This window comes from Taudactylus pleione, unplaced genomic scaffold (assembly GCF_031769625.1).
Source record: "Taudactylus pleione unplaced genomic scaffold, aTauple2 ptg000611l, whole genome shotgun sequence".
In the NCBI taxonomy this organism is placed as follows: domain Eukaryota; kingdom Metazoa; phylum Chordata; class Amphibia; order Anura; family Myobatrachidae; genus Taudactylus; species Taudactylus pleione.
In genome coordinates, this window is record NW_028285013.1 from 4,032,447 (window position 1) to 4,104,535 (window position 72,089).

Sequence of the window (72,089 nt, forward strand, 5' to 3'; positions counted from 1 at the left end):
GGTGCCAGAAGCCCCTACAAAATATCCCCCCCCACTCTGTCATTCACGTCACTCCAAATACCCTTAATTGTTGGTAACATAGATCCAACTTTTACAGCTGTGAAACTAATCTCCCCAATCCTACAAACACCCCCTCCCCGACCCCTGGAGACCCCACTGCATTCGTCCACATGCGCACGTTATGCTGCCTGGGTTACGCCTCTGCCCACTTACATTAACCTTGATGAGCACCGTACAAGAAAACAAGACCATGAAATAAGACCAGTCTGAAAACATTTTTATTGCAAATTAACAAAAAAAAACGTTTGGCTGTGTATTATTTTGAAAATACAGTTACAATAAATAGTTGATATAATGATAAATATATAATGGCTGCAATCAAAGGATGATAAGATGGCTTTTGTATGCAAAAAATATATATATGATATTCAGCTTCATTATTGATTTTTTTTTGTACTTTTACTTCTAATTGATGGTGTAGTTATCATTCGCCACATAACAGTAATTAAGGATCTTGGCTAAGTGACATCTTACACAATAGATAACTCATTCCTGTGTATTTTACATGGCTTATTATGAGAAAGATGATACTTTGAACTAAAATGTCCACTCAGAACTCAAATTATTCTTCTGTACTCATGCCTCCCTCCCCCGAGTAGCCGAAACATCGGTGACGGTGCCAGCAATGCCGCTATGTGTGTCCAGCTATACCACTATTTGTGAGAAAGTCGCCCCCTGGTGGTGGTTTCTGCTGGGGGAGAATTCGGAATTTCTGTGCTCTACCACTTGTGTCAAGAGCTGTGATTGGCCAGTTGGCCAGCTAAGTGCTCTAGTTTCAAGAAAACACTAAGGTGTCAGAGCTCTTGAATTCTAAACTCCTCCCGCCCCGTCCATCAGGTAAGCTAACCATTGACCAGGTCCTGGGAAGTACAGTATCACAGGAATGGCGGAGTTGCTGGATAGTTTTATCCCCGATGTCGGTTCCTCTCTGAAACAGCTCTATACAGAAATGTCAAAATGATTTTGTACTCATATCGCAGTGATTGATATCAATGTCATTACAGAGTGCTTTACTGCTCTATAAAGTGCTTAACCTACATTATGGGCACAAGCTTAGCTTACTGGCTGAGTAGCTAAAATACACACAAACATTTTCTCTGAATTTTTTGGAATTATATGTAACAGTGACTACGATGAATTCAGCAGCACTTGTTATGATTTAATCCATATAATCTAGTTCTAAAATAGAACCCTGCAGCCCTGGGAAGAAGACAGATCCAGGCATGAAATCCGCATATACGGTACAGTACGGATTACATTTCATATACACCTAACTCCAGTAGAATCTCTGCTGAAATGCAGTCATTGCCCATAATGCTGTTCTTCCCATGAATGTGAATGTATGCCGGCCCTTCCATGGCTAGAACTGGACAGGACAGTGCTTATTATTTCCATTTCAGATATACACATAGATGAACACATCGAGTCACGGTCTCATGCATCTGCCTTTTTCGCCCTTCGCATGCACCCAAGGCCATCTGGGGCGGACATATACGCCTAAAGGGATCTATTTACTAAGCCTTAGATGGCGACAAAGTGGACTGAGATAAACTCCCAACCAATCAGCTCCTGTCATTTTTTCAAACACAGCCTGTGACATGGCCGTTAGGAGCTGATTGCTTGGGACTTTATCTCCGTTCACTTTATCTCCATCCAAGGCCTAGTAAATAGACCCCAAAGTACCAACCAATCAGCTCCTTGCTGTCACTTTTCAAACACAGCCTGTGTCATGGCAGTTAGGAGCTGATTGGTTGGTACTTTATCTCCGCCCACTTCATCTCCTTCCAAGGCTTAGTAAATAGACCCCTTTAGGTGGATCTTCAGCGCTATTCAGAGTAGTGCGGAATTCAGCCAGTTAAATGATTGTAACTGGACGACACTGGGACGTTCGCACTTAGCATTAGTTTGGGTATGTTGGGGGCTTGGAGATGGAATTGCAACTTATTCAGAGGTAGGCGTATGCAAAGATCCAGCGATTCCAGGCGGATCTGTCACACCCAGGATAGGGCTGGGGGAAATGCGCGCTGATAGCGATGACGGCTGATGTGGGGGTGGGGGGGGTCCAGCCGCAAAGATGCAGATGACTCTGAATGCAGACTGAGATCTGCATCTGCTTTCAGGCAAACAGTGCAGCTACAGATGCGGCCGCCTTGCGAGTTATTCTGAGCTATGGGGGTTTGCAAAAATGCTCTTATCAATAGCACCTAATACGTCATTGTAGCACTTGTGATGGATTGACACAGCTTATTTCTGATTGGTCTGTATGGGTTAATGCACACTATATTAGTACATAGAACTCATTCACAGGGCTAGCGCAAGCCCTGGATGCATGGTAGGTGGCTCCTCCCACTCGGATGAGGTGCCCCCTCCCTCATTCCCCTTGGGCTTTGCGTCTCCGCCCCCAATGACTTTGCCTTGGCTAGATGGTGTGAAGCAAGTGAGTCATCCTCTGCCTCTCAGTCTGGGAGTGTGGCACTCGGCAGTGACATAATAGCCAGGCGCCATCCTCGCAGTGTAACACTGGCATGGAGGTGTAGTGGCTGGCACACTGGTTGACTGACATTGTGTCACATTATGACACTCAATGGGGTCAAACCAATTATCCGTGAAGGGGGCGAGTTGCTGTTGGAATGGCATAAAAACACTGGCAACAGCACTCCTTTGCCACCCAATCTCACCCTGGGCTCGCATATTTTTGTACGTAGCCCTATGGGGCTGCAAACAACAGTCTGCGACTCTGGCGGCACCGTAAGCGCTGCGTGCAGCCACACTCACTCCTGACGCAAGGGGACTCGCGGTTACTTGGATTGAGCCCATTCAGAGATTTAGGCACCCCAGGCAACCACCTGGGATTGCCTTATGGTAGTGCAGACCCTGCTCATTCCATCCTAAGCATGTCTATCTGCCACCATAAGAAGGAAGACATAATATTTGGAACTGCTCTGATGTCATGGATCAACAGGAACTCTCTTTTTGGCATGATGTATGATCTATGGCACAAATGGAACTTAATTAACAAAGGGAAATTTGGAAAGTATTTGTCTGTATTGTAAGATTGCATTGGTTTGTTGGGCACATTAAGCCTTCTGGAAACATTCTTGAAACCAAGCAGTTTGTAGCTGACTGTTTTGCTTATGTTGAGACATTCAGTAGCTTTTAGAGGATGATTCAGCTATGGGTGGAGTTACTATTTAATTTCATTCTATGTGACATGTACATATCATGTTTGGTCTAACTGTAAAGGATAATTTAATTCTTGATTTAAATAAATTAAGTCTGTATGGGATGTAATCATAATGTCACAATGTCTACAGTTGTGAAATGTCGATAGTCAACTGGGGTAGAGGCTGGGTTAGGCTACAGTATGGGAGGTTCGGGTTTGTCTATGGGGGTAAGGTTTAGGGTTAGGCACTAGGAGGAGGGTTGGGATTAGACTATAGGAGGGGAGTTTAGGATTACAGTAGGTTGTGGCAATGGAGGGCTAGTCTATGGGAGGAGAGGGTTAGGCTATGGGAGGTTTAGGGTAAGGCAGTAGGGGGAGGGATATGCTATGGGAGGGGAGGGATAGTCTATGGGAGGGGAGGGTTAGACTTTGGGAGGGTTAGAGTAAGGCAGTAGGGGGAGGGTTATTCTATGGGATGGTTAGAGTAAGGCAGTAGGGGAGGCTATGGCTATGGGAGGGGAGGTTAGGGTTACAATAAGCTGCGGCAGTGGTTGGTTCTAGGGGAGGGGAGGGTTAGGGCAAGGGTTAGGCTACGGGAGGGGAGGTTATGGTTAGGCTACGGGAGGGGAGGTTATGGTTAGGCTATGGGAGGGGAGATTATGGTTAGGATATGGGAGGGGAGGTCAGGATTACAGTAGGCTGCTGCATTGGAGTGTTAGTATGTGGGAGGGGAGGTTTAGGTTATAGGAGGGTTAGTGTAAGGCACTACAGGAAGAGGAAGGGGAGGTTATGGTTAGGCTATGGGAGGGGAGGTTAGGATTAGGCATTAGGAGGAGGGTTAGGATTTGCAATGCTCACCACCGGAAGCTGCACAGGATCATCTGGAAGTCATCAGGATGTCTCCGTCGGACCCAGAAAACACAGCTAGAGTCGCTGGACCCACCGTGCCAGGTAAGTCACCACTAGACCACCAGGGACATTTTATCGACATTCTAGTCAACATTTTCATCAGTGATTATTGTTGACATGCCAGGCTTATCGACATTATGACCATGTTGACATTCTCACGTCGGTAATGATGAATGTCGTCAAAATATAATCACACCTGTACCAAACACTATATATTGCAGATGCAATTACAACATCCCTACTACCAATTCCCAGGTACAGTTCTCTTATTGCAGTTACCTGCCTGTGATATGGCCTCTCCTACCTGCCAGGAGAACCGTCACCCTAAGACTTCTCCGCCAACCTGACAAAGCTGGGAGCTGGGGACTGTTGGTATGACGAGATAAGGGTGGAAGATCCAGAAGTTGGTTATGTATTTCCCATTTGATAGGCATAGAATGTACTGTACTTTCATTTGGTTGTCAGAATAAAACCTTTGCGTTTTGTTATCACTTTCTGGTGTCTCAGTATCAGTTATAGGAGCAGTCATACTGTACTTCTATTAGGGGTATCGTACTGCAGCAGCTTACACTCAGATATACTCCTTTTACACCTAAATCCTGGGTCCAGTCCGGGACACCGAACAAGGGTTTCAAGCCGCGTCACAGCTTGAACCCCGTTTATACTTTAGGCTGGACCCAGGGTATTGCCAGGACTTACCTCTGCTGCCGATGGGAGATGACATAGGGAATGCGGCTCTCCCTATGCAGGGAATGGGACCCAGGTCGGATGACTCGGGTTACCCGTTCACACTGCCCTGTAGCACGGGTCCTTCTGGGACCAACCCAGGTAGCTAGCGGGATGGCCCTTTTACACCGAGCCGTGACCAGGGATTTGTGGTGGCGTAACAAGGTTATAAGAGACAGTGACCACTTCTTACCAAGGTATAAATATAGCTCCTGGGCTTCAAGTTTCAATATACCCCAATTCATTTACAACTTTCGTCACTGGAATTTTTTTTTAAATGAATATTCACTACTGTAGGTACCATAACTTACTGGAATGACTCTTGATATGTGAAATAGCATTTCTACCCGAAATCGGCTTTAGCGAGACTGTGATAAACCTTGCTGCTGCTGCCGCTGTTTGATTAATTTTAATAGGAAACACCATTTTTAGCATTCTTCAGTGGCGATAAAATCTAACCGCAGCAAAACCATTAATCCTGTTGTGAAGTTGTCAACCATTGAAAAACATTTTATATAAGCATCTAAACATCTCATCTGGGTAATCTGTTGGGTGAGATCTACTGTACACGGGGCATGACAAAATGCCTTTATACCATATCAGTTATTAGTGCTCTTCACTGGCAACACCAGCAAAGCCAGTAAAATACGGAAAGTCCCATCTCAGTTTCCCATTGGCACAGAGAGAGGTGTAGATCCTGCACTGAAGTTTATATAAGGTCACTTCCCCAGCCTGGGGCCATTCATGACATGAGACTAAAGCCACTTTGAAATCAAACATCAGGGGCCCTTTAAATACGTTCCGTCATATCGGGTTGCAATAAATACGATATTCCGTGGAGTTGTGTCTTGGCTTCCATGGACCAGGAAAAAAAAATAAAAAAAAATCATGAATTAAGACAATAAAATGACACAAAGCTTCGCTAGATCTTTGGCACAAGAGCAAGAAAATAAATCTGTCTGTGCAATGAAGTGGCGTGAAAATATCCCAGTCTACCAGAGGATGTACTGGTAAATAAATTGCACTGTAAAAAGCTGAAAGGCAGTTTTTTCTCTCTCTCTCTCCAGTTTGTGTTAGAAAGATCTATGTCCTGATGTCTTTTCGAATAGTCTCTGCCAGAAACTGTCTTCAGGATTTACCATCCAACTTTTGCCAGGAAGAGGGGAACCTCCTTGGAAGGGCCTATGCGAGGCCAGACGTTACCACATATTACTCCTAGGAAGAGAAACAGAAGGTTATGTGTGCAGATTACTCCGGCACCTGGACTGTGGGTGGAGTGAGCGGTAAAGTCCAGCGACCTACAGTATATTTATGTCAAATATCAATTCTGTAGCCCCATGTCCCAATAACTGATATTAGATAGTGAGCTTAATGGCCCAGCAAATATGTTGTTACGGAAGGGAAATGTATAACACAACTTTCATAACAAAGGGGTTTATTTGCTTAACGGCTCGTAATCACTGCGTCAGCTGACCGCCCGCACACTTGCTGCAGAGGCCGCTGGTGACTGACAGCTCAACTGGACGGGCACGTGTCAATGCCCACCCAGTTGTGACGTCAGGCACGACACGTCGGGCCGACAATTGGTAAAAGTGTATGCACTTACCAATCGTCAGATAGGACGGCGGGTCGGCCACCGTCATCTAAGGGGGTCATTCAGACCCACTCGCGAGCGGCTGTCCGCTCGCAAGTGGGTCGATGGTCCCCACTGCGCATGCGCACGACGGAGGGAGCTCCGTCGTAGGCATGCGCGAGACCCGACGAGAGAAGGACTTTCCTTCGCTCGGAGTGTCTCATCAAAGGGGGCGTGCTGTCGATGGTGACTGACAGCACGCCCCCTTTGGTGGGCATGCCGGGGGGGTGGCTGCCAGATGGAGGCGTTCCCAAGGGAACGCCTACCGTCTGAAGCCGGCCCCACTGACATCACTAGCGATGTCAGTGGGAGTGATTTTGGCTCTGATAGAGCCAAAATCACTCCTGGCCTTGCGGTTGAAAAACCCAACCGCAGGCTTTTACTCGCAGTTCCGATTGTCGACCATCATTTTGCACGCTCGTATATGCTGTGGGTGGTGACCCACAGCTATACGAGCGTCCAGGAGGACGCTCCATATTAATGGAGGTGGGCCCTGATTCAGAGCGAGCGCTCTGGTCAGAGCGTCCGGCTCTGAATCAGGGCCTAAGTGTGTACTCAGCTTAAGTTTCCATAGGCTTAAAGATGGTGTAAACTACTAGGGCCAAACTCCGAAAAGCTATTTGGAGTTTGGTACACAGGGCTGAGGGCGTACTCCCCAGTAATAACAATAGGGACTGCGATCTGCAGGGCTAATGAGCACTTTGCTGGAGATTTCTGTGAAAACTCATGGATTGTGCTATTAGTACATAGGAGCGATACATAAAATTATGCAGAAACTGCAGTTTCTACATAATTTTATGAAACAATAGCTTGATAAATATTCCCTTTATTGTGTAAAGAGCTGGATACAAATATATGACGGGGAAAGAATGCACTAAAATTAAACTGTAATAAATCAAAACACAAATCTAGTTAGACGGTGGCAGACTCTGCTAATCATACTTACAGATAGATCTATAGATTAGCCATGGGCTGATTCCCACTGCGAGCATTAGCACCGTACATATATAAAAGGACATTTTTCGTTGCAATTTTTGCTTTCTGCGCCATTATCATCTGTTTGGTAATTGGTTTTAAAATGTACTTTTTGTTTTTCATTTTTGCAGTTTGCTAATAGAGGGGGGGGGGTAATACTCCATCACACTTTACTTTTAAACAAAGATGTACTGTAATACCAGAGTAAGACTGAATAATATATTATGTGCTTCCATATCCGTTATATGAAAATACCACTGCGGGGTGAGTTTAGTTATTTAGTAAATTTAGATTATTTTTTTCTTCGCAACTTTTCAATGAGCAAAGACCACCACGTTTATAAAGACCCGATAAGAAGACTTTGTTTTGACGTTGCCAACGTTCCCACTGCTTCGGACACTGGTGTCCCACTTTCTATACCACTCTAACAGAACCCTGGGGGCCCCGATCAAATGAGCAAAGATTCTGCCCATAAAGCAAGAAGTCTGAAATCTAATATCAATGCCTGCTAGTCTCAGGCGCTCCCTGTGTGTGCATGGAGGACACCGTCTCACCGTCCCCTGCTGAGAGCCGACGGTCCGAGAAGTAAGCTCTGAGCTTGGAATACATGTAAACCCTAAAAGGTCTTCTATAACCTTAAAGCGTATTACCTTCTAGTATCAGCAGGTGGCGCTGTCTACTACAGCTGTTCATACAGCAGAGCTATTTTTTTTAAATACACTTTCATGGTCTGTCTACATAGCAGTAATTTAAAGGTTTAACAGATGTTCCGTGTCACCGTATACTGTAACTGTCGTTTATTAAAACATCATTTTATAGTTACAGTTCCACCGTGTGCAAAAAAAGTATCACCTAGTCAATGTCAATCTCATGAGTCAGACAAAAACCAGGAATAGAAACTCAAACTGATCACACACTGTTATAAGGTGAGTAAAGGGCCAGACAGTGGTGCAGGAACGAGTAGCCCCAGAATTTCCAAATTACTTATTAGCCCCTCACCCTGATCCTATATACACTCCCCCAATACAAAATGCAATTTGCAATATCCTATAGCAAGTACTGTTAGTAGGAACAATGGTAAAATAAAACTAAAAGTAAGCACTAAATTAATATAACATCCAGCTAATTTTTACCTGCCCACTGGACAATGTGGCCCAACTTATCATAAAAGACAATGACGCCGGAATAAGTCCCAGGGAATGTCCCAGGTTTTACAGATTTGTCCCTGTAAATGTCTCCCTGTTTATCAATGTTCCACGCAATTTCTATTCTAAGGGGGTATATTTACTAAAGTGAGAGTTTTTAGAAGTGGAGATGTTGCCCATAACATTTAACTATCACCTTCTACAAGAGCATAGCTAGAATCTGATTGGTTGCTATGGGCAACATCTCAACTTCTAAAAACCCCTTCATGCCAGTTGTGGCTTGGGCTCCAAACTGGCACTGTGTACTGTAGGGGCATATCTATAATGTGTGTAGGGTCCATGGGGGGCCTGCACCGCACACCCTGCACCTATATTCTCTAATACTCACCTCTCCAAAGACCCGCGTCGGCTGTCGCAGCCCTGCATAAAATGCCTGGAAAATAGCTACCAGCCCAACCCCCCCTAACCACAGCCTAATCCAAAACCCACACACCCTACCAAGGGGCATAAAATCATGCCAGGCACCCAGATGGCTTCGGCTTGCTCGAGCCCCCCAGTGTTTCTCCAGCTCCAGCCAGACTCCTTCTGTATCTCCGGCAGCCCCATCTGTCTCTCTAGCCAGCTGCCTATTGTCTCATCAGCCGCCACCCTTATGTCTCTCCAGCCCCCCAGTGTCTCTTCAGCCAATCCCTGTGTCTCTCCAAAAATCCCCCTAGTATCTCTACAGCCTGCCCCCTTCTGTCTCCATCCCCCAGTGTCTCTCCAGCCAGCCCTTCTTCTTTCTCTCCAGACAGCCCCCCCGTGTCTCTCCAGCTCCCCCTGTGTCTCTCCAGCTGGCCCCGTTGTGTCTCCAGCTTCCACACCCGCACCCCTGCGGCTTACCTTCTCCTGGGTCTTTTGGCTGTGCAAGCTCCTCTTTGTGCCATGACTCCACTGACTTTCAGTGCTGCAGCATGATGTCATGATGTCACACACACCGCATTGCAAATATTCAGACACCACTGGCGGGTTGGTGCAATAAAGTTTTTTTGTTTATTGCACCTCGCAATAAACAAAACAAAACTTTATTGCAGCAGCTGCCGCCAGTGGTGCCTGAAGACAAGAGAGTGCTCCCCGGACTCCACAGAAAGATCCAACTATAACCACCTGTGCCACTGTAGAGATCAGCAGGGTGCAGGCAGCGGTTGGAATTATTTGTGTGCCCCTTTGTATTCCTCCTGTTCCCTAGTGCCCCCCTGACAGCTGGCGCCTGGAGGCCAATTACTTCACTGCCTCCGATCATTAAAAGAAATCAGCTGTCAACATTCACAATGTCGGCCTTATGTCAGGTCGACATTCAGCCACTATTGTCATTCTGCCGACATTCTGAATTCATACCGATGTAGCATATAAGGTTGTGTCATGGAGCATGTGACATTATAGATCTACAAACAGCATCACTCTCTGCTTGCAGATCTTGCTGGTGTTTTCCTTCCATGTACTGGTCCTGTGTGTGTAGTTCCTTCCATGTAATGGTCCTGTGTGCATAGTTCCTTCCATGTACAAGTCCTGTGTGCGTAGTTCCTTCCATGTATAGGTCCTCTGTGCGTAGTTCCTTCCATGTACTGGTCCTGTGTGCGCAGTTCCTTCCATGTACAGGTCCTGTGTACGTAGTTCCTTCCATGTACAGGTCCTGTGTGCGTAGTTCCTTCCATGTACAGGTCCTGTGTGCGTAGTTCCTTCCATGTACTGGTCCTGTGTGCGTAGTTCCTTCCATGTACTGGTCCTGTGTACTTAGTTCCTTCCATGTACAGGTCCTGTGTGCGTAGTTCCTTCCATGTACTGGTCCTGTGTGCATAGTTCCTTCCATGTAATGGTCCTGTGTGCATAGTTCCTTCCATGTACAGGTCCTGTGTGCGTAGTTCCTTCCATGTACTGGTCCTGTGTGCACAGTTCCTTCCATGTACAGGTCCTGTGTGCGTAGTTCCTTCCATGTACAGGTCCTCTGTGCGTAGTTCCTTCCATGTACTGGTCCTGTGTGCACAGTTCCTTCCATGTACAGGTCCTGTGTGCACAGTTCCTTCCATGTACTTGTCCTGTGTGCGTAGTTCCTTCCATGTACTTGTCCTGTGTGCGTAGTTCCTTCCATGTACAGGTCCTGTGTGCGTAGTTCCTTCCATGTACTGGTCCTGTGTGCATAGTTCCTTCCATGTACAGGTCCTGTGTGCGTAGTTCCTTCCATGTACTGGTCCTGTGTGCGTAGTTCCTTCCATGTACTGGTCCTGTGTGCGTAGTTCCTTCCATGTACTGGTCCTGTGTGCGTAGTTCCTTCCATGTACTGGTCCTGTGTGCGTAGTTCCTTCCATGTACAGGTCCTGTGTGCGTAGTTCCTTCCATGTACAGGTCCCGTGTGCGTAGTTCCTTCCATGTACTGGTCCCGTGTGCGTAGTTCCTTCCATGTACTGGTCCCGTGTGCGTAGTTCCTTCCATCTACAGGTCCCGTGTGCGTAGTTCCTTCCATCTACAGGTCCCTTGTGCGTAGTTCCTTCCATGTACAGGTCCCGTGTGCGTAGTTCCTTCCATGTACTGGTCCCGTGTGCGTAGTTCCTTCCATCGACAGGTCCCGTGTGCGTAGTTCCTTCCATGTACTGGTCCTGTGTGCGTAGCTTCTTCCATGTACAGGTCCAGTGTGCGTAGTTCCTTCCATGTACAGGTCCCGTGTGCGTAGTTCCTTCCATGTACTGGTCCCGTGTGCGTAGCTCCTTTCATGTACAGGTCCTGTGTGCGTAGTTCCTTCCATGTACAGGTCCTGTGTGCGTGGTTCCTTCCATGTACTTGTCCTGTGTGCGTAGTTCCTTCCATGTACAGGTCCTGTGTGCGTAGTTCCTTCCATGTACAGGTCCTGTGTGCGTAGTTCCTTCCATGTACAGGTCCTGTGTGCGTAGTTCCTTCCATGTACAGGTCCTGTGTGCGTAGTTCCTTCCATGTACTGGTCCTGTGTGCGTAGTTCCTTCCATGTACAGGTCCTGTGTGCGTGGTTCCTTCCATGTACTTGTCCCGTGTGCGTAGTTCCTTCCATGTACTTGTCCTGTGTGCGTAGTTCCTTCCATGTACAGGTCCTGTGTGCGTAGTTCCTTCCATGTACAGGTCCTGTGTGCGTGGTTCCTTCCATGTACAGGTCCTGTGTGCGTGGTTCCTTCCATGTACAGGTCCTGTGTGCGTAGTTCCTTCCATGTACAGGTCCTGTGTGCGTAGTTCTGTTATTCGTCTGTGTTTACCGCTTTCTTTGTGCAGTGTCTGTAGAAGCATCAGCCTGGGAGTGAGGGCGTTGTGTAATATTTGGATTGTGAACACGATCGCGGTGACAATTTTTCTCAATAGTGCCAATTTGTGGACAGCTGCAACTGTTTTGCGTACAGGCAGCTGTTTACAGGAGACGAAAGAGGCTCCAGGGCGATTCTTACCAGCTGCTGTTACTGCGGAGAATCTGCAGGTTGCTTACCTCTGCTTCAGGCTGTGAACACTCTAAAAAAAGTGCTTTTTTTTCTGGAAAATATTTTTAGCACTTACTATAAATCCCCAAATCAGTCCTCCCCCCTCTGCACAGAGATCACACTGTGATCTACTAATCTATAAATATCTATAGCGATATAATTTACACATTCATATCAGCTTTACCTCATAAACAATTTGGGTTAATAATTAATGATTCCCTCTCATGTAAAAGCGCTGTGGAAAGCCTCAAGAGCAAAAATGTTTCCAATCAGTCTTTCGGATCAGATGGAGACGTGTGCGAGACGGTCATATGTTTTTTTACGCTATGAAATAACTCCCAACATTTATGAAGACAAAACTGGGACAAAATAAGCCCCAGCTGTGATCTGCATTAACCCCGCCTCTGATCCACCTTTGAAAAATGACAGTTAGTAGCTGATTGGTTGGTCCTTTGTCTCCATCCACTTTATCTCTCCCCAAGGCTTAGTACAGGCCTGGCCAACCTGTGGCTCTCCAGTTGTTGTGAAACTACAGGTCCCAACATGCTTTACCAGCTGATCAGTGGGAGGGTATGCTGGGACTTGTAGTTTCACAACGGCTGGAGAGCAATAGGTTGGCCAGGCCAAGCTCAGTACAGAGGGCCTGATACAGAGACAGACGCTCGCTCTGAATCAGTGCGTTTTTGTTTGTTTTTTTGGAGCGGCCTCCAGGCCGCTCACATAGCAGTGGGTGACCACCCACAGCTATAGCGAGTGGCCAGGTTGATGGTCGCGATGGTCAAGACCATCGCGACCATCGGTCTTGCGACAAGACCCTTGCAGTAGGGTCTTGTTGCCGCAAGCCCTGGAGTGCTTTTTGCTCTATCAGAGCCAAAAGCACTCCCACTGACATCACTAGTGACCACCATCAACAGCACGCCCCCTTTGGTGCGAGACCCATAGCGATGGCTTGGCCGTCGTTATTCGGGTCTCGCGCATGCGCATGACGGACCCGCCTCCGTCGTGCGCATGCGCACTTGGCCAACATCGACCCGCTTGCAAGCGCTCAGCGCTCGTGAGCGGGTCTGAATCAGGCCCGTAGTTTGTAGTTATCGTTCATCGTCTATTTCAGACTGTCTAACATGACGATTTTCATTAAGGGAAGAGACATTATTCATTCATCGTTCACAAAATCATTCATTACACTTCAAAAAATCGTTCATTTTTTCAAGGGAAAATCTGAAAGAAAATCGTTGGTTACAAAATCGTTGCGTGTGTATGCACCTTTAGACCGCTGTGCGCTGCCCCTTTAATTGTTCCAATCTCTCCCTCCATTAGCTCAAGCAGCTGTTTAACACAACTCTATCTTTGATCAAGTGTCTTATAAATCCCCTTATTTGTTGTAACGGCGCTGCTTGTTTTTCCTGAGAAGCACATGGATTAAAAGCTTACAATGTTATTCCTTCAGAGACATGAAAAAAATGAAACTTCTCTACTGATCTTGCGCCATGTATATCTAAATATTTATATGACAGGTTACACAATGTATCGGGCTGACATTTACCCATCTAAACTGTCCGGCGGGCTCTTCTCCATAGGTTTAGGATGCTTGTGCTTAGAGAAGTAAATAGCTTGCGATTATTGTGTACTAATAGGGTAAAAATCAGGAAGAACGGCTTTGTGATTATTACAGAAAATGTGGGAATAGGCCGACAGCATGTAGACGTAGAAAACTTTGAGCAGCCGGAGACAAGGGCCTGATTCCAGCGCCGCATCAGAGCGGCAGCGCGCCCTGTGCTGCACTACCGCCTCTCCCCCTTCCCCTGAGTGCAAACCAATACAGTCAGGGGGTGGGTGGAGCCGCAGCAGTGCAGACCTCCGGAGCCGGGCAGTTTGCCGCCGTTGAACGTGGAGGATTCCACCCTGTACGGAGGCACCAGCCGCACCGTCCTCCTTACGACCCTTCCTGATTCAGCAGCGTACGCAATGGCCATCACGGATGCAGATCGAGCGATTGTTTGCCATCGCGCATGCGTATAAGCCGCACTGCGGGAACACAGCGATCGCATTGCGAATATGGACGCACATAGGAATCCATCGCAAGGTGAGTGACAGACTGTCAGCATTTCGTGGTGGTGACGGGGGGGGGGGGGTCGTAAAAACGCAGGTGTGTCTGTCCGCTTGAACGCCGTTTCATGGGCGTGCATAAATTAGCTGCTGCGGTGTCATACGCAGCGTCTTGCTCTCTGCATGCCAGGGGACTTGCAGTGTTTGCAACTGGTCAGACTTGTTGTAAATGCTGCGTGGCTGGCCGGTGTGCATCCATGGCGCCGAGATTTATGCAGTAGAGCGACATTGGACGGGTATGAGAAGGCAGCAGTTGGGCGTCTTTATGTCGGCTTTGCTTTGGCAGGCATTAGCCTATTTTAGCAGCTGCGATCCATAGGCGACTGCATTTGCGTCTGCTGCTGAATTAGGCCCATAGAATAGAGCTCTAAGCTGGATGTTTTTATAGACACTTGGGGCATATTTATCAATTATTGGGTTTTAGCTAGAATTTCTTATCGCTGGTATCTGCGGCAATTAGAGATTATGTACTGCCTAAATGCATTAAATACACACACGGCGAAAGGCGCCTGTCATCCCTGCAATGTCTTAGAAGTGATCGTATTCTCCTTCGGGACCCCGGCACCATTCAGCGCATGAGCGGGGTCTGTTGACCACACACGTTCGGCGGTCATTTCTCAGTTATGTAGCCCATAGGCTAATGCAGCTTACGCTGTCATCGCTTCGCATGCCGGACTTCAGACAGCCTAGCGGCATCCATAGACGCCTGCTGCTGCTTCTGCTGTCGGAAATGGATGGACGGCAGCAGCTATAGGAGATATTTGCTGCGGTCCCCCCATGTTAAATCCCAGGGATCCTTAATATTTGTGGGTACTCGTTTATTGGGATATCTCGCAAATAGTAGGGGATATGTATCAAACCATGAAGACAGATCAAGGGGTCTAGTTACTAAGCAGTGTTAGGAGACAGAGTAAAAAGTGATAAGGTGCCAGCCAATCAGCTCCCAACTGTCATCTCACAGGCTGTGTTTGAAAAATGACAGTTGGGAGCTGATTGGCTGGCACCTTATCACTTTTCACTCTGCCTCCTAACACTGCTTAGTAAATAGACCCCTAAGTGGAGAGAGATGGTGTAGATGTACTAAGCCTTGGAAAGAGATAAAGTAGAGGGGGATAAAGTACCAACCAATCAGCTCCTAACTGTCATGTTACAGGCTGTGTTTAAAAAAATGACAGACAGGAGCTGATTGGTTGGTACTTTATCTTTCTCCACTTTATCCCTTTCCAAGCTTTGATAAATCTCCCACATTATTTGCTAAACAAGCCCCTTAGACATGGTAATGATGAATACCTCTCAACATTTGAAAATGCCAAATAGGAACATAATAGGTCCCACTCAGCGATCCGCCCGAGTGCCGCCCTGATCTGCCCGAGTGCCGCCCTGAACCGCCCACTCCTTGCAAAACTCTTCCAATGCACAAATCTTGACTGTCCCATGAATATTGGAGCCAATGGGAGGTTTCATGAAATTATATTATTATTCACAAACCAGCTTTTCAAGATGAAAGGGGGCGCGGACAATTGTCAGCTATTGCGTTTGATGGGTCAGCTGCATATGATAGATATGATTCATTTGTATTGTTTTGTCTGTTATGTTGTTTCTGTATGATAGAGACACTTGTGCATTACTAATGGGAACTGGTTTCTCCCCCTGGACGTGATGTCATCACCCGCATGTAATACCTGCTAACACCATGTCAGACAAGAATTCAACTTGACACTGTGCGAGTTATCCTATTATTGTCCAGTGAGACATGCACTTTGTGGTATATTTACAACTTCTGATGGTATTATCCTAGTCTATAACGCTATACTAGTAAATGTAATCTGCTTGGTTGCTATTTACAACAGCCCCATTTAGTATAGCTACTCATTACTGTAGTTTTACATTGAGCTGTTATTGTGACTCTTTAGTTGTTTTTTTTTATTTTAGTAATTTCCAATCTTGTGACACTAATATCTGCTGTGTAAGTAAAGCTGTGCTGCTCTATTACTGTATACCAGCGGTTCCCAAGCTGGGTTCCCTTGCACTTGGGTTGGTGGTCCAGGACCAAATCACATTATTCATGCTGGTCAATGTGATAGGCAAAACCGGTAATAGTCTAGTCCAGTCATAACATGCGTGGATAAACAGATGTGCAGCCCTGTCAGGCACCACGGAACTGAGCCCAAGGATGACTGGTAAAAACAATTAACTTAATTTAATATTTCAAAAATGTAAAAATGGGAAATTTTTGTCCTATGGGTTCTGCGAAAAACAAAATGCTGATACTCTGGTGTGCCGTAACCAGTGCTGTATACTGTACCTCCCGACCATTCCGCTTTTCACCCTCCTGATCTTGGTCCTGATTTTATACCGTGTTATAAAACTTAAGGTCGGGTCCCATGACAAGGTCTGCCAATTAACTTTCTTTGGAATGAAGCCCTTATCACCCCAGCATACCAAGAGCCGGGCTATCTAGGAAAACATTCAATAAAAATGATTAGTGTTTATCATGGTCAGGAACAGAGGGATGATACATTCTAGCACGTAAATCCACTGTCAGACCAGTAATGGCCTTAAGTGAAACCTCTCTTCCTTTTTACGGTCAGGAAGAATAACCCTATTTGCCTTCTGAGCGCAATTGTCAGAGGCTCCTTCAGGGATCCTTCTGCAGTTACCGTACAAATATAGCATGGACATTATGAATTAATAAGCATATATTGGAAGCAGCACCTCATGGAAACCACACTATCTCACATGTAACTTTAACGCTTCAATAGCAGTCGGGTAGCCAATATGTTGCATTGCCTTGCTTGTTCCCAGTGTTCCCAGTGTGTTCCGCCATCTTAGATTGTACCTGTCACCTACAGCAGTAGCAGCTGCCATCTTGTGGACAGAGACAATATTCTGTCTAACAATTAACCAGGAATTTCTGACATCACTAAGGTACAAGGACCTTTAATCTCATTATCAAAGCCAACTCCTTTGCTCCCTTCTGCTCTTCTAAGGGTGAGACAAATTCCCAGTCAACATGAGAGTGCCGCCTCAATAATTCAACCAGAAACCAGAGGAGGCGACCATTTTGTGTGCTGTACAGCTCCTAATCGTTTCACAAGAGAATAATGACATGTCTAGGTGCATTTCATGACCGCTATTTATGAAGCACTGGTTCCTACTGTAAAGATAAGCTGATGTCTAATGAGTATTTTTAGCCCACAAAATGGCTGCCAATAATAACTTGACACGGCTACTATGTCTCCTGTGATCAGACTTACCCACTTTTTGCTGCTGCACTCCACGAGATCTTGTCCAGGGAGCTGGTGTGTGGTAGAAACGGATGCAATTTGCATCATCACAGCCTCAAGCAGCAAAATGCTGCAACTCGCATGCTATCATGCAGCTGGGATGATGCTTCATAACGCGTTTCACTGGGTTAGTAGGACATTATCCGGGATGGTGGGTAACACTCCCTGCAGTGCATGGGGACTCAACAAAGTGAGTTTCCCAGACATTCCAAGAGAGAGCCCAAGTATTCTTGTGGTGCAATAATGTGAGAGGGGGAAAAATTTTTTGTTAAAAACTGCACATAGGAACAGCTTTATGCATATATTTTGTAGCTATATGTCATAAGGCGTTAAGTAAAAGGTACCCTGTAAAGCTAAATAACAAAATCTTTACTACATGTTCTGTAACATACATGTTTCTTAACTATTCTCCATTACTGAGCCCCACCATGTCTCGGTATGAAGCAGCAAGGTCAGCTTCCTGTACTATCTAAAACAACAATGAGAATTTTTTGAAAAAGTCATGAGAAGGGAAATGCTTGCGCTCTCCCTCAGAGTATAACTCCAACGCACAAATGTGGCTGATTTAACCACTTAAAGACACACGGACCCTTCGGGTGTGCGGAGCTGGCAAAATACAGCGCACACCTTTTGTCAATAAATAGAAAATATCTAATGCTGGAGATTTATTTTGATAAATAATGCATGTCCTTTACCTATCAGTAGAAACTACTGACATATATATCCATGGTGTTCCGCAATTCTTTGTTGCTCCGCCTAGTGCCTAACTCTAACCCCTAACCCTCCCCCTAACCTCAATACTAACGCTGGCCATACACTAGTGCGATTTCGGCCCGATTGCCCGATTTTTGACGAGTCGTATGATGAATTGTGTGGAAATCGTGTTTTTTTTTTTGGTAGGATACGATCCGATGCGCGCTCCAGCCACTCTTAAAACGTATCATATGATCAGATGCACAGCCCATCATATCGTATGCAGATCGTGCCGTGTATTTGTGCATGCGATGCATCGTGTTTCCGACCGGCGTCATTTCAGTGACATTTTGAAGAAGTGTGTGTTCTTTCAGTGACCTTCCTGCCTAAACTGCAGATCGATCGTATCGTGATATGGTATGTACATCGTGTGTCAGTCGTGCGGCCGGAACTGCCAGGGAGCTGCCGGGGAGTTCAAGGGAAATCGTAAGATGAATCTTATCTTATGCTGGTCATACTAGTGTATGGCCAGCATTACCGTCGGGAAGCTGGTACCGGAATTCTGACTGGTGTCGGGATTCCGGCACCAGCATTCGACCGCTGGGATGCCGACTACATTCCACTGCAACACAGTCCAAAATTCAATAGGGGAGCCACACCAACTGCCAGCCGTGGCTCACTGGCAGTTGGTGTGGCTCCTTTTTTTGAATTTTGGACTTTGCTGCAGCCCCACTTCTGGAGCTGCCACTGGCTACACGCAATTTAATAAATGCTGGAGCTAGCCGCCAATGCCTATTGCAAATTCTTTCATATCAGAGATGCCTGTGTGTCCCAACTGAGCATGCATTGTTATGCGAGCATTAAAATGGCCGCCTCCACCTCTCTTCACATGCACCACAATACAGGTAGATTAACTAACTACTGACAAAATTAACCCATTGTGGCCCTCATTCAGAGGCGGTCGCAAGAAGCGATCGCTCTCTCTGAATGAGGGCGGCCGCTTCTTTTGTTTAGTGCGGCCTCCTGGTCGCTAGCTAAGCTGTGGGTTAAACCCACAGCTTAGTGACCGACCAGGGTGATGGTCATGATGGTCAAGACCATCGCGACCATCGGGGCTTGTGACAAGACCCTAAGGTTGGGTCTCGGCAAGCGCAAGCCCCAGGGAGCTTCCTGCTCGTTTGTCCGGCCACCCCCCCTGCCCGCCTCCCAAACGGGGCGAACTGTCAATCACCATCGACAGCTCACCCCCTTTGGTGCGAGACCCATAGCAACGGAGCGCCTGTCGCTAGCAGGGTCTCGCGCATGCGCACATCGGAGCAGGCTTCAACGTGCGCATGCCCAGTGGGCAAACATCGACCCGGTTGCGAGCGCTCAGCGCTTGTGACCGGGTCTGAATAAGGCCCTGTGTGTGGGCCCACGTGGTAGATCATTTTAGTCTATAATCTCCAATGGGGCACAGACTGATGTGAATGATGGAAAAAAAAACGTTAAGCGCTGCGCAACATGTCGGCGCTATTTAAAGGACATTAAAAAAAAGTGCGTTTACATGAAACACAGCGAATACATCCACCGTGTTTTTGATCTCATCCACATCTGTTTCCTGGAAAGCATTCAAGGACATATTTTCGCTTTAAATGCGCAACTTTGCTTTGTGGGTTATTTGCGACCTGCGTCCCTCACCCTCCCCCCCCCCACTGCACATTATCTAGTTTCAGCGTATTAAAAGCATCGACATATCAAAGATCGCACACGTGGTCGGCGAATTCCTCAGCTGGAGCCTACGAGTTTCATGAAACCCCAACTGTTCTGCTGTTATTCATAATCTGGTTTCCTCTCCCATAAAGAGACCTTTAGCAGCGCTTTTTTTTTTTTTCTCTTCTGGTGCCTCTGAAACAGCTGCTCTCACTGTTGTATCCTGAGTGATGATGAGGTCCTGAAAGTGTTTTCTTGTAACAGATGGCCAGGAGAGAGCTGGGGAGCATGCCAGCAAAATACTGGGGAATGTGCCAAATCCTGCAGTGACTGAGTGCTTTGGGTTCCAGCTCGCGTGCCTTTCCCCTGCCCTCTGCCCTAAGTGGCGCCAGTAGGACTTCCCAACTAGCACTCCGAACATCTGGAGTCTGAGACTGCCAGAGAGACAGAGGGGAGGGGGGGAGACTGTGCTTCAGCTTAGCCCTGTGCTCATAACAACATACTGCCTGGGAGAACACATGAAGACAAAAAGAAGAGAAAAAAAAAAAAGTTATGGAACCTTGCAAGCTTACTTAACAGCTGCGGTCAAACACAAAATACATATACGCCCGCTGTTACAGGATCTGAGGTTAGCATTGTGGCGAGTGATCACACCGCCATATAAATACACACATTTTTATGCATGCACCTCATTATTTATATACAATAGTTTTTTATATATATATATATATATATATATATATATATGTCTCAATATGGGGTACCCTAAGGTGAAGAAAAAAATGTACAGCTATAATATGCCTTTAGCGCACTTTGGGTTTTTTTCAGCCTCTTCAGAACATTACAAGTCGGTTTATGAAAAAGCTGTTGTCGGTGAATACGGGTGTTTTTTGCCAGTGGTCGGCGTTATTGCTCGCTTCAACTTACCTAGGGAAGGGTCACCCGTGGCAACAACATTGCTATTGCCGATGGCGACCACCACCGGCGCTAAACCTTCGCTGGTGGTATATACGCCTGTTTGACAAGTATCACTGTACAATAAGTTTTCTGGTATGGTGAGAACAGATGAGAATCATTTAAAAAATGATTCCTGCTTTGAACAAAGCAAATTTTGTAAAAAAAAAATAAAAATTAAAAATTAAATATTCTTAGTTTTTTTTAAGGTGATTTTTATCTTTCTTTTCTTAATCAATTTTTGGAACTGAAAGGTGAAATCTGGGCTGTGAACTGGCGAGGGAACGACTCGGCAGCGCAGCTAACCCTACCCGCTTCCGTCCGGTATGTTTTTTTTTTCTGAATCGCATTAATAGAAAAAGTCATCGTCATGACTGAAGATCGGTACATAGGCTCCGCAGTCCAGTATTGTTACCCCATAAGAATAGTGTAGGGTAAGGTATTGAGGATATTAGAAAGTAGGTGCAAGAGCCTAGGTCAGTGGTCGCTAACCTAACTGGGGTGTGAGCTACTCGTGAAAAATGAAACGTCCTGAAGAGCTACTAAAATTGTATGGTAACTTGATGAATTCCCCTTTTCTCTCTTATACCCATGTATGTCCCCTATATATTTGCTCGTTGTGGGGTTTTTTTGTTGTCATTCAAACGTTACATAAAAACCCTGTAAAATATTTTACAGCAGGAAATAAACCTCATAAGTTCTGTTTGTGCTCACACTGTAGAGCAGGGGTCAGGGAACTTTTTTACCTTTTACCCCAAAATATATTTAGATAAGCCAACGTTACCCCCTTGATTTGAAAGGAAGGAAATCCTATAGTAATCCCCCGTAGTGCGCATGGAGAGAGCCGGAAGCTGGAGTTCAGAAGAGAACTCCAGCCTCCGGCTAACGTGGCGCTGCAGGGAAGGAGCCGGGCGCCCGCTGGTAATAAAATTTCAGCGGGCGTCCGGCTTAGAGCCTCCCTGCGGCGCCGGGCTGGAGGTCACTGACGCCGTGTGCATTAGGTATTTATCGTATCATCTAAGGTAAAAACTGCACCCAAACCATGACAGGAAAATGTGCCCCACAACAGTCACCAGAACCACTGCTGGAAACTAGCACTTAGGGCTGTAGACGTTGTTGCGTTAGTACCACATGTGGCCACTTCTACAGACCATGGTGAAGGTCACCATCTTACCAGATCATCTGTCTACACTGCTCAGTTATCCACTTATACCTACACTACTGTACCCACAAGCGGGCACTGCCAAGTGAAGAAAAACTGTTAATGCTCTACCACCCGACCAGGACATCCTGCTCTGTGGAGCTCTCGCTGGGACTGGCTGCTCGCACCACAGGCTGATGTTTGCAACACGTGGATCCGCAATTGGTCGCCTGCTTTGCCTCACACTTAAAATTAATGCACGGATGTCACAGGAGTGTGTGGCCCAGACCTCTGCTGTCCTTTGCTGATAATGTTTTCACCTCTGTCTCCAGGCATAACCTTAGACGCAGCTACTCATGAAACATTAGTAAATTGTGCTGTCTTGGAAGCCGAGGTGCTGAAGCAAAGTAGGTTTTACTTGCGGGTAATAGCGGGAGGTTACCTTATGCTAGGGTGAGTTTCCGAAGAGCTAATTCAGCAAACCATGAGGCGCTTGCAAAACATGACCCAACTACCACTCCACTTTCTATGCCCCCCTCTTGCAGTAATGTTAGCCACAATTCTAGGCAACCAGGGCAGTCCAGCATGTTTGTACGTATAAAGCGGAGGCAGCCATTTTGTGGGCTGAATCAATATTCAGGACAGTGAAGCTTGACAATTCACTAGGAACACCCATTTGTGCCTCATGCCCCATGTGAAACGTATTGGCTCAGTATTGGTACAGCACACAAAATGGCCGCCTCAGATTAGAGTAGGTGACCAAACCCCTTAAAGGCTTACAACAAGTAAAGGTCAGTTGGCAGCATAGAAATGTAAATAGTTTTTTTCATTTTGGATGTGTGTATTCGTCCTGTATGTGGTCCACGGGATACAATTCATTAAAATCAAGTATTAGAACAGAGGGAAGGCCCAGCTGGTTATATACTTATTGTAGCCTACAAGCAACAGTCTGTGAAATGTGAGACCATAATATAAGCCCCTATGTCTGGGTCAGTGCCTGATAGCATTATATTGCACTCATACTGTAGGCCCAGCATTTAGAGGAAGAAAATTACCTATTTTATTATTAACATTTATGTATGGGGAACCATCAAATTCTATTGCACATTTATTTATTTCTAACTAGTATTTATTTTCTCTTGACAGGGGCAGCACTGTTGCGTAATGGTGAGCTTTGATGCCTCACAGCACTGGGTTCATGGGTTCCATGCCAACCAGGTCCCTATCTGTGTGGAGTTTGTATGTCCTCGTCATGTTTGCATGAATTTCCTTCCACAATCTAAAAAAAAACAGGTTAATTGTCATTGGACAAAAATGAACCCTAGTGTGGCAGGTTCTAAAGTGAATTCTCTGTGAAGCGCTGTGTAATATGTGTACGCTAAACAGAGAACTGTTAAGAAAAAATATATTGCAAAAGACACTAGTATATGTTACCCTACATAGTTTTCTTGACATTTATAAATAATACTAATGTTTCTTATGTATTAATGGTCAAGGACCAGTTTTACCTATTGAGGTAGTTATTATTATTATTATTATTATCGTTTATTTATATGGCGCCACAAGTGTTCCGCAGCGCCTTACAAGGTACATATCCAAAAAGTGACTTACAGTAAAATACAATACAATGAAGGACAAGGACATGGATAATATACATTGATACATAGGTGGCCATAACACCCACATAAGCAGCAAAGCAGGTAGTTGTCGCAAACCAACAAAACGCTGCTCACAGATAAATATGTATAATTGCATTTGCTTTCATAGGGAAAGGTGGCGGAATTTCTGAGCCCTAGATATGTTTAACACTCTCAATAGCTAAAAAAAACCCAAATCAACAGCACCAATGCTAAAAGAAGAAAAAAAAAAAAAAAAGGCTAAATATAACGCTTCACTATCAATTCATATTAGAAAATAATTATAAATGACACATTGGGCTACGAAGTTTGGATGCCTAAATGTAATACTTCATGTCTTGTCTCCACACTGCCAGCATGTCTATCCAGGGAACAAAACCCAGGGACAATAAAGATGGCAGACTGTACCCTCCCAGTCACTGCTAGAAGCATGACCAGCCTGTTAATCGTTGTGACAACAGATCCCGGAATCCACGGGGAGGTTCAAACCAAGTTTACAAACCTCCTTTTGTGATAATACTCTGAACACTAACATCAATCACTCTTTTCTTATTCACCCATGTTATTTTCCGAAAGGAAAACGGCCTGAACAGTTGGCTTTCCTTTTTAACACGGTTTGATGATGATTTCATGTAATTGGTTCAGCGTTAAGTAACCTGAAGGAATGTGATTTAGTAATTAGACTCAGTTTCTGTTTCCTTTAGATAGCCACACTTGGCTACGTGTCGTTAGATAAACCTGCAATTAGCTGCTACTTGTGGGAAAGGAATTCTAAGCAAATGACTGAATGAGGACCCAGAAGCCTGCAGAAGGTATGATTCAGGGCAGGATCATCCCTTCTCACCTCCTTCCCTCCCCAAAACATCTGCGATGATTAAATCCGCTACACTAACAGGTTGATTTATGGTGCATACACACGGCCAGATTTCCCTGGTCGATCATATCGTTATCGTTCAAATCGACCAGTTTCTGGCCCCTTCAAACGATGGTCGATGGGCGGGCACGGATGGTCGATATGGATATCGACCATCGCCCGTGCATGCAGGCCAACCCGGTCGATATCGACCAGGTTGGCCTGGTTACTATAGGGACCCGCGATCGTTAATCGCGGGTCGTTATAGTCGATGGGGGGTTGGTGCATGTGCTGGATGTTCGATATGGAACATCCAGCACATGCATGACGATCAGATAACGATAGTTATCGTTATCTGATCAACCAGAAGTCTGACCGTGTGTATGCACTATTATGTTCTACCTGAGATGTAAGAGGCTCCCAATCAGTGAAGGTTTTTTCCCATAATAGCACAGTTATAATTTAGAATAACTGGGCATTGTTTAACATAATCTGGGCACTCTTGGATCACTTACATTAAAGATTTATGGACGGATTTTGCGGTTTGCAGCACTGCGTATGTGTTGTGCGCCTGTAGGCGTAATTGTGGGCTATGCTAATATAAGTATCCGCAGTGATCCGTATGAACTCGGGGGCATCTACTGCCCCAGGTAAAAGGCTGGTGTAAGTGGGCGCTGACAGTGATGACTGCTACTTCCACAAGCGGGTGGTATGGGGCCGTGCAGTTTAATAAACCGCTCGGCATAGGCCCCATAATATCCCCATTTATTTCTGTGCATGCAGCGTGAGTGCCATTGCGGCTGACTTGCCCGTAACTCGGCACCCTTAGGATTCCCAAGCTATTTTCGTCTCAGGTGACTGAAATCCAACTTTTTGAATTTTGATCAAGAAATATAACAACTATAAACAGGGGAGTATTAACACCTGAAGGGGGCCCATGTGCAGCCCCTCCCCATCCTACTTTGAGCGGACAAGGCGGTTCCCCCCTCCTACGTGGCACCATCTTCCCAGTCATGGCACATGAGCACAACTTAGCAATGGCAACGGTACGGAGTCTTTTTCAGAAGATGTCGATGCAAGATGGTGCCGTATAGGAGGGGGAGACCCACTTGCCGGCACCAGGTAAAGATACTATGGGTGCGAGGCCCGTGTACACCACACACCCTGCAGCCACTGTAGATATGCCCATGACTGTAAAACTCTACTGTAAGGGACATTTTGGGTTGATCCAACACTGACCCATTTCCACCCAGATAATAAGCCAAAACATTGTTGATTCTCATATTCCCGTATATAATAGTTTTTACACCCAGAAGACTTTCACAGACTTTGTATCAATATACATATTTGTTGTTCATAAAGTTGCGTATCTGTGTGAATAATGACGTTAATTATAAAGCACATAATATTTGCCTGTGGTACTAATGCTTTTGGACAGTGAAAATTCCGAATACAACAAAGTAGACGTTTTATAGTAGAGAATCACTGTTCCTGTTCCTCTATCCGGAAGAGGCGAGGAGAGAGGTTACAGCCGGGCTATGGGAACATTTTATGTTACCATATTCTTAGTTTCTTACCTTCCTTTTTTTCGACCTTCCTTCTGACTGTAATGTCCTAGTACATTGCTCTACGCACTCAGAGAAACTCAAGTTACTATGATCAGCAGTGTAGTCAAGGTCAGCCAGTCTAGCGAGGGAGAGGATATAGTTACAAGCTATTCTCAAGATGGCCAGTTTAGAGAGCTTCTGTCCGTAGGAATAACATGGCACCTGCAATGGAAGTAAAGCAGCAAATTAAATACCTGCAACCAGTTCATAATATACACATCATATGTACCACAAATAACCGTATAGCAGAATAACATGTCCACTATTAGCGGTTCTTTACCAATAAAGGAAAATTATGTTTGTATTCTCGAAGGCCACAGCTGCTAAATTTACGCCTTACGGCTTGAATATAAATTTTTAGAGAATAGGAGACGCAGACATTTGCAATGGATTGTGTTGAGGGGCGCATCTGTCATCGTTCAGGGCCTATCCATTAGCAGATATAATGAATGACTGAACAATATATCATTCAATCGTTAATTTTATCTGCTAATGGATAGGCCCCTTACAGAGACCAAGTGGATGGGTAATTTCATGTAGCCATCAGTCTGCTGGAAAGCGACGGCCATTTTCTTGTAGCGCACATCCACCTCATTCTTCTCCTTAGTGTTTCCTCTATGGTGGGCATAGAGTGATGACATCATCACTGTGTTGCACACTCCCAGCTCGGCCCCAGGGAGATTGCAGACTGTTCAGGGAGTCAGGGAGAGCATCGCTATGTCAGGGAGAGTCGGCACGTATGAGTATGAAATATCATCGGTAGCATTTCTCCTTCCACTACCTCTCCTCTTGCACAGTACGCCCCAAGCTCAGCATCATACTGCACAATATTATAGGACCAAATCCAGGCCTGCAGTCTGTGTGTTCCTATATCATACTATGGGCATCTAATTGTATATTATAAAGTATATGCCCTTTTCCATTCCTGTGAATCAGTGTTGTGCCATGGAACTGTCCTGATTTTGACAGGAAAGTCCCGAATCGTGGGCTCCGAAAGGGCCAGAGATTATGTGTAAATTCTTTATATAGGAATGGCCTGGGGGAAACACGGTCACCTTCTCCCTCCTGCTAGCTGGTTGCTTGGGATAAATGGTCCACATGACAAGAGAGATGTGGAATCAGAAGAATTCCGTAGTTACCGCACAGAACTCCCTGCGTATTTCTCATTCCATCCTTGGCCCTAGTTGATCTGACACCAGCGGCACGCTGACAACCCTGAATTTAGCTAAGTGGCAGGCCATGCCAATGCACTCCACTTACTGCTAACAACCTATGGACGAAGCCCCCAGCCCGGCTCCCAGCTGCCCCATTTATCAGGACACATTACTATCAGTTGAAGAACACGGCCTTCCTTTCATTGTACAACCTCCAGCCACGGGATCAGTAACCCTGGGGAAAGTCGGGTGGTTCGCTCTCAACATATTGACTGATCTACGGCTTCCTACCCATGGCGGCCTGATGAAGATAAACAGAGCACATTTCTGTGAAGTGCTGCTGATCAATCATATTTGCAGCTCATCTCAGGGGAAGATGTTACTGTAATTAAGACCACCGCTGTCAGGGGGAAGAGAGGATAACAGCAGGCGAGCATATTTTTACTTGATTGTGCTGCTCACTGTTTAGAAGAGGAACATTTCTGCTTATTTATCAAGCCAATCACTTTCACATCAGACGACTGGTCGCGTTTAAAGGGAATCTTTCATCAGCTCCAAACTTTGGTTTATTTTATTAAGCCTGTTTGAAAAGCTATGAATATCAGCGTCTATCTTTGGTGGCTGTAGTGCCAGACCATTTATATGAATGAACTTTAGAGGACTCGCAGAGGAAAATTAAGTTCAGGTTATGTACCGTAATAAGGGTTCTTGAGGTATTTATTAATAGTAGGATAACAGGATACATTTTATATATCTACATATATAAGGAAAAATGCAGGTTATTATCATTTTAATACAGTAGGAACAAAAGGTTCATATACCAAATTACCACAATATGCAGCAATTACCAATCACCCAGCGCTGTGGGAGGACGGACAGAGAGGGTCAGAGCACCGTAGAGTGGAGGGTCCTGCTCGTCACAGCTTACAGTCTAGACCAGGGGTTCCCAACCACGGTCCTCAAGGCACACTAACAGTCCTGGTTTTAAGGTTAGCCATAGCTGGGTACAGGTGACTTAATTAGTACCTCAATTATTTTGATTTAACCATCTGTGCTTAACCATGGATATCACTAATACCAGGACTGTTAAGCTGGCCACACACTAGACCAACTTTCATCCAACCAGCCAACTAGTTGATTGGTTGGAAAGAAAATCTGGTAATGTATGGGAGTATATGATGATCAGCAATTTGCTCCTAAATGCCAGAAAACAAATGAAAATGGTCGTCAGACAATTTTGTTAAATGTTTGATCTAAACAATTAGTTCAAACAACAGTTTTTAGTCCATTTTCCGGCATTTGGGAGCAAATTGCTGATTGTCGTTTAGTTTCATCCCTTACTAGGTTTTCATTCCAATCAATCAACTAGTTGGATGGTTGGATGTAAGTTGGTCTAGTGTGTGGCCAGCTTAAAGCTGGCCACACACTAGACCAATTTACATCCAACCAGCCAACTAGTTGATTGGTTGAAATGAAAACCTGGTAACGTATGGGAGTAACTGATGATCAGCAATTTGCTTCTAAATGCCAGAAAACAGATGAAAATGGTCGTTCAGACAAGTTTGTTAAATGTTTGATCTAAACAATTTGTTCAAACAACAGTTTTTGTCCATTTTCCGGTGTTTGGGAGCAAATTGCTGATTTGTCATTTGCTTTCATACCTTACCAGATATTCATTCCAACCAATCAACTAGTTGGCTGGTTGGATGTAAGTTGGTCTAGTGTGTGGCCAGCTTTAGTGTGCCTTGAGGACCGTGGTTGGGAATCACTGGTCTAGACATTGGATTTGACCGCAGAGCTTACAAATATGGTTGTGCAGTGAAGTCTGGTGTCACCAACATTGTATTGTCTATTTATGAGGTGGATTATCAGGAACAATTACATTGACAACAGTGTTTATGGATTTTGGCCCTCATTCAGAGCCGTACGCTCTGAGCAGAGCGCACGCTCTGAATGAGGGCCGGGCTCCATTTTCATGGAGCGTCCTCCTGGACGCTCGTATAGCTGTGGGTCACCACCCACAGGCTATACGAGCGTGCTTTTTGATGGCCGCGATGGTCGAGACCATCGCGACCATCGAAATTGCGAGCCGGAGCCTGCGGTTGAGGTTTTCAACCGCAAGCTCCGGAGTGATTTTGGCTCTATCAGAGCCAAAATCACTCCCACTGACATCACTAGTGATGTCAGTGGGCCGGCTTCTGACGGGAGGCGTTCCCGTGGGAACGCCCCCGTCAGGGAGGCACGCCCCCGGCACGCCCACCAAAGGGGGCGTGCTGTCAATCAACATTGACAGCACGCCCCCTTTGATCGGACACAACGAGCGAAGGACTTTCCTTCGCTCGTCGCGTCTGGCGCATGCGCACGACGGAGCTCCCTCCGTCGTGCGCATGCTCAGTGCATAACATCGACCCACTTGCGAGCGGACAGCCGCTCGCGAGTGGGTCTGAATCAGGCCCCTTGTCTTGATAGCAAAGCAATTGTCTCATGTGCTGGATGACTTGGATCCACATTAAGCTGTTTATCCTGAAAGCAATATTCATCTTGTAGAGCTTATATACATGGCTAAAATAAAGGCAATCCAAGACATGGTTTCACAGACGTTTTCACTTAACAAAAACTAGTGACACTGTTTCCTTATTACTTTACCAATCTTAGAAATGTTTATTGGTGGATGGCTGCACAACCACATTTTCCATACAGATACAAGTGCATAGAGTGGCTGCCGGCTGAAGGTGGCATCAGGCTTCCTTAATTATAATTTATTTTGTAATGCTAGATAGCGGAGGAACCTGTTTGTGGAGTTTACAGTAGTAAAGGACGTTTCCTAACCCTCCACTCCCACAGCCTAACTCTGGGCCTGATTCAGAGCCGGACGCTCTGACCAGAACGCTCGCTCTGAATCAGGGCCCTCCTACCTAAAAATGGAGCGGCCTCCTGGAGCCAAAAGCACTCCCACTGACATCACTAGTGACGCCTACCGTCTGGGGCCGGCCCCACTGACATCACTAGTGATGTCAGTGGGGCCGGCCCCAGACGGTAGGCGTTCCAGTTGGAAACACCTCCTTCTGGGCAGCAACGCCCCCGGCACACCCACCAAAGGGGGCGTGCTGTCACTCACCATCAACAGCACGCCCCCTTTGGTGCGAGACCCATAGCGACAGCTTGGCTGTCGCTATGCGGGTCTCTCGCATGCACACGACGGAGCTCCCTCTGTCGTGCGCATGCGCACTAGGGCACCATCGACCCGCTTGCGAGCGCTCAGCGCTTGCGAGTGGGTCTGAATTAGGCCCTCTGTCAGCATTCTGAGATTTCCAGCATTTTCTATGTCGACATTCTGCGGATGTCGTCGTTGTAAACATGTCAACATTTCAACAACGTCGACATTATAACCGTCGACACCGTGCTGCCGACATTATGGGGGCAATTCATTAACAATACTTTCAGATAGCATTTCCATCCTTCTCTCTGTGTGCACAGATAATCTGTGGTGCTGGTTCTATCAGGTGCTGCTACCATAGAGAGATCCTGGAAATCAGGGGACATCAGAGAATGGACAGAGGTTCTGGCAGCTGATTTCATCACGTCTGCTCCTTGACAAAACCCACAAGTAAATTAAGTGATCAAAGCACCATCTTACATTCCTCTGCAAACAGCCACAAGTCAGCCAGAATTAGGTTCTGCCTGATATACAGGTCATCAAATGGGACTCTACATGGTACGCTGGACAGCAGTCTCCATGGCAAATTTAGGCCCTCATTCAGAGCCGTACGCTCTGAGCAGAGCGCACGCTCTGAATGAGGGCCGGGCTCCATGAAAATGGAGCGTCCTCCTGGACGCTCGTATAGCTGTGGGTCACCACCCACAGGCTATACGAGCGTGCATTGTGATGGCCGCGAGCCGGAGCCTGAGGTTGAGGTTTTCAACCGCAAGCTCCGGAGTGATTTTGGCTCTATCAGAGCCAAAATCACTCCCACTGACATCACTAGTAATGTCAGTGGGCCGGCTTTTGACGGGAGGCGTTCCCGTGGGAACGCCCCCGTCAGGGAGGCATGCCCCCGGCACGCCCACCAAAGGGGGCGTGCTGTCAATCTACATTGACAGCACGCCCCCTTTGATCGGACACAACGAGCGAAGGACTTTCCTTCGCTCGTCGCGTCTGGCGCATGCGCACGACGGAGCTCCCTCCGTCGTGCGCATGCTCAGTCCATAACATCGACCCACTTGCGAGCGGACAGCCGCTCGCCACTCAGGCCCTTAGTCTGAGCTGCATTTGAGTGAACTCTTCAAGCTGGCACAAGTTTCACTGGTTTTGTAAAACTAGGCACACAAGCTGGCATAGTCTGGGGCACCGTGCCTGCACACTAATGGTGCATACAGACGGGACGATCAACAACGATAACGATATTGTTGTCCGATCTCGTGGGTGTGCTGGACGATCGATATTGATCATCCAGCACACCATGTACCCACCAACTATAACGACCCCCGATATTGACCAGGTTGGCCTGCAAGCAAGGGCCGATGGACGATATCGATAACATCCATGCGTGCCCGCACATCACAAGTCTTTGCCCACTGAAAATGCACGATATGAACGATAACGATATGATCGATATCGTTATAGTTTATATCGTCCATTTTAATCGTACCGTGTGTACGCAGCTTAAGAGGTATATTTCCTAAAGTGCAGATTTTTAGAAGTGGAGAAGTTGCCCATAGCAACCAATCGGATTCTAGCTATTATCATCTAGAACATGGGTTCCCAACCACGGTCCTCAAGGCACACTAACAGTCCAGGTTTTAAGGATTACCATACTTGAGCACATGTGACTTAGGCCCTCATTCAGAGCCACTCGCTAGCGGCAGTACGCTCGTTCCGAGCGATGTTCGCACATCTGCGCATGCGTACGGATCGTTATACGCATGCGCGAATCAGTCAGTGCGGCCGAAATTCATGTGCTCGCAATATAGCGAATGCCTGCTATTTTCAGTGACAGAATGAGGCGTATGTGGGTGGTAACAGGGGAAGGTGCTTGAAAACGGGGAGTGGAGATCAGAACGCAGGCGTGCTTAAAGGTCAAAACGGGCGTTTTATGGGTGTGCATAATTAATACTGCAGCGTCATTGACCACGTCACTGGGTTATTTTATGGCCAGAACTGCTCGCAAGATTGTGGTAGCAAAAACCAACCACAAGAATAGCGAGCAGTTCATACGCTGGTCGATGTACTCGATTAATCTAATAAATAGCGGACATGACGTATGGTGCGAGCGGCCAGGGGGCGTTTTTAACAAATAAACAAGCGTATGTTTTGCTCGCTCGTTCACACTTAGAGGTGTGAACAGACTGCAATTTGCGAACGGATCATTTGAATAGCCACCCCTTGTTTTTGAACGAACGACCGCAAATAGCGAACGGCTCTGAATCAGGCCCTTAATTAGTAGCTCAGTTATTTTGATTTATCCATCCGTGCTCAACCAAGGATATTACTAAAACCAGGACTGTTAGTGTGCCTTGAGGACCGCGTTTGGGAACCTCTTGTCTAGAAGGTGTTAGATAAACGGTAAGCAGAATCTGATTGGTTGCTATGGGCAACTTCTCCACTTCTAAAAACCTGCACTTTAGAAAATATACCCCTAATATTTTTCTGGATGTTCCTGGAGCAGCAAAAATGTTCGGAGCGCCGCACCAGACTGCAGCGACAGACCCATCTATCGCTGTTGGCAAATAGAGGACAAAACAGGCACCTTTGTCAGACACAAAGCTGGATGTAATTAGCCATATTCCATATTGTAATAGGTCATTAAACATCCTGATTTTTTAAGCCAACGTCAACACTTCTTTGTATTGTTCGTCGATGTATAAAACAAAACTGGGCTTCTATGTGGTAGTTTAACGACCTTGTATTTGGCACTCTAGTAACAATACTTATTTCCCTCAATCTTTTATTTGTCCATAGTTAGCTACAAAATGTTATGTATAAAGATTGCTGAGGATTTTGCAACTGTCTATCTGTGATGCACATATAGCGGATTCCAGCTCGTCCCAGTAGTCACTGAATATTTATTTACATGGGGAAACAGGCAGGGAAAAATGAATCGCAGTGATTTTTAAGCAACTATTGTTTACAAATGATAGGTGTAAAGTTACAGGAAGCGGTTTCCTTTTGGCGCCACTGTGAATTACATCTCCATTATCTTAACGATAACAACTGCTGAACACGACTCTGCCAGGCTGCAGAAGGGTGTATGTTATAGAGGGAGTATTATTAGAGAGTGACTATTTACTGGGAAAGATAATGGAGGTGTGAAATAAATTTCCACAATTAATAGTCTAAAACTACAATGTAAACACCATATGTGGGATAGCTATAAAGCTAATAAAATCAATCAGTGCAAATAATAACAAATAAATGTGGACATGCAGCCAAAAGTCCACCCCATTCCTGCTTCGTGATGCCCTCCACTTGTTTTTAGGTAACTGTGCATGGATTAATCCATCCAGATGGTGTAGTGAACGAAGAGATACTATATATCCGAAGGACGTTAAGTGACCTGGCTGTGAAAGTATTTTATTAGTGATTAAATGATTAGAAAATACAGTCGCAGTTGGTCCTAACCCACTACCACACCTCAGTGCCCACTGAGCCATAGGTAGGAGTGCACCTCAGTTCCCACTGGGCCATAGGTAGGAGTGCACCTCAGTGCCCACTGGGCCATAGGTAGGAGTGCACCTCAGTGCCCACTGGTCCATAGGTAGGAGTGCACCTCAGTGCCCACTGGGCCATAGGTAGGAGTGCACCTCATTGCCCACTGGTCCATAGGTAGGAGTGCACCTCAGTGCCCACTGGACCATAGGTAGGAGTGCACCTCAGTGCCCACTGGGCCATAGGTAGGAGTGCACCTCAGTGCCCACTGGGCCATAGGTAGGAGCGCACCTCAGTGCCCACTGGGCCATAGGTAGGAGCGCACCTCAGTGCCCACTGGTCCATAGGTAGGAGCGTACCTCAGTGCCCACTGGGCCATAGATAGGAGCGTACCTCAGTGCCCACTGGGCCATAGGTAGGAGCGTGCCTCAGTGCCCACTGGGCCATAGGTAGGAGCGTACCTCAGTGCCCACTGGGCCATAGGTAGGAGTTTCAATTGCCTAATAAATGATCCAGCCCCAGCAGATTATGGAGAAAATTATCGATTAGTTACATTTTTCCCCATTAGGGCATGATTCTGAGTCCTATGCAGTCCGGGCCGACCTTGCACCTTTTGCCACAGTGGTGTTTGTTTGTCGCTACAAATCCCTTCCCTGGTGTACATCAGTGCATCCAAAGGTGCAAGGACTTAAGATGGGTACACACTTGAGCAACGGACATTTGTTCTGACATCGGAACGAATGCCCTTGAATGGGGATTCGCCGTAGACACTTGAACGAGTTGATGAACAATGGAGCGATCACTGTTCCGCCCTTCATTAATTGATCATAGGTCGCTAGCAATGTCGCTAGGTTTGATGCGCAGCACATCAAACCTAGTGACCGTCGCTAGCGACCGCGGGAGCACGCAAACACCTGTACACACTGAGCGATGTAGGCGATTTGTTACAACATCGCTCCAGTGTGTATTCTCAGTCTTAGATGCCCACTTGTAGCCTCCATAGACTCCACCATCGAAACTTGCACCAGTCCTATGGCAGGTGTGGCATCTGAGTATGCCCTCCTATGTGAGCGCCCGTGCATCTCTCTTTCAGCAGCACGCCTCCAACACTCCCACAAGACACGATATCTCTTCGCGTCTTCTTAGCCACCCCCTGTAACCTCCCAATCGCCGGCCAAGGTCTCTCCTTACATTTCTGCTACCGTGCATCGAAACTTGTTCCGCGACTCCGTCCAAAAAAAAATCATGACGCATCAGCGGTGTGACTCGAAAGCATGAGCAGACGAAAAACATCGCTCCACTGTGTCCAACATTGCCGCCGCGTCAGAACCAAGCCTCAAATGTCATCTGTTACCGCCACTATTGGGAGCAATAATAGATGAAACTTTTGGGGCAATTTACCAGTGCTTCCTAAAAGAGGCTGAGCGGGATGTACTAAACCCTATATTGCGGTCAAAACACGGGGGGGGGGCCTTTTGGGCGCATTTCCATATGTATGTTCCATATGTACCAAGCACCAGAATGCGATTTTTACCCAATAGAAGCCTTTGAGCTTCTTACCACACTGGATCCCTCCAGCAGCTCCCATGATGATGCCAGAGGGACTTGTGGGTCATAAATCTGGAAGTCTCTGTATCGCACAGGACAGCAATTACCGGGAGAGCTGTCCATTGCAATTTCAAACGCATTTCTTACTCAATAAGTGTCGGAATGTATATCATCACAGATGCAATGCTTAGTACTGTACATCCCACTGTCTCAGCAAGGCTTAGTACATCCCACTGTACAGACCACTGTCTCAGCAAGGCTTAGTACATCCCACTGCCTCAGCAAAACAGTATTGCAATACGGTTCGCTATCACTTTACTGCCGGGTTCGGGCTCAGCCGTGACACTAGGCATGTGCGCCCGTCAGGGGAGAAAGCTAACGGAACATTTCCAGTAGCTAAAAGTTCTGACAGGTGCCCGCACTGAGGGCTCGATTCAGACCCGCTCGCTAGATGCGTACGCTCGTTCTTAGAGTATGCAAATCAAGCTAAGTGACGGCAAGGCAGGCAGTCGCACGGCAAGGCAAAAGCACGTCCACTATGTCTTGGCGTGCGGTCGCATTGTGTATGCAGATGCCCACCAGCCTGTCTTTTTAAGATGCCCACTTGCGCACGTCATCTCCAGGAAGTGTAAGCAACCATCGGTACATCGAGCACCATCGGATGCATACGCAGCGCTTGATGTTGACCATACCCTACTGCTAACACTTCAGTGTCAAATTCAACCAGGTGCCGTATACAATGACGCTGCCTGGTAATTATGCACGCCTCCGAAACGGCGTTAAGACGCTTAGGCACGCCTTCGTTTGCACCTCCACTCCCCCGTTTCTAGTGGCCTGCCCCTGTTACCACCCACAAATGGCTTCTCCTGTGACTCATTCAGCTGGGCTGTCTATGCTGGGCGAGCGTACGCTTCCCTACCGCTCGGACTAGTTCGCGCACTGCGATGCTTACTCGTGCGCAGAATGCGAAAATCATCCACCTACGAGCGAACGCTTCTTAGCGCCCGGGTCTGAATCGGGCCCTTAGGCTGCTTGTGTGGACTGCATATAAAACAGAACCAAAAAATAAAGGAATAAAAATGCATCTAAACAGACGGCAGAGATATAACCCTATTCCTACAGCCGCTAGAGCGATGTTTAGCATAGCGCTGAGTCGACTTTGTACCATATTAAGCTGCTGAATTCTCCTATCTTTTAATTCAAAGAGTTTATTTTTATTCAGGGAGTTGAAGTATTTTAGTGTCCCACCGGGGAAGTAGCTGCCCGGGCTGGATGAGTCTCCTGGAACACTGTGTAACTGAACTGTCTCTTTGTTTCTGCTTCGTCAGACGCCAGGAAAATCTTCCAGAAGGTTCATATAAATGTCCACTTCGGAATAGTTCTGGCCTCATTACGTCATTTGCTTCTCAAAAGTATTTTTTCTTTATTATAAATAGGAAAGAGTTTTTTTTTCCTCTGTCAGAGCGACTGTGATTTTTCCCTCGGGGGCAACATTCAAACTTGTTAAACCAAATAACTTATTCACCTTTTCACAAGTTAAGTTTTTTAACCCTATCCAGGTTGGTGGGAATAGCTTCTCTACACGCGCACGGGCAGAATGACTTGGATAGATAGCAGTGCTCTACCACATAAATAAATATAGATTTATTTGATTTTGTTGCTTGTTGGATCTTTTAGGCATTTTTCTAACGCTGTGAGGGTGTGATGTACTAAGCATCGCATCCGCAATGTGGTACATCCCGCCTCTTATTGGGTACATACCGCGGTTGATTACCGCGGTATGCACCTAGAAATGCGATTAAAATCGTAGAGGACAGCTCTTCCGATGCGAGCTGTCCTTTGCGTTGCCCCCAGGTTTAACACCCACAAGTCCCTCTGGCGTCCTTCTGCGCATGCGAAGGCCGTGCGCCGTGGGGGGGAGATAGGAGGGATCAGATTGGATCTCTCTCAGGGGGAGCATCAAATAATCCCATAGGCTTCTATTGGGTAATGCCACCTGAAGATGGCGTTACCCACTGGGATGAAGCACAGAACATATGGCGCTCAGAACATATGGGGAATGCAGTAAAACTGCCCACAACAGCATTTTGGAGGGTTTTATCGCATTTTACTGTTTAGTACATCCCGCCCTGAATCTTTATGCAAATACCGCGACTGATTCTCAGACAACTGCGTCTTTGGATGCAGTATCTGACTGCGACACACGAGCACCTGGCTAACCACTCCCTTTACCTCCCTATAATGCCCGATGAATTTGCATCTCTCTGCGCGGAATTCCGGTCTGCATCTTAGCACGGTAACCATCAGGAGGCATCCGCAGTATGACTCGCACTCAAGCGCAGACTGAACACATTGTAGGCTTGCATGCAGTATCGACATTGCGCGCGCCTCTGAATCAGGCCCTTAGGCTAGAACGCTTTGAAGGGTCTGCCCCCATAGGCGGCATGCTTGTCCCGATTCCTGGAGGTCTCGCTCATCATGGTGTTTGCCATGACACCGCTGGTGCGCAGGGGAAATTCAAAAGCGATTTGGATGAAGGGGAAGGGAGTGAGGTTTGGGAGGATCTAGCACTTCTGAGGCACATTGCACTTTATGAGGCACATTGCACTTTACAATATGGCATTACTAAGCTGGCAAAACGGCGTGACCACGTACCCTTTGGCGGTGACGTGCACTATTTGTTCTGCTAGGGAGGAAGCCCGGAGTTAAAAGGTATGCAGATGGCTGGCAAAAACATTCAGTAGGCAGACAGTCTAAATTCTGTACCACACGAACAATAGCGATAACCTACCAGTATGTTTTTGTATTCACGATGTTCGGGATTTTGCGCAATTGCCGGACCCGTACTGCGCATGTGCCGTATGGGTCTGTGGTGCTGCTCGCAGTTCGGCAGCAGACTGTCAGTGATTGGCAGTCTGCTGCCATTTCAGGGTGGCGACCGGCTCCATTTCCCAAATCGAAGGTGTGCTGCCGCCATTGTGGGGGAGGGGTGACGAGGCCAGGATCTCCATCAGTTCACGGGCCTCCTTTTACCATCTGTGTCGGCTGGCTTGCGTGACCCCATGGGTCACTTAGCCGGCTGATGGTCTCGCAGATTATCTCATGTTTGCGACTCGGATCAGTAACGCATGCATGACCATATTGGAGCTATCGCGGCTGCTACCATGCAAGCTCCACACAGGTTGTGGTTGGAAGAGAATCCAGCGTTATGCGACAGCAATGTTACCCACCATGCAGCTATGCTGCTAAACATCTTCATTTAATTTGCTCATCTCCAGTATGTGGAACAGCAATGACAACTGAAACACTGTGTTGATCAGACACAATTATTTTTGCTGAACAGTTTGAGGATCGGCTTTGGGGGAGTTTGCTGTGAAGAAGTGAAGCTGGAGCCTGTCTGGATGCTAATCTGAGAAAGCCCATCCAAACTAATGTGCAGCCAACACTGTGCAGAACCTCCTGTGAGATGAGCTTTCAGCACAAGCCACGGCCCCCTTCACTCCTGTTGACCCCTGTCTTTTTTCCGTACAGGCAGCCTGCTGTCCAATGGAAGCGCCAAGGAGTGAGTTGAGCAGCAGCAGCAGACACGTGTAGGGCATCAGGGGACCCACCTGGGTGCATGAATGCTGCACACCAGATATATTCTTTCATACCACAGGGAGGTCGCATCCTTACTCACATCCATAATACTTTGCAAGTCGGCGCAACCATCTGTAACATCGAGTACCATCGGCGCCTCCCACACATTGCGCAAGGTCTGACCTTACTCAGGAATTGCTGACCTCATCGCACGCAGGGAAAGCCCAAGCTGCGCAGGGCATCACAGTGGCTAATTTATGCACGCCCCTGTAACGGCGTTTAAACGCACTGGCATGCCTGCGTTTTGCTGACCACCCCCTCGTCACCACCCCCAAACGCTCACTTCCTGTCAATCACTCTGTGATGGGTCTGCGTAGTCGCAGTCCGACCTCAGTGGAGACTTCGCGCACGGGCACTGCGATGCATGCGCAGTACACAACAATCGCCCAATTGCGTGGGTAATCGCAGTTGGAATCAGTAATGAATCAGGCCCTACAGTATGTTGTAATATTGCCGTATATTTCAGGTAGTGAGGAATAGGGGTCACACATTTATACAACACAAAAGAAGGGTCGGTCAAGGAACAAATCAGAAAGAGACTGATGTACGTACATTTCTTGTACTGTCTCTGTGCTTAATGCAGTGGCATCAAATTATGCCAGCCCTTTATACTGTAGGCAGCAAGGTATGCAATCGGGCAGCCGGCGGATCTGATCCCGACATGGGTCTAAAGACAGGCATCGATATGCCGACGCCTGTCATTAGACATACGCCGGGAGCCCGACGCCCGGCATTCCGACCGAAGGGATGCCGGGTGCCGGGCGCGGACAGCCGCTGGGGGGGAGGAGGGTTAGGTTTAGGGTTCCCGGAGGGGACTTAGTGTTTAGGCACCCCCCCGGGAGGTTAGGTTTAGGCTAGGGGAAGGGGGGGTTAGCGTTATGCCCAACAAGATCATATATACAGCCATGGCCAAAAGTTTTGAGAATGACACAAGTATTGGTTTTAACAAAGTTTGCTGCTTCAGTGTTATTAGACCTTTTGTCAGATGTTACTATGGTATACTGAAGTACCATTACAAGCATTTCATAAGTGTCAGAGGCTTTTATTGACAATTACATTAAGTTTATGCAGAGAGTCAATATTTGCAGTGTTGACCCTTCTTTTTCAAGCCCTCTGCAATTCGCCCTGGCATGCTGTCAATCAACTTCTGGGCCACATACTGACTGATGGCCGCCCATACTTGCCTAATCAATGCTTGGAGTTTGTCAGAATGTGTGAGTTTTTGTTTGTCCACCCACCTCTTGAGGATGGGATTAAGATCTGGGGAGTTTCCTGGCCATGGATCCAAAATTTTCAATGCTTTGTTCCCCAAGCCACTTAGTTATCACTTTTCCCTTATGGCACGGTGCTCCATCATGCTGGAAAAGGCATTGTGTGTCACCAAACTGTTCTTGGATGGTTGGGAGAAGTTGCTCTTGGAGGATGGTTTGGTACCATTCTTTATTCATGGCAGTGTTCTTAGGCAAAATTGTGAATGAGCCCACTCCCTTGGCTGAGAAGCAACCCCACACATGAATGGTCTCAGGATGCTTTACTGTTGGCATGACACAGGACTGATGGTAGCGCTCACGTTTCCTTCTCCTGACAAGTGTTTTTCCAGATACCCCAAACAATCTGAACGGGGATTCATCAGAGAAAATAACTTTACCCCAGTCCTAAGCAGTCCAATCCCTGTACCTTTTACAGAATATCAGTCTGTCCCTGATGTTTTTCCTGGAGAGAAGTGGCTTCTTTGCTGCCCTTGGTGACACCAGGCCATCCTCCAAAAGTCACACCTGCCTGCTGCCATTCCTGAGCAAGCTCTGGACTGGTGGTGCCCTTATCCCGCAGCTGAATCAACTTTAGGAGACCGTCCTGGCGCTTGCTGGACGTTCGTGGGCACTATGAAGCCTTCTCAACTGCTGAACCTCTCTCCTTGCAGTTCTTGATGATCCGATAAATGGTTGATTTAGGTGCAATCTTACTAGCAGCAATATCCTTGTCTGTGAAGCCCTTTTTGTGCAAAGCAATGATGACTGCACATGTTTCCTTGCAGGTAACCATGGTTAACAGAGGAAGAACAATGATTTAAAGCTCCACCCTCCTTTTAAAGCTTCCAGTCTGTTATTCTAACTCAGTCAGCATGACAGAGTGATCTCCAGCCTTGTCCTCATCAACATTCTCACCTGTGTTAACAAGAGAATCACTGACATGATGTCAGCTGGTCCTTTTGTGGCAGGGCTGAAATGCAATGGAAATGTTGTTTGTGGGATTAAGGGCCCGATTCAGGCCCGCTCACTAGGATGCGTTCGCACGCAGCCTACCGATGTTTGCATTCTGCACATGCGTACGCATCGCAGTGCGCGTGCCAGTCTATGCGAACACAAAGCACTCGCTTGCTGCGCATAGCCACCTCGCTAGAATGAGTGACAGGAGAAGCCGTTTGTGGGAGGTGACGGGTTGGTCAAATTAAATGGGGGAATGGGGGTGCGAACGCAGGCGTGCCTGAGCGTCTTAACGCCGTTTCAGAGGTGTGTATAATTGAGACGCAGCATCATAGTACACGTCACATGGTTGTTTTACACACTGAAGCACTCGCAGTGCTTGCGGTAGGGTATGGTCAACCACAAGTGCTGCGTTCGCTCCGATGGTATTTGATGTTACCGATGGTTGCATACTCATCCTGGAGATGACGTACATAAGTGGGCGTCTTTAGACAGGCTGGTGGGCGTCTGCATACACAGAGCGATCGCACACCAAGACATAGTGGGCGCGCTAATGGCTTGCCGTGCGATCGCAGATTTGGATACTTCCACTGTGTGCAAGCGCATCTAGCGAGCGGGTCTGAATCGAGCTCTAAGTTCATTGTCATGGCAAAGAGGGACTTTGTAATTAATTGCAATTCATCTGATCACTCTTCATGACATTCTGGAGTATAAGCAAATTGCATCATAAAAAGCAAACTTTGTGAAAACCAAAATGTTTGCCCATGGCTGTACAGTACCATTGAAAATTGCAGTGTGACAAAAGAATCAATAATAAAATCCATTAGGATAGCTGTGCTCCTCCATTCCTCGTCTGTGTCTGCTCCGCCTCCAGTGCTCTCCTCTGACCTAATGATCTGCAGTGCTGTGCTCCTCCATTCCTCGTCTGTGTCTGCTCCACCTCCAGTGCTCTCCTCTGACCTAATGATCTGCAGTGCTGTGCTCCTCCATTCCTCGTCTGTGTCTGCTCCGCCTCCAGTGCTCTCCTCTGACCTAACGATCTGCAGTGCTGTGCTCCTCCATTTCTCGTCTGTGTCTGCTCCGCCTGCAGTGCTCTCCTCTGACCTAACGATCTGCAGTGCTGTGCTCCTCCATTCCTCGTCTGTGTCTGCTCCGCCTACAGTGCTCTCCTCTGACCTAATGATCTGCAGTGCTGTGCTCCTCCATTCCTCGTCTGTGTCTGCTCCGCCTGCAGTGCTCTCCTCTGACCTAACGATCTGCAGTGCTGTGCTCCTCCATTCCTCATCTGTGTCTGCTCCGCCTCCAGTGCTCTCCTCTGACCTAACGATCTGCAGTGCTGTGCTCCTCCATTCCTCGTCTGTGTCTGCTCCGCCTCCAGTGGTCTCCTCTGACCTAACGATCTGCAGTGCTGTGCTCCTCCATTCCTCGTCTGTGTCTGCTCCGCCTGCAGTGCTCTCCTCTGACCTAATGATCTGCAGTGCTGTGCTCCTCCATTCCTCATCTGTGTCTGCTCCGCCTGCAGTGCTCTCCTCTGACCTAACGATCTGCAGTGCTGTGCTCCTCCATTCCTCATCTGTGTCTGATCCGCCTCCAGTGCTCTCCTCTGACCTAACGATCTGCAGTGCTGTGCTCCTCCATTCCTCATCTGTGTCTGCTCCGTCTCCAGTGCTCTCCTCTGACCTAACGATCTGCAGTGCTGTGCTCCTCCATTCCTCGTCTGTGTCTGCTCCACCTCCAGTGCTCTCCTCTGACCTAACGATCTGCAGTGCTGTGCTCCTCCATTCCTCGTCTATGTCTGCTCCGCCTGCAGTGCTCTCCTCTAATCTAACGATCTGCAGTGCTGTGCTCCTCCATTTCTCATCTGTGTCTGCTCCGCCTGCAGTGCTCTCCTCTGACCTAACGATCTGCAGTGCTGTGCTCCTCCATTCCTCGTCTGTGTCTGCTCCGCCTACAGTGCTCTCCTCTGACCTAACGATCTGCAGTGCTGTGCTCCTCCATTCCTCATCTGTGTCTGCTCCGCCTGCAGTGCTCTCCTCTGACCTAACGATCTGCAGTGCTGTGCTCCTCCATTCCTCGTCTGTGTCTGCTCCGCCTCCAGTGCTCTCCTCTGACCTAACGATCTGCAGTGCTGTGCTCCTCCATTCCTCGTCTGTGTCTGCTCCGCCTCCAGTGCTCTCCTCTGACCTAACGATCTGCAGTGCTGTGCTCCTCCATTCCTCGTCTGTGTCTGCTTCCGCCTCCAGTGCTCTCCTCTGACCTAACGATCTGCAGTGCTGTGCTCCTCCATTCCTCGTCTGTGTCTGCTCCACCTCCAGTGCTCTCCTCTGACCTAACGATCTGCAGTTCTGTGCTCCTCCATTTCTCGTCTGTGTCTGCTCCGCCTGCAGTGCTCTCCTCTGACCTAACGATCTGCAGTGCTGTGCTCCTCCATTCCTCGTCTGTGTCTGCTCCGCCTCCAGTGCTCTCCTCTGACCTAACGATCTGCAGTGCTGTGCTCCTCCATTCCTCATCTGTGTCTGCTCCGCCTGCAGTGCTCTCCTCTGACCTAACGATCTGCAGTGCTGTGCTCCTCCATTCCTCGTTTGTGTCTGCTCCGCCTCCAATGCTCTCCTCTGACCTAACGATCTGCAGTGCTGTGCTCCTCCATTCCTCGTCTGTGTCTGCTCCGCCTGCAGTGCTCTCCTCTGACCTAACGATCTGCAGTGCTGTGCTCCTCCATTCCTCGTCTGTGTCTGCTCCGCCTACAGTGCTCTCCTCTGACCTAATGATCTGCAGTGCTGTGCTCCTCCATTCCTCATCTGTGTCTGCTCCGCCTGCAGTGCTCTCCTCTGACCTAACGATCTGCAGTGCTGTGCTCCTCCATTCCTCATCTGTGTCTGCTCCGTCTCCAGTGCTCTCCTCTGACCTAACGATCTGCAGTGCTGTGCTCCTCCATTCCTCATCTGTGTCTGCTCCGTCTCCAGTGCTCTCCTCTGACCTAACGATCTGCAGTGCTGTGCTCCTCCATTCCTCGTCTGTGTCTGCTCCGCCTCCAGTGCTCTCCTCTGACCTAACGATCTGCAGTGCTGTGCTCCTCCATTCCTCGTCTGTGTCTGCTCCGCCTGCAGTGCTCTCCTCTGACCTAACGATCTGCAGTGCTGTGCTCCTCCATTTCTCGTCTGTGTCTGCTCCGCCTGCAGTGCTCTCCTCTGACCTAACGATCTGCAGTGCTGTGCTCCTCCATTCCTCGTCTGTGTCTGCTCCGCCTACAGTGCTCTCCTCTGACCTAACGATCTGCAGTGCTGTGCTCCTCCATTCCTCATCTGTGTCTGCTCCGCCTGCAGTGCTCTCCTCTGACCTAACGATCTGCAGTGCTGTGCTCCTCCATTCCTCATCTGTGTCTGCTCCGCCTGCAGTGCTCTCCTCTGACCTAACGATCTGCAGTACTGTGCTCCTCCATTCCTCATCTGTGTCTGCTCCGCCTCCAGTGCTCTCCTCTGACCTAACGATCTGCAGTGCTGTGCTCCTCCATTTCTCGTCTGTGTCTGCTCCGCCTCCAGAGCTCTCCTCTGACCTAACGATCTGCAGTGCTGTGCTCCTCCATTCCTCGTCTGTGTCTGCTCCGCCTCCAGTGCTCTCCTCTGACCTAACGATCTGCAGTGCTGTGCTCCTCCATTCCTCGTCTGTGTCTGCTCCGCCTGCAGTGCTCTCCTCTGACCTAACGATCTGCAGTGCTGCGCTCCTCCATTTCTCATCTGTGTCTGCTCCGCCTGCAGTGCTCTCCTCTGACCTAACGATCTGCAGTGCTGTGCTCCTCCATTCCTCATCTGTGTCTGCTCCGCCTCCAGTGCTCTCCTCTGACCTAACGATCTGCAGTGCTGTGCTCCTCCATTCCTCATCTGTGTCTGCTCGGCCTCCAGTGCTCCGCCTGCAGTGCTCTCCTCTGACCTAACGATCTGCAGTGCTGCGCTCCTCCATTTCTCATCTGTGTCTGCTCCCCCTGCAGTGCTCTCCTCTGACCTAACGATCTGCAGTGCTGTGCTCCTCCATTCCTCGTCTGTGTCTGCTCCGCCTACAGTGCTCTCCTCTGACCTAACGATCTGCAGTGCTGTGCTCCTCCATTCCTCATCTGTGTCTGCTCCGCCTGCAGTGCTCTCCTCTGACCTAACGATCTGCAGTGCTGTGCTCCTCCATTCCTCATCTGTGTCTGCTCCGCCTCCAGTGCTCTCCTCTGACCTAACGATCTGCAGTGCTGTGCTCCTCCATTCCTCGTCTGTGTCTGCTCCGCCTGCAGTGCTCTCCTCTGACCTAACGATCTGCAGTGCTGTGCTCCTCCATTTATCATCTGTGTCTGCTCCGCCTCCAGTGCTCTCCTCTGACCTAACGATCTGCAGTGCTGTGCTCCTCCATTCCTCGTCTGTGTCTGCTCCGCCTCCAGTGCTCTCCTCTGACCTAACGATCTGCAGTGCTGTGCTCCTCCATTCCTCGTCTGTGTCTGCTCCGCCTCCAGTGCTCTCCTCTGACCTAACGATCTGCAGTGCTGTGCTCCTCCATTTCTCATCTGTGTCTGCTCCGCCTGCAGTGCTCTCCTCTGACCTAACGATCTGCAGTGCTGTGCTCCTCCATTCCTCGTCTGTGTCTGCTCCACCTCCAGTGGTCTCCTCTGACCTAACGATCTGCAGTGCTGTGCTCCTCCATTCCTCGTCTGTGTCTGCTCCGCCTCCAGTGCTCTCCTCTGACCTAACGATCTTCAGTGCTGTGCTCCTCCATTCCTCGTCTGTGACTGCTCCGCCTGCAGTGCTCTCCTCTGACCTAACGATCTGCAGTGCTGTGCTCCTCCATTCCTCGTCTGTGTCTGCTCCGCCTACAGTGCTCTCCTCTGACCTAACGATCTGCAGTGCTGTGCTCCTCCATTCCTCATCTGTGTCTGCTCCGCCTGCAGTGCTCTCCTCTGACCTAACGATCTGCAGTGCTGTGCTCCTCCATTCCTCATCTGTGCCTGCTCCGCCTCCAGTGCTCTCCTCTGACCTAACGATCTGCAGTGCTGTGCTCCTCCATTCCTCGTCTGTGTCTGCTCCGCCTGCAGTGCTCTCCTCTGACCTAACGATCTGCAGTGCTGTGCTCCTCCATTTCTCATCTGTGTCTGCTCCGCCTCCAGTGCTCTCCTCTGACCTAACGATCTGCAGTGCTGTGCTCCTCCATTCCTCGTCTGTGTCTGCTCCGCCTTCCAGTGCTCTCCTCTGACCTAACGATCTGCAGTGCTGTGCTCCTCCATTCCTCGTCTGTGTCTGCTCCGCCTCCAGTGCTCTCCTCTGACCTAACGATCTGCAGTGCTGTGCTCCTCCATTCCTCGTCTGTGTCTGCTCCGCCTCCAGTGCTCTCCTCTGACCTAACGATCTGCAGTGCTGTGCTCCTCCATTTCTCATCTGTGTCTGCTCCGCCTGCAGTGCTCTCCTCTGACCTAACGATCTGCAGTGCTGTGCTCCTCCATTCCTCGTCTGTGTCTGCTCCGCCTGCAGTGCTCTCCTCTGACCTAACGATCTGCAGTGCTGCGCTCCTCCATTTCTCATCTGTGTCTGCTCCGCCTGCAGTGCTCTCCTCTGACCTAACGATCTGCAGTGCTGTGCTCCTCCATTCCTCGTCTGTGTCTGCTCCGCCTACAGTGCTCTCCTCTGACCTAACGATCTGCAGTGCTGTGCTCCTCCATTCCTCATCTGTGTCTGCTCCGCCTGCAGTGCTCTCCTCTGACCTAACGATCTGCAGTGCTGTGCTCCTCCATTCCTCATCTGTGTCTGCTCCGCCTCCAGTGCTCTCCTCTGACCTAACGATCTGCAGTGCTGTGCTCCTCCATTCCTCATCTGTGTCTGCTCCGCCTGCAGTGCTCTCCTCTGACTTAACGATCTGCAGTGCTGTGCTCCTCCATTTATCATCTGTGTCTGCTCCGCCTCCAGTGCTCTCCTCTGACCTAACGATCTGCAGTGCTGTGCTCCTCCATTCCTCGTCTGTGTCTGCTCCGCCTCCAGTGCTCTCCTCTGACCTAACGATCTGCAGTGCTGTGCTCCTCCATTCCTCGTCTGTGTCTGCTCCGCCTCCAGTGCTCTCCTCTGACCTAACGATCTGCAGTGCTGTGCTCCTCCATTTCTCATCTGTGTCTGCTCCGCCTGCAGTGCTCTCCTCTGACCTAACGATCTGCAGTGCTGTGCTCCTCCATTCCTCGTCTGTGTCTGCTCCACCTCCAGTGGTCTCCTCTGACCTAACGATCTGCAGTGCTGTGCTCCTCCATTCCTCGTCTGTGTCTGCTCCGCCTCCAGTGCTCTCCTCTGACCTAACGATCTTCAGTGCTGTGCTCCTCCATTCCTCGTCTGTGTCTGCTCCACCTGCAGTGCTCTCCTCTGACCTAACGATCTGCAGTGCTGTGTTTCAGCAGCCGTCTCCTCCAGTCCAGACTTGTAGTGGCAGCTTCGCATCGTGATTACATCACGTCCGCGATGCTGCCAGGAAGTGGTACCGCTGGCCAATGGGGGCTTGAGGTCCGAGCGCTGCACCATCCTGGTGACCATCCCTGTATGAGGGGGACCTGACGGCCGCCCTACCAGTAATTTGGCCCTGCCAACACCATGTAAAAGAAGGAGGCTTCTGAGAGATATTGTTCTTTTTTTGTTAGGTGGACTCTCCGGCGCCCTCCAGAGGCCACCTAAAGTAGCACCGGCCCTGTCCATAGCAACTTATGGGCATATCTGAGAGTGCGTGCCAGCGGCTTCCAAGTGATCACTACCAGTGGCCAATGAGAAGCCGGCAGCTGCACTCACATAACTTCCCTCTTATATGCTCAGCAGCAAATAACACTCTGTGCACTTTGGGATGTTCTGCTGCAGGCATTTAGTAAGGTTAACAGGTGGCAAACAGAAGTCAAATGAAAAACATCTTTATTGCCATAAACTTCTCTTATTTGTATTCAGGTTATTCTCAGCACAGCTTTTTATTTATTATATAAATGTATTTATGTGTGATGACCGTCATTACTTTTGCTTCATCTGGCTTCTTTAGAATTAAGTGGGTTGTTGGCTTTTGGCTCATCCATCTTCAGTTTATCCTGTACCCAACCCCCATCTAGAGTGTCGACCTCTCCAGGCTGCAAAAAGTAAAAATATAAAGTAAGCACTGACTTACCTGCAGCGCATCCATTGGCTGGATCCGCTGGGATCAGGGCTGTAGCAGGGCGATAATGCGCCCTGGGCTGGCCCCGCCCCTGAACATGTGATGTCATGACATCACAATGAGGGCGCGGGGTCGCCGGGATCAAGGAGAAGCTGAGCACAGAGCGTCCTAAGCTGGGATGCTTGATAAGTCTACCATTAAATGAAATGAGGTGAGTGGTTGTTGATGTCCTACCACAAGATGCCAGTCATTTCAGCAGCCATTATTCTTGGTGCACTGTGGTCCCACTGGGTAATAGTTGGCTGAAAATAAGGACCAATCAAAATGCAGCAATCTCTCGGATATCACGGAGTCTGCAGCTATTGAGTGGCCACATACTTACCGCCTACACAGCCACATACAAGTAACCGGCAGTAATAACTCCCGCGTCTATGAGAGAGAGCAGTTTTAAGCCAGAAATAATCAAAATCTTGCCACATCTGTTCTGTTTACCTGCTACCACATAATTCCAAGTCACTTTGCTGTTTTGTAATAAAAGTACATGAAGTTCCCAGGGAACAAAATGTCCAAATAGGTTTACAAAATGAAAACCTGGTAGACCAAAGTCCACAGAGCCCACAGAACATCGTAACCTGAGTATTACAGTCCCCGACAACTTCTGTATTACTTCTGTGTGCTTATTGGAGTTGTTACCACCATTCGGAAGAAGCGCCGTCAAATACAAAAATATGCATGTAAAAATTAATATAACACCTTTGCATATAGATACATTTAATTACTTACACACATAGCGGTATATTTACTAAAGTGACGGGTTTTTAGAAGTGGAGATGCTGCCCACAGCAAAAAATTAGATTCTACTAATTATTTATCTAGCACCCTCTAGAAGATACCAGCTAGCATCTGATTGGTCGCTAAGGGCAACATCTCTACTTCTAAAAACCCACAGTTAATATAAAACACATAGTAAATATACCCTATATAGGGTCTAATACAGAGCTAGATGCAATTCGAACATAGACGCATTGCGTGCACGGAAATAAATGTATTTATACGCCTGTATACAGAGTTGTTCGCGCATTTGCCCCTCCTGTGTGTATGCTTGCTTTGATACTCATCATCATCATCATCATCAGGGAGCCCTGCAGCAGCCTGAACTTGGTGCAAATGACAGGTCTGGAAACAGGCGCATCTACGCTTCTGCCCAGCTCAGCATCGCCCGCAGTTGCGCCTACACACCCTCAGTCAGCCTTGCCTACGTTAGAACGCACCGTTACAGTCCAGTTACACCTCCTCAGTCACAAGTGGTGATGTGACTGATATGCGCATGGCGCTGCGTCACCCATGCTTGCGCGCGCTGGGTCCTGGGGCATGCTCATTGCAAACAGATGCAAATGGGTGGACGTGTAACACTGCATAAGCCCCATAAAGAGGTTACTTGCTATTCAGCGGACAACCTGACACTGGGTCAGCAGGGGCAGCTGCCAGCCAGCACAGCAGGAGGTGACCCGGGATATGCAAATGCATACACCCTGGGCACCTCTGATTGGCTGCTGGCTCAGAAGGGGACGGAGATAACAAGGAGAAGGCAGGAAGACTGCTGTCTTCACTGCTCTTCTCCCCTAACAGCACTGCTAACCCAATCCTGAGATGGCGAAAGCAATGCTAACTCAATCCTGAAATGGCGAAGGCTCTGCTAACCCAATCCTGATATAGCGAAGGCACTGCTAACCCAATCCTGAGATGGCGAAGGCTCTGCTAACCCAATCCTGAGATGGCGAAGGCACTGCTAACCCAATCCTGAGATGGCGAAGGCTCTGCTAACCCAATCCTGAGATGGCGAAGGCACTGCTAACCCAATCCTGAGATGGCGAAGGCACTGCTAACCCAATCCTGAGATAGCAAAGGCAGTGCTAACCCAATCCTGAGATGGCGAAGGCACTGCTAACCCAATCCTGAGATGGCGAAGACTCTGCTAACCCAATCCTGAGATGGCGAAGGCTCTGCTAACCCAATCCTGAGATGGCGAAGGCAGTGCTAACCCAATCCTGAGATAGCGAAGGCACTGCTAACCCAATCCTGAGATGGCGAAGGCACTGCTAACCCAATCCTGAGATGGCGAAGGCACTGCTAACCCAATCCTGAGATGGCGAAGGCACTGCTAACCCAATCCTGAGATGGCGAAGGCAGTGCTAACCCAATCCTGAGATGGCGAAGGCTCTGCTAACCCAATCCTGAGATGGCGAAGGCACTGCTAACCCAATCCTGAGATGGCGAAGGTACTGCTAACCCAATCCTGAGATGGCGAAGGCAGTGCTAACCCAATCCTGAGATGGCGAAGGCTCTGCTAACCCAATCCTGAGATAGCAAAGGCAGTGCTAACCCAATCCTGAGAGGGCGAAGGCTCTGCAAACCCAATCCTGAGATGGCGAAGGCACTGCTAACCCAATCCTGAGATGGCGAAGGCAGTGCTAGCCCAATCCTGAGATGGCGAAGGCTCTGCTAACCCAATCCTGAGATGGCGAAGGCAGTGCTAACCCAATCCTGAGATGGCGAAGGCTCTGCTAACCCAATCCTGAGATGGCAAAGGCTCTGCTAACCCAATCCTGAGATGGCGAAGGCACTGCTAACCCAATCCTGAGATGGCGAAGGCTCTGCTAACCCAATCCTGAGATAGCAAAGGCAGTGCTAACCCAATCCTGAGATGGCGAAGGCTCTGCTAACCCAATCCTGAGATGGCAAAGGCTCTGCTAACCCAATCCTGAGATGGCGAAGACACTGCTAACCCAATCCTGAGATGGCGAAGGCTCTGCTAACCCAATCCTGAGATGGCGAAGGCTCTGCTAACCCAATCCTGATATAGCGAAGGCACTGCTAACCCAATCCTGAGATGGCGAAGGCTCTGCTAACCCAATCCTGAGATGGCAAAGGCACTGCTAAGCAGAGGAACGGAACAAATTTATGGTGATGCGATACGCACAGGAGCAGGTGCCTCGCTGGAGAAGTAATAAGCTTCTCTGGCGGGATCCTCCTCTATGAATAGCTTGAAGCAGGGAAGTGCCCTGTTTTCAGCTAAAAAGGACACTTCACTGCTTCATGAATAGAGCCCTATGCATGCTAGGCAGGCTGCATATGCACCTTTTAGTACTTACGAGCGAATCTGAGTTGTGCACATCTTGGTCATTTATCACTTGGAGCTGGGCGAGCAATACTGGGTGGCAAGGCAGTGTCTGCATGTAGAATAAATTTGCCGGGAGCAGGTGTACAGAGTTGCGTCCTATTCTGAGCTGTGCGCATGTTAGAGATCCGTCTGATCTCCCGCCCTAAGGATCGGGCTGGTGATTGTGATGACGGTTACTCTCACAAGTAGAGGGGCTGGGGGCAATGTGGTCGCGTAGAAAACCGGCGAATGTTCGCTTGGGACTTACAAGCGCAGTAAGAAGACGCATACCTCCCAACTTTATTGATCCGGTGATCGGGACTTATTTGCGAGCTGAAGTTTCGCGTGTCCAAAAAGGGGGTGTGGCCTCGTGAGACACAATGTACCCTTGTTTCTGTCACACTGGGTGCATGCCCAGCACTCCGGGAGCTGCTGTCCTGCCTCCAGTCCCTCTCTCATCTGAACAGACGCCACGCGCATGCGCACAGCATCTATACGCCAACTGCTCTGCTAATCTGCTAATCATGGGGCCTCCCAACCTCCCCTCCCACCATGGGACACTGCGCGAAAAGTGGGACTGTCCTGCCAAAATGGGACAGTTGGGAGGTATGCAGACGGAATTGCAACTGCATTACATGAGACTAAAGAATCAGGGCTTGATTCAGAGCCGGACGCTCTGAACGAGCGCCCGCTCTGAATCAGGGTGTTTTTGTTTTTTTTTGTGCGTCCTCCTGGACGCTCGCATAGCTGTGGGTTACCACCCACAGCTTATGCGAGCATCCATGATGATGGTCGCGATGGTCAAAGACCATCGCAACCATCGGGCTTGCGACGAGACCCTTGCGGTAGGGTCTCGTTGCTGCAAGCCCTGGAGTGCTTTTGGCTCTATCAGAGCCAAAATCACTCCCACTGACATCACTAGTGATGTCAGTGGGGCCGGACCCAGATGGTAGGCGTTCCCATGGGAACGCCTCCGTCTGGCAGCCATGCCCCCGGCACGCCCACCAAAGGGGGCGTGCTGTCACTCACCATCGACAGCACGCCCCCTTTGGTGCGAGACCCATAACGATGACTTGGCCGTCGCTATGCAGGTCTCTCGCATGCGCACGACGGAGCTCCCTCCGTCGTACGCATGCGCACTAGGTCACCATCGACCCGCTTGCGAGCGCTCAGCGCTCGCGAGCGGGTCTGAATCATGCCCTCAGGCCCTTAGTAACAATTTATAGGTATTAGTATATAAAAATGTACAGATGTTAGCGTATCAGCAGGTACTTTGGAAACATGGACAGATGTAAGTGGTTATTTGGTATACATAAAATATGCAAACATTAGGCGGCTTTAAGAAGGAATTGAGTAAAAAAGGGCTGTGAAAAGGAAACGCTCATCTTCAATCATAGTATAAAGGAGGATGAAAGGATGTGTAGGGTAGTAAATTTGCACCAATATCAATATATTGAGCTGTCAATTAGATCAAAGCTCTCTTGCACTAAGCAGAATTCCAGAAAAGGGTTTGTAATCCCCATTCACAGAAATGCAGATAATGCTACCCAAGGTACTGTATGATTTGTGTTACCACTCCTCCACCGAGCAGAGCATAAAGTTACCGGCGGGAGCTTGAAATCTGCTCTGCAAATGTGTTGGTTAGTTGCGGTCTTGTGTGGTGGGGAGGTTACTTATTAAAGTTGGCAATCTGCACTGGGAATCCCTTTCCATTCACCAGAATGTTGCCAGTGCCTAACACGTCATCAGAGGAACCTTCCAAATGTTAGAGCTGTACATTTTGTTCTACTGCGGAAGTCAGTGATCTGAGCTATTTCCAATCAAACCGAATTTCTGAATTCATCAGAAAAGGAAATTACAGAACAGAAATGATCACAGATAACATCATAGGACTGTGAGTAGAATTCAATACCAATTGCTGCGAATGCAATAGCGATTACGCACGCAGTTTCACTGCGCTAGTATGCTAATCCATTGCAATCGCTATGCCACCGCAGCACAACATAAGGACGCCCACCTTACCTTACACACATCCGTAATGTTTAGCAATACTGCAAAACCATCGGTAAAAATCGAGTAGCCTCACGCACACTTGCTGAAGCTCTGACCTTACTCAGGAATTGCTAACCTCGTCGCATGCTACAAGGCTTCAAGCTGCGTAAGGCATTGCAGTGGGTAATTTATGCACGCCAATGCAATGGCGTTCAAGCGCAACGGGCACGCCTGCGTTTCGCCGACCACCCCCTGTCCCCACCCACAAACGGCACTTCCTGTCAATCGCTCTGCGATGGATCTGCGATCGCAGTGGCTGGTTCGCGCCCTGCGACGCATACACAGTACGCAACAATCAGCCGATTGTGTGCGTATTGGCGGTTGCGAGACCAATCCTGTCTTTTCAAACCTTATGAAATGGATAAGTTGGGACGGGATGTTCAGAATCCCAACGCTGGCAACCCGACTGGGTTACACTTGTGAGACCTGCCGGTAATTAGGTTAACCCTACCTGTACCTTTCCCGCAGCCTAAGCCTTACCCCCTTCCACAGCCTAAACCTAACCCTCCCCCCTGCAGCCCAACCCTAACCCTCCAGCTAAGCCCAATACTTGCCATAGGGATGCCGGTGGTCAGGATGCTGTTGCCGGGACTCTGACTGGTGTCGGGAGTCCGGCGCCGGCATTCTCAGCACCGGCATCCCAACAGCCGGGATCATAACTACATCCCAAATAGACTGTGTCTTTCTAAACCATATGGGATTCCTGCCACTGAAGGGTGTGCAATAGCTGTGTGGGCTGTAGGTAAGTGGGGCTTTGCAATGATGCTCCTCCGCATGCTGAAAACAGCACAGGGGGGGCTCTTTTAAGCATTTTTGGCCCGATTCATGTGCAGTTAAACCCCATTTCCCACGTATGCGCAGGAGAGTGGGGGCGATAGGATGGTGGACCCCCATTGCTGGACCTTCCCCCAAACACAGTAGCCAATGACTCCCTGTATTACTGCGGAAAAGAAGGAGTCTTGTCCTGATAATGAGGTAGGTTCGGGATGGGAGGGTTAACACAGTAATGCCCCTTTTTTTTAGACATATAGCATTTACAACATTCAAAATCATAGTTGAAGATTATGGAAAACCCAAGGCTGCGTGGCAATATGTATCGTAATTGGCCATGTGACTCGGCAGAAGCGTACCTGGCTGGAGAGAGCATCCTTATGGTAGGTTGTGAGCCAATCATGTTACATTAGGGCTTAAGCCAATCAAGGTAAAGGTGCAATGCAGTAGAGGGGGCTTCCACCTCATTTAAGTGTAGCTTGCGAGGTGACCTGGAACCTTTGCTGACCTCGTTGTGAGGTAACTATGTCATCCATTATTACTCTACAGGAACCGGACGTTACATTGATACTAATTAAAAGCAACTCAGCAGTTATAAAATGATTGGCTGTCCTGCTATTTCATCCCACCTGTCTTCCTCTATACCAAAAGTAGGCAAGCTGATGCTGGCCTGCCATAGTAAAACTACAAGTCACAGCATGCTTATCAAAAGGTTTTTCACAACAAAAACTATTCTTTACACACAAATGAGACTGGCATTAGTTTCAAGTCATGCCCAGCAATGACAGGTGACTACTGGCCTTTCAACTTTCTTCTACATAATCACCTTGATATCAATTTGTGCTGAGTGTTCTGCTTCTCATACCCATGCAGTGCTACAGCAAAGGGTCAGAGGGCATGGTATGGCATGTCTGTGTATATACTGGCATACATGGCAGGACAGTATTTAACTAAATGCACCTGAGAACAGCATCTTTAACCTAGTGCAAACAAATGCCAGTCTATGCCAGGTGTTACCCATCAGTTCAGCAAACTGCTAGAGGCAGTGCGTGGCATTTCTAAAAATATGGCTGGCATATCCTACACTGTTGGCACATTTTATCTGTAGTGCCCATTGGCGCGCGCGCACACACACACACACACACACACACACACACACACACACACACACACACACACACACAGCATGTGACACACACACACACACACACACACACACACAGCATGTGACACACACACACACACACACACACACACACACACACACACACACACACACACACACACCATGTGACACAAGGTGAGACAAGGGGACCCTCTGTACCTGCTTCCTGAGAGCCTCGAAGGCTGCGCTGATGGTGTGCACCCTGGATCTCTCCCTGGCATTGGCCAGTAGTCTCCTGGTCTGCTGGATGGCTTTGATCTCTGATGAGCCGCCTGCAGTCTCCCCCATGCGTCTCCTGGGCGATGCACAGGGGTCTGTCACTTGTGAGACTGACAAGTAGGAGGTCTCTGGGGGTAGCTGGCACAGTACAGTTCTCTGCTCCCCCCCATAGGGCAGTAACCCCTTCTTCCCCTGCAGGCTGCCACTCCTCAGGTCCAGGGCATCCTCAGCAGCCCCCCTGTCCATCAGCCCAGCTCCCGGAGCCTGGTCCTGCTCAGTCCCCTTCCCCCCTTCCTCCACTTTCAGGTCCACTGTGAAACTTTGCTGGATGCCCTCCCTGCTCTTCCTCTTCCTGATGCCAACAGCAGGGATGCCCTGGATGCAGTGGCCCTTCCAGTGGGGCCCCTCCAGCACCTGAGGACTCCTCATGTCCAGTGTGCAGCTGTGCAATGGTCAGAGTGTCAGTGCTGCTGCTGCTGCCTGTCCCTCCTGCAGCTGAGCATTGCTGCTGAGTGCACACTGAGCCCCATCTGTGTTTGTTTAGCCTCAGCTTACACAGAAGCCCCTGTTAGTGAGATCAGTCAGCCAGCCGCCGGCAGCAGGGAGACTACTCCTGTCCTGCCGCACACACAGCCAAGTCTCCTCCAGCGGCCGCCGCCGGTGCCACACAGAGCAGGAGCAGCCTTTATCCTCCTCACCCCCCTGCTCCCCAAACAGCTGCACCGCCTGTCTGCTGCCCTCCGAATAAGCTGCTGCTGCCTCCTCCGGGGCTGAGGAATCCCAGGATAAGAAAAGGAGAGATGAAAAGGACACATGATATCACTGTGCCTGAGGAGCCCACCCCTTATCTATATATACACCCATATACATATATATATATATATACACCTATATACACACACATGATATCACTGTGCCTGAGGAGCCCACCCCTTATCTATATATACACCCATATACATATATATATATACACCTATATACACACACATGATATCACTGTGCCTGAGGAGCCCACCCCTTATCTATATATACACCCATATACATATATATATATATATATATATACACCTATATACACACATATACCTATATACACACACATGATATCACTGTGCCTGAGGAGCTCACCCTTTATCTATATATACACCCATATACATATATATATATATATACACACCTATATACACACATATACCTATATACACACACATGATATCACTGTGCCTGAGGAGCCCACCCCTTATCTATAAATACACCCATATATATATATATATATATATACACCTATATACATATATATTATATACCTGTATACACATACATACACACATGATATCACTGTGCCTGAGGAGCCCACCCCTTATCTATAAATACACCCATATACATATATATTATATACCTGTATACACATACATACACACATGATATCACTGTGCCTGAGGAGCCCACCCCTTATCTATAAATACACCTATATACATATATATTATATACCTGTATACACATACATACACACATGATATCACTGTGCCTGAGGAGCCCACCCCTTATCTATAAATACACCCATATACATATATATTATATACCTGTATACACATACATACACACATGATATCACTGTGCCTGAGGAGCCCACCCCTTATCTATAAATACACCCATACAGGGCCGTAGCGAAGGTAGTGCGGCCGGTGCCAACGGACAGGGCACCACAGGGCAGGGGGCGCTGTGTGGGCCTGTCATATTTCTGTTTATTATCATTCTCACTTGTTCCTGTTATTTCATCCCCAGCATCTTCTGGCCTCCCCTATCTCTTCCCTGGCCCTTCCCCATGAGGCCATTCCCCTTTTTTGGGTGCATTATGTCCCTTTGAAAAATGAGGGGGCGCCAATGCTCTTTCTGGCACAGGGCACCAAAAGTCTAGCTACGGCTCTGCACCCACATACATATATACACCCGTATATACCTATATACACACACATGATATCACCGTGCCTGAGAAGTCCACCACTTATCTGCCAGACATCTATATCTATATATACACACATATACATGTATATACCCATATACACACATGATATCACCGTGCCTGAGAAGTCCACCACTTATCTGCCAGACATCTATATCTATATATACACACATATACATGTATATACCCATATACACACATAATATCACTGTGTCTGAGGAGCCCACCCCTTATCTGCCAGACAGGTATATCTATATATACACCCATATATACACATTATATCAATATTTGGCCATTCACATCAGTACCTGCTCCAGTAGAGCTTACAATCTATATTCCCTACCACATGCACACCATCTGCCATACATGTGTTTATATACATATATACACACCCATATATACCCTTTTACATATGTACACACGCGATATCACTGTGCCTGAGAAGTCCACCCCTTATCTGCCAGACAAGTCATTTCGTATGTACCTTTCCCCTTACATTTATATATAGCCCTCCCAACAAGGGTATTTTTCACAAAACGAATAACATGTAGTCAGCGTTTGAGGGAGGTTAATGGAAGGTAGGTACAAAAAATGCAGGCACCGCTTACTGGGTGTGCCCAAGGGAGCGTCTGCAAATTCATACACAACTGCAGAGACGCTGGTGTGTATGTATATATATATATGAGCGGTCCACTCATGCATCCCTTTCTCTCTCTCTCTCTCCAATTAGTAGTTAATATAATATTTCTACAAGGCCTGCCCCGAACCAGACATGCACAGTGGGAGAAGGCACTACAGAAAAATGGCCCGGGGTAAGTGTTGGGAATGGGGGAAGGAGAGAAAAGACCTCTCATCCTGGCCAATGTGCTCATTAATATATCATTCAGGAAGAGTTGAGCTTGCTAGAACTAATTCATCTACACCAATATGCATTAAGCCACGCACAGGTGACAACTTTTAAAAATGGGTGTGCCCCCTTTCCTCTATAACTGAAAAATGCCATGCAAAGACAAGGCTTAGGCTAGTGACAGCAACAGTGCTACATTGGGGGTGATCTGCACCTACATATCCAAATATGTATATTTAGACTGCTGACCCAGAAAATAGTGTTGTCCAACTATACATTTATACATGTAGAAGACACGGCCAGGCTAGCATATTGTCGTCCATCTAGAGTAGCAATTACAAAACTTTTTTAAATATAGGTACAGTTGGGGTGTAGGATGTAATATCTCATCCAAGTGACATGACCACAGTTTCTAGGTTTGGAAATGATCTAGAATAATTTGCTTACATTTGTTTTAACCATGTCTGGTAACTTGCTTCGGTCCAGCTTATTAACACCACGTGCAACCTTGACGTGGAGGGTGGGCATGTATTTTTGGACAAACATCCTATGAACCTCACTTAGACTCCATGTTAATTGTAGAGTTTTAGCAAAATTATTTGGAGTGTCAGTAATCGAGTCCCAGCAGCATGAAGACAATATATATATATATATATATATATATATAATATATATATATACACACGCACGACCTGGGAGCATATGTATAAGGGTGAACATTACAATCTATATGCAGGCAGTCAATGAAAAACAAGAAGACACAACCTGCACTAATAAATCAATGTAGGGATGGCCATCGGTAGTTTACCCATCGATGGTACCATTGGTGGATGACATCGATGGTATGAAACCATCGGCTGTGAACCATCAATGGTTTCATCCACCAATGGTCAACCCTGTTTTAATACTGGACGGACAGTGGGCCAATCAGGGAGTGTGGGCGGAGCTTCACAGGTCATGTCGGGGGCTGAAGCTAAGCTCCGTGTCCTGGCACATGGAAGGGGGAAAAGAAAAAAAAAAACGAAGGCCCTGATTCAGACCCACTCGCGAGTGGCTGTCCGCTCGCAAGTGGGTCGATGGTCTGCACAGCGCATGCACACGACGGAGGGAGCTCCGTCGAGCGCATGCGCGAGACGCGACGAGTGAAGGACTTTCCTTCGCTCGTAGTGTCTGATCAAAGGGGGCGTGCTGTCGATGTTGATTGACAGCATGCCCCCTTTGGTGGGCGTGCCGGGGGCGTACCTGCCAGACAGACGGCGTTCCCAACGGAATGCCTCCCGTCAGAAGCCGGCCCCACTGACATCACTAGTGATGTCAGTGGGAGTGATTTTGGCTCCGATAGAGCCAAAATCACTCCTGGCCTTGCGGTTGAGAAACTCAACCGCAGGCTTCTGCTCGCAGTGGCGATGGTCGCGATGGTCAAGACCATTGCGACCATCATCCTGCACGCTCGTATATGCTGTGGGTGGTGACCCACAGCTATACGAGCGTCCAGGAGGACGCTCCATATTTATGGAGGTGGGCCCTGATTCAGAGCGAGCGCTCTGGTCAGAGCGTCCAGCTCTGAATCAGGGCCTATGTTTGGCTCTGTCCATTGATGATGGTGAACCAATGGATAACTGCCATCAATGGCAAAACCATCGGCCATTGGTGATTAACCATCGATGTTTGTTCATCATCGTTTGATTGCCATCATTAAATCAATGTGAAATATGCTTTATTACAAACATATCACTTATGTTAGCAACAGCTAGTAATGAATATGGTTATCAGTTCCACCCTCAGCATGCAAAGGGCAGGAGAAATAATGACTGTATGGGCATGATAAAGTCATCTAGAAGGTGAAGTCTGGTCCCAGGAGCTTGCAGAGACAGGATAAGGAACAGGCAGAGAAGTGTTGCCTGGCCATGATGTCTGTATTCAGCTGTTGCCTGAGAAACAGACTTCTGAAAAGCTGAATGAAGGGGTGGGCTGCTGTATTTAATATGAAAGTGGTGAGTGATAAGGCTTGGCAACCATGAGTCGTCTAATGGCAAATTCACCAGTAGGGGGCAGCAGGGGATGGATCATGCACAGCCGCAAAATCCTCAGTCATATCACATTTTGATATGTTGATTTGTAAAGAAGAATTTAAAGGCCTGTTCCGTAAGGCTTGTTTATTTCATTTAGAAGCAAATACACAATCTACACGTAAAACTGTCAGCAGGCCACAAATATTCATCTTCTGTAAAATAACAGGGGACTCCTAGATGTTAAATAAATGCAGGGAGACAGCCAATTAAATTCTCCTTGTAAATATATGCTTTATATAGTATGTACCAATGGTAGGAACTATAACTTACCCCGTGCTATAGAGAAAACAGTGTTAGAGAAAAGGTGCTGTGCTGTTAATACATACGGAATAAATATGTAGATATTGAGGTTGCTATTCAATTGATAATAGTTTACACAAGAGGGATAATTAACACGTAGGCTCTATTTTATACTGTAACACCCTCTTGTGACAGTGGTCCGGATCCAGAGATGTAGGCAAACCCGATGTTTAGCGCACATCAGCGATGGTAAGTGGTCTGCGCATGTGCTGAACAGGTCCTGTGATCCCGCACGGCGTTCCCCCAAGCCTCTGCCTGATTTCTGAGTGCTGAAGGCCAGGGTTTGCGCCCATGTACCTAGACGCACACCTGAGCCAGCGCAGCTGTCCGCAACTGCGTACACATACGCAGCATCTAAACATCGACTCCTTGATTTGAAAGAGTCTATGGACACTCAGATTGTCCACTGTACCTGAGACGCCACAGCCATGTTTCCTGCGTACGGGATTGCAGACGCAGGATGTGACACGCCCCCGAAACAGTCGAGACACCTCTGCGTTTTTAGCCGTCACTCTCCGTGGCCTCCCCCAAATGCTCCCTACCTGTCACTCACACTGCGAATAAGGAATCTCTGCGTGCCATTACGGTAATGTTTTTGACACATGCGTAGTGGTAAAAAATCGCTCCATTTCCAAAAAACATTGGCATTGGGGAGGGGTGGAGTGATACAGCTCGGTGTGATTTGCCCTATCATAGATGGACTGTCATAACGATAGTAATGGTCATTAGTCAATGGTTTTTCATTAGCGGAAAGCCATCAATGGTTGAGCATTCGATGGCTGAGTGCTGTGCATGCGCAGACCTCAGACATGGGATACGCCGCCGATGTTCTTCCACATCTGTGGTCCACCATCGATGGCAAAACCACTTGCCATGGGTCATAGACCATCGAAGGTTGCAAAACCTGTTGGTGCCAGGAAGTGCCGGAAATCCAGAGCAACCATAATGTTGGACAGAAATCCGATGCGACCAATGTCCGCTCGATGTTGTGGGGAGTCAGCCCCAATAATGCTGCAAGAGGGAAATGCCACACAAAGCACGGGCAAAGAGCCCATATATGAAGAGGGGAGAATCGCCCATGTTAAGGAGGCTTGAGTCCAATTAAGGAGAAAAGGAATAAGACCTCACATTAAGACTAAAGGGGGGTGGGGTGGAGTCTGCATATACAAAAGTCCCATAATAGAAGAAAGAGGGGTGATGTCCTGTGAGGGAGGGCTGAGGAAGCAGATGAGCCCCCAAAGTGTTGTAGGGCTGTGGCAGGGAGACACGGGGCTGTGCTAGAGAGATGCGGGGCTGTATAAGAGAGGTGCGGGGCTGTGGTAGAGAGATGCGGGGCTGTGCTAGAGAGATGCAGGGATGTATAAGAGAGATGCAGGGCTGTATAAGAGAGGTGCAGGGCTGTGATAGAGAGATGCAGGGCTGTGGTAGAGAGATGCAGAGCTCTGATAGAGAGACGCAGGGCTGTGATAGAAAGACGCAGGGCTGTGCTAGAGAGACGCGGGGCTGTGCTAGAGAGACGCGGGGCTGTGACAGAGATGCGGGGCTGTGACAGAGAGATGCGGTGCTGTGATAGGAGAGATGCAGGGCTGTGACAGAGAGATGCAGGGCTGTGATAGAGAGATGCAGGGCTGTGATAGAGAGATGCAGGGCTGTGATAGGAGAGATGCGGGGATGTGACAGAGAGACGCGGGGCTGTGCTAGAGAGACGCGGGGCTGTGACAGAGAGATGCGGGGCTGTAATAGGAGAGATGCGGGGCTGTGATAGAGAGATGCGGGGCTGTGATAGAGAGATGCAGAGCTGTGATAGAGAGATGCAGGGCTGTGATAGAGAGATGCGGGGCTGTGATAGAGAGATGCGGGGCTGTGATAGAGAGATGCGGGGCTGTGATAGAGAGATGCGGGGCTGTGATAGGGAGATGCGGGGATGTGATAGAGAGATGCAGAGCTGTGATAGAGAGATGCAGGGCTGTGATAGAGAGATGCAGGGCTGTGATATAGAGAGATGCAGAGCTGTGATAGAGAGATGCAGGGCTGTGAGAGTGAGATGCAGGGCTGTGAGAGAGAGATGCAGAGCTGTGACAGAGAGATGCAGGGATGTGATAGAGAGAGATGCAGAGGTGTGATAGAGAGATGCAGGGCTGTGATAGAGAGAGATGCAGAGCTGTGATAGAGAGATGCAGGGCTGTGATAGAGAGATGCAGAGCTGTGATAGAGAGATGCAGGGCTGTGCTAGAGAGACGCGGGGCTGTGACAGAGATGCGGGGCTGTGATAGGAGAGATGCGGGGCTGTGACAGAGAGATGCGGGGCTGTGATAGGAGAGATGCAGGGCTGTGACAGAGAGATGCAGGGCTGTGATAGAGAGATGCAGGGCTGTGATAGAGAGATGCAGGGCTGTGATAGGAGAGATGCGGGGATGTGACAGAGAGACGCGGGGCTGTGCTAGAGAGACGCGGGGCTGTGACAGAGAGACGCGGGGCTGTAATAGGAGAGATGCGGGGCTGTGATAGAGAGATGCAGGGCTGTGATAGAGAGATGCAGGGCTGTGACACAGAGATGCAGGGCTGTGACAGAGAGATGCGGGGATGTGACAGATGCGGGGCTGCGACAGAGAGATGCGGGGCTGCGACAGAGAGATGCGGGGCTGCGACAGAGAGATGCGGGGCTGCGGTAGAGAGATGCAAGGCTGTGGTAGAGAGATGCAAGGCTGTGGTAGAGAGATGCAGGGATGTGATAGAGAGATGCAGGGCTGTGATAGAGAGATGAGGGGCTGTAGTAGAGAGATGCGGGGCTGTGATAGAGAGATGCGGGGCTGTGATAGAGAGATGCGGGGCTGTGATAGAGAGATGCAGGGCTGTGATAGAGAGATGCAGGGCTGTGATAGAGAGATGCGGGGCTGTAGTAGAGAGATGCAGGGCTGTGATAGAGAGATGCAGGGCTGTAGTAGAGAGACGCAGGGCTGTGATAGAGAGACGCGGGGCTGTGATAGAGAGATGCGGGGCTGTGAGAGTTGTGATAGACGCAGAGCTGTGAGAGTTGTGATAAAGAAAAGGGGCCTGATTCAGAGCCGGATGCTCTGACCAGAGCGATCGCTCTGAATCAGGGCCCTCCTCCATGAAAATGGAGCGGCCTCCTGGCCGCTCGCATAGCTGTGGGTGACCACCCACAGCATATGCGAGCGGCCAAAAAGATGGGCGCGATGGTCTTGACCATCGCGACCATTGGACTTGCGACGGAGACCCTGCGGTAGGGTCTCGCTGCCGCTAGCCCAGAGCCAAAATCACTCCCACTGACATCACTAGTGATGTCAGTGGGGCCGGCTTCAGACTGTAGGCGTTCCCATGGACAACATCGACAGCACACCCCCTTTGGCGCGAGACCCGGAGCGATGGGAAGCCCGTCGCTCCCCGGGTCTCGCGCATGTGCACAACGGTGCTCCCTCCGTCGTGCGCATGCGCAGTGGGGAACATCGACCCACTTGCGAGCGTACTGCCGCTCGCGAGTGGGTCTGAATGACCCCCGGGTTGCTCAGATATTCGATGTGCAAACAATGTTTCCGATGTTCCATCCTTTGTATGCAAGCAACAAATGTGAGGTGCCAGAGATGGGCACAAGACATCATCAGAGTTGAAATAAAGAGATGCAGGGCTGTGTTACAGATGCAGAGTTGTGATAGAGATGCAGAGCTGTGATAGAGATGCAGAGCTGTATTAAAGAAATGCAGAGCTATGATAAAGAGATGCAGAGCTATGATAAAGAGATACAGAGCTGTGATAAATAAAGAGATACAAGCAGCAAAGGTGAGGCACCAGAGGTGGGCGTCTGTGCATAATATATCATCAGAGTTCAGATAAAGAGATGCAGAGCTGAGATACAAGATACACAGCCTTGAGAAGCAGCTACAATAAAGAGATGTTGAGCTGTGATAGAGAGATGCAGGGCTGTGATAGGAGAGATGCTGGGCTGTGACAGAGAGATGCAGGGCTGTGATAGAGAGATGCAGAGCTGTGATAGAGAGAGATGCAGAGCTGTGATAGAGAGATGCAGGGCTGTGATAGAGAGATGCAGAGCTGTGATAGAGAGATGCAGGGCTGTGATAGAGAGAGATGCAGGGCTGTGATAGAGAGATGCAGAGCTGTGATAGAGAGATGCAGGGCTGTGATAGAGAGAGATGCAGGGCTGTGATAGAGAGAGATGCAGGGATGTGACAGAGAGATGCAGGGCTGTGATAGAGAGATGCAGAGCTGTGATAGAGAGATGCAGGGCTGTGATAGAGAGAGATGCAGGGATGTGACAGAGAGATGCAGGGCTGTGATAGAGAGATGCAGGGATGTGATAGAGAGAGATGCAGGGCTGTGATAGAGAGAGATGCAGGGCTGTGATAGAGAGATGCAGAGCTGTGATAGAGAGATGCAGGGATGTGATAGAGAGATGCAGGGCTGTGATAGAGAGATGCAGAGCTGTGACAGAGAGATGCAGGGCTGTGACAGAGAGATGCAGGGCTATGGGGCCTATTCATCAACACTAAAATAACGTTTTTAAGGACATTTTCCTTAAATAACGTTATTTTGGTATTCATGAACAGACTTAGCACAGGAGATATCACAGATATCTCCTTGCTAAGTTCCCCTGCGTTAATTTCCACACTCCCCATACAATAGTACATTAGTATGGGGATGTGGAAATTGTGGTATTCATCAAATTCCGAAAATTATCAATTTTCGGAATTTGATGCAGTTATTATTCGCCACTGTGAGGTGGCGAATAGCAGAATCGACTTACCTGTATCCGCGTGTGCAGGTCCCCCGATGGGTCCCTCCGGCGCTCTGCTCCGCCCTCAGGCTCCGGAGGCTGGACGGACATGTGTGCTCCCCAGCAGAGCACAAGAAAGTTTAGAAAAAAAAATAAGTTTTTTTTTCTTCTAATCTGTCATGTGGTCTGCTGGGAAACCACATGACAGACCAGCAGGACGGAGCCGGAGGCTGCTGCACGGACAGGTAAGTCGGGGGGGGCAGGTGAGCGGAGGGGGGTCGGGGGGGGTACACAAACTTAACGCATCTGTAGGCAGTGCTGCGCATGCGCTGGTTTTACAGATGTAACAGCGCATGCGCAGCACTGTTTCCAGATGCGATAAGGTAGTGTAGGCAGGGAAAAGTATCTATTTCCCGAAAAGCTGTCATCGCAAAAATGACAGCTTTTCGGAATAGATACTTATGGAGAGGTGGAATGATGAATTCCACCTATAATTAGCTAGAACTCCATGAGAGTTCTAAAGCTAATTATCTCTAGAGAATTTTTAGGTTTAATGAATAGGCTACTATGACAGAGAGATGCAGGGCTGTGATAGAGAGATGCAGGTATGTGATAGAGAGCAGGGCTGCCATCAGAAATTGTGGGGCCCGGTACTGATAAAATAGGTAGGGCCCGTCCCCCCCCGGAGGTATGCTGCAGATAATGTGCCGTGGATTACGTGGGTGGAGCTACTTTGGGTTGGGGCATCAATTGGTGCGCAAACCAGTTTAAAAATGATCAAAGTTTGACATGTGGGGGCACTTGTTAGGGAAGGGTGGTTGGACTAGGGGGGGTAAAGGGCAGGGAAGGTTGGCTGGACTGGGTGAGGGGTAGGGCAGGCAGGCTGGACTAGGGGGGGTACAGGACTGTGGCAGGACACGGAAGACAGGGGGGCAGGGCAGGACATGGAAGACAGGCTGGCTGGACTGGGGGGCTGCAGGGAAGGCTGGCTGGCTGAATGCCACTGATCGGCCAAGCCGGCCTGGGGGGAGAGGCAGTCGGCAGGGGAGCAGAGTCAGCTAGGGCAGCTAGGGCTGCGGACAAAAAGCAGGAAGGTAACGCCTTTTTTCCTGCTTTTATCAGTTTCTGCAGGTAGGACACAAAATGCTTCTCTCTCTATATAAATATCATTCCTGCACAGCCCTTGGGGGCTGCAAGGATGGGTAAGGAGAACTTAAAAGGTGGAGAAATCAGTGATTTTGTCACACTTTTAATGTAACTAAATACAGAGAAAATAAAAGTATGGCTTTCTCCAGCTAAAATGCTGGAGAAAAGCCATATTTTTGTTTATAAATTAGACCCATATAACATGTGATTCCACATCACAGCTGCATAGGTGATTCTTATGCAATGCAACAATATCCACATAAATGTGCATAGAAAATCTAATACAATGTATGAAATACACATTCCTGTTCTAATATACCTATTGTAACTGTGTTTGCATTTTAATTAACATATTCTGCTTAGGAAAGAAAGAAAAAACGAACTTTCCTGTGTGCTCCCAGTAACCAGCTGGTGGTAATAAGTGGAAACCTGAATATCAAAGTGGGAAAGCTAGGGCCTTCATATGAGGGTCCTTTAGCACCAGAACCATCATACAGTCAGGTCAGTAGTATCTTGTAATCAGGAGCAGGGAGTCCCACCTCACCTTTACGTAGCTCAGTCTGCCAGCAGTGAACGGAGACTTTGGAGCACCCGAGTTCTCTTTGAGGGAGACTGACCCCAGCGGTGTCTCTGGAACGGCCGATGCCCACCACCAAAGCAGCGTGGGCTGCAGGCACTGGCAGGTAGAAAGCGCATCAGCACGGCAGAGGCATTTGAAATATGTAGCCGGCCGTGAGCCAATCACAGCTCGAGGAACGGCAGTCAATCAGGAGCGGCCGCTCCTGATTGGCTGCCGTTCCGCGAGCTGTGTTTAGCTTGCAGTCGGCTCCATATTTGAAATGTCTCTGCCGTGCGGCGCTGATGTTCAGCCTATTTCTTCCTGCCGCCCGTGCATTTCTCGCCGATGCCACTCGGGCCCCCTCTCCCTCCGGGCCCGGGACTGGAGGCCCGGCAGTCCCCCCATGATGGCAGCCCTGATAGAGAGATGCAGGGCTGTGGTAGAGAGATGCAGAGCTGTGATACAGAGATGCAGAGCTGTGAGAGAGAGATGCAGGGCTGTGAGAGAGAGATGCAGGGCTGTGAGAGAGAGATGCAGAGCTGTGAGAGAGAGATGCAGGGCTGTGATAGAGAGATGCAGAGGTGTGATCAAGGACGCCGAGAGAGGGGAGGAGCGGGTACAAATTATCCGGGCCCGGGCTTCCTGAGGGGCTGGCGGGGGCCGGTGTCCCACGCTGCCCCCCCTCACTCACAGCAGCCCAGCACTCAGCATGTGCTGAGCTGCAGTGCGAGACTGCTCGTGGCTGCTGAGCAGCAGCCACAGCAGTCTCCTATGCCTGTATGGGGGAGTGATCACACTGATCGCGCCCCACTGGCTTTGCGCCGGGCTGAGGGGGCTCAGAGTGCACCCCTCGTCAGCGCGCAGCACTGAAAATCTTTTCTTTTTTTCTTTCCACGAAGGGGATGTGGCCACGCCTCCCGTGATTAGGCCACACCCCCTGTTACCCGAGCCCGCCGCGGCTCTTGGTGGGCCTGGCTGTGAGCGAGAGATGCAGAGCTGTGATAGAGAGATGCAGAGCTGTGAGCGAGAGATGCAGGGATGTGATAGAGAGATGCAGGGCTGTGACAGAGAGATGCAGGGCTGTGACAGAGAGATGCAGGGCTGTGACAGAGAGATGCAGAGCTGTGATAGGAGAGATGCAGAGCTGTGATAGAGATGCAGGGCTGTGACAGAGAGATGCAGGGCTGTGATTGGAGAGATGCAGGGCTGTGACAGAGAGATGCAGAGGTGTGACAGAGATGCAGGGCTGTGATAGAGAGATGCAGGGCTGTGACAGAGAGATGCAGGGCTGTGACAGAGAGATGCAGGGCTGTGACAAAGAGATGCAAGGCTGTGACAGAGAGATGCAGAGCTGTGACAGAGAGATGCAGGGCTGTGACAGAGAGATGCAGAGCTGTGATACGAGAGATGCAGGGCTGTGACAGAGAGATGCAGGGCTGTGACAGAGAGATGCAGGGCTGTGATACGAGAGATGCAGGGCTGTGACAGAGAGATGCAGAGCTGTGACAGAGAGATGCAGGGCTGTGATAGAGAGATGCAGGGCTGTGATAGGAGAGATGCAGGGCTGTGATAGAGAGATGCAGGGCTGTGATAGAGAGATGCAGGGCTGTGACAGAGAGATGCAGGGCTGTGACAGAGAGATGCAGGGCTGTGACAAAGAGATGCAAGGCTGTGACAGAGAGATGCAGAGCTGTGACAGAGAGATGCAGGGCTGTGACAGAGAGATGCAGAGCTGTGATACGAGAGATGCAGGGCTGTGACAGAGAGATGCAGGGCTGTGACAGAGAGATGCAGGGCTGTGACAGAGAGATGCAGGGCTGTGATACGAGAGATGCAGGGCTGTGACAGAGAGATGCAGAGCTGTGACAGAGAGATGCAGGGCTGTGACAGAGAGATACAGGGATGAGACAGAGAGATGCAGGGCTGTGACAGAGAGATGCAGGGCTGTGACAGAGAGATGCAGGGCTGTGACAGAGAGATGCAGGGCTGTGATTGGAGAGATGCAGAGCTGTGATTGGAGAGATGCAGGGCTGCAATAGAGATGTTGAGGTGTGATAGAGAGATGCAGGGCTGTGATAGAGAGATGCAGGGCTGTGACAGAGAGATGCAGGGCTGTGATTGGAGAGATGCAGAGCTGTGATTGGAGAGATGCAGGGCTGTGATAGAGAGATGCAGAGGTGTGATAGAGATGCAGGGCTGTGATAGAGAGATGCAGGGCTGTGATAGAGAGATGCAGGGCTGTGATAGAGAGATGCAGAGGTGTGATAGAGATGCAGGGCTGTGATAGTGAAATGCAGGGCTGTGATAGAGAGATGCAGGGCTGTGATAGAGAGATGCAGAGGTGTGATAGAGATGCAGGGCTGTGATAGAGAGATGCAGGGCTGTGATAGAGAGATGCAGGGCTGTGATAGAGAGATGCAGGGCTGTGATAGAGAGATGCAGAGCTGTGATAGAGAGATGCAGGGCTGTGATAGAGAGATGCAGGGCTGTGATAGAGAGATGCAGCTGTGATAGAGAGATGCAGGGCTGTGACAGAGAGATGCAGGACTGTGACAGAGAGATGCAGGGATGTGACAGAGAGATGCGGGGCTGCAATAGAGATGCAGAGCTGTGATAGAGAGATGCAGGGCTGTGATAGAGATGCAGAGCTGTGATTGGAGAGATGCAGGCATGCAATAGAGATGTTGAGCTGTGATAGAGAGATGCAGGGCTGTGATTGGAGAGATGCAGGGCTGTGATAGAGAGATGCAGGGCTGTGATAGAGAGATGCAGAGGTGTGATAGAGATGCAGGGCTGTTATAGAGAGATGCAGGGCTGTGATAGAGAGATGCAGGGCTGTGATAGAGAGATGCAGAGGTGTGATAGAGATGCAGGGCTGTGATAGAGAAATGCAGGGCTGTGATAGAGAGATGCAGGGCTGTGATAGAGAGATGCAGAGGTGTGATAGAGATGCAGGGCTGTGATAGAGAGATGCAGGGCTGTGATAGAGAGATGCAGGGCTGTGATAAAGAGATGCAGAGGTGTGATAGAGATGCAGGGCTGTGATAGAGAGATGCAGGGCTGTGATAGAGAGATGCAGGGATGTGATAGAGATGCACGGCTGTGATAGAGAGATGCAGGGATGTGATAGAGAGATGCAGGGCTGTGATAGAGAGAAGTAGATCTGTGATGGAGATGCAGGGCTGTGATAGAGAGATGCAGGGCTGTGACAGGCTGTGATAGACAGATGCAGAGCTGTGATAGAGAGATGCAGGGCTGTGACAGAGAGAAGTAGGGCTGTGACAGAGAGATGCAGGGCTGTGACAGAGAGATGCAGGGCTGTGGTAGAGAGATGCGGAGCTGTGATAGAGAGATGCAGGGCTGTGGTAGAGAGATGCAGGGATGTGATAGAGAGATGCAGGGCTGTGATAGAGAGATGCAGAGCTGTGATAGAGAGATGCAGGGCTGTGATAGAGAGATGCAGGGCTGTGATGGAGAGATGCAGCTGTGATAGAGAGATGCAGGGCTGTGATAGAAAGAAGATCTGTGATAGAGAGATGCAGGGCTGTGATAGAAAGAAGATCTGTGATAGAGAGATGCAGAGATGTGATAGAGATGCAGGGCTGTGACAGAGAGATGCAGGGATGTGATAGAGAGATGCAGAGATGTGATAGAGAGATGCAGGGCTGTGATAGAAAGAAGATCTGTGATAGAGAGATGCAGGGCTGTGATAGAAAGAAGATCTGTGATAGAGAGATGCAGAGATGTGATAGAGATGCAGGGCTGTGACAGAGAGATGCAGGGATGTGATAGAGAGATGCAGAGATTTGATAGAGAGATGCAGGGCTGTTACAGAGAGATGCAGGGATGTGATAGAGAGATGCAGAGCTGTGATAGAGAGATGCAGGGCTGTGATAGAGAGATGCAGAGCTGTGATAGAGAGATGCAGGGCTGTGATAGAGAGATGCAGAGCTGTGATAGAGAGATGCAGGGCTGTGATAGAGAGATGCAGAGCTGTGATAGAGAGATGCAGGGCTGTGACAGAGAGATGCAGGGCTGTGATACGAGAGATGCAGGGCTGTGACAGAGAGATGCAGAGCTGTGACAGAGAGATGCAGGGCTGTGACAGAGAGATGCAGGGATGAGACAGAGATGCAGGGCTGTGACAGAGAGATGCAGGGCTGTGATAGAGATGCAGAGCTGTGATTGGAGAGATGCAGGGCTGCAATAGAGATGTTGAGGTGTGATAGAGAGATGCAGGGCTGTGATAGAGAGATGCAGGGCTGTGACAGAGAGATGCAGGGCTGTGATTGGAGATATGCAGAGCTGTGATTGGAGAGATGCAGGGCTGTGATAGAGAGATGCAGGGCTGTGATAGAGAGATGCAGAGGTGTGATAGAGATGCAGGGCTGTGATAGAGAGATGCAGGGCTGTGATAGAGAGATGCAGAGCTGTGATAGAGAGATGCAGGGCTGTGGTAGAGAGATGCAGAGCTGTGAGAGAGAGATGCAGAGCTGTGAGAGAGAGATGCAGGGCTGTGATAGAAAGATGCAGGGCTGTGATAGAGAGATGCAGGGCTGTGGTAGAGAGATGCAGGCCTGTGGTAGAGAGATGCAGAGCTTTGAGAGAGAGATGCAGAGCTGTGAGAGAGAGATGCAGAGCTGTGGTAGAGAGATGCAGAGCTGTGAGAGAGAGATGCAGGGCTGTGGTAGAGAGATGCAGAG

The 72,089-nt window shown here is 48.6% G+C and overlaps 1 protein-coding gene across 2 annotated transcripts; it reads right to left on the reverse strand.

Moving 5' to 3' along the window:
- Positions 1 to 312: 312 nt before the first annotated feature.
- On the reverse strand, positions 313 to 56,509 carry ATOH8 (atonal bHLH transcription factor 8). Of its 2 annotated transcripts, none has more exons than XM_088454288.1 (3): positions 55,690 to 56,509; positions 26,025 to 26,216; positions 313 to 6,073 (listed from the first exon to the last, which is right to left on the reverse strand). In XM_088454288.1, exons 1-3 carry the CDS (start codon positions 56,176 to 56,178, stop codon positions 6,068 to 6,070), a joined length of 687 nt encoding a protein of 228 aa, XP_088310414.1. In that variant the 5' UTR covers positions 56,179 to 56,509; the 3' UTR covers positions 313 to 6,067. The 2 variants fall into 2 exon arrangements, with proteins under 2 accessions (XP_088310414.1, XP_088310413.1); XM_088454287.1 differs by lacking the exon at positions 313 to 6,073 and adding an exon at positions 23,102 to 23,236.
- Positions 56,510 to 72,089: the final 15,580 nt, after the last annotated feature.

Coding starts and splice junctions, on each gene's coding strand:
- ATOH8 (XM_088454287.1), bottom strand. CDS start 56,178: ATGAGGAGTCCTCAGGTGCTGGAGGGGCCCCACTGGAAGGGCCACTGC. Junction 26,217..55,689: donor TCGAGGCTCTCAGGAAGCAG/GTACAGAGGGTC, acceptor CTTCCATTGCAG/GTGCCATGTTATTCCTACGG. Junction 23,237..26,024: donor GAAGGTCGAAAAAAAGGAAG/GTAAGAAACTAA, acceptor GTTTTTTTTTAG/ATTGTGGAAGGAAATTCATG.